Raw genomic sequence first — 71,452 nt, 5'->3', positions numbered from 1 at the left:
CCTAGCCTCTTGGAAAGGAGGATCAAGCAAAAAGTGGATGAAATGGGCCGGAGTGGACAGCTCGCAATTATCAATTCTTATTCCCCATTGACTACTGAACCACAAAGCTCTTGCTAGAGGGCAATTAGTAAAAAGATGGATAGTTGATTCGAGCCCAGCATTACATAGGTGGCAAATAGTGTCTGCATTGGCATCATACCTCAGCCTTTGATCCTTTGTGGGGAGACAAATTGCAGCTACTCTCCATAACACCATCTTCAACCTTTCATGAATTCTAGTTTTCCAAATTTGGCCTCGCAGCAAGTCTAGGTTTGGGGGAGGGTTAGAGCTTCTGCCAAGCCAATAGGCTGACTTAACAGACAGCTCTCCAGTCACGGATTTGGTCCATATCCATTTATCGGAATGGACGTTAAGAGGTAAAGGGATTCGACAAATTGAGGCTACTGTTGCATCATCAAAAATAGACCGCAATTTGGAAAAATCCCACCGAGTGTTGCTGTGATCCAGCAGTTGAGAAACAACCATAGCTCCTTCCATAGTTTTGTTAAATCCTGGAATTGCAACTTTAATGGCTTTGACGAAGATGCCTAGATTTAGACAAGATAAAAATTCTACTCTACTCTAATTTAAGTGTACAAGTGTATGAAACTCTCTAACGGAGACTTAAACTTTGACTTTTGCCCAGTTTTAAAAAGTTTAGATTTTCAATCTGGAATTGATTTTGACACCCAATTTTGTAATGATAATAAATTCCATCAAGATAACCCAATGTATTCCTTCCTTAACCTTTTTCTTTATTTCTTATAATTTTTTAAGAAAAATTATAATATTGGGAGAGGGAAAAAGAGTAATACGGGCCAACGGTGACATTAATTGATACCTTTAGCTTCTGCCCTTATTTGTGATGCATGATAAAAGAAAGATCTTCACCTCATGACATGCTCAAGTCATTGTTCGGGTTCCATGACAATTATCTGTACTGGTTGGAGAAAAATACTGAATTTGAAGCACGAACTGTTACGTAAATAGCAAGAAATGGGTGGAGAGAAAATTCATTGCCATAATTTTACTAATGAACTTTCAGCATACTTCTGCGACAAGAAAAGGAAAATCAAAGGGGTTCTTGAAGTTTGCACTGGCATGGAATTAGTCGATCGTCATTTTCCAATATTTACTTTCATTATTGGATGGAAGGTTGTTTACATGTGAAGCACTCCGAAAAGGTGATCAAATCTGTTTTCTTTATTATAAAGTATTTCTTATAAATTTCTACAGAGTGTTTGACTATGTCTCATATGCATTCAGAACTATGTTATCCACAAGTATTTGACTATTTTATCTACACAAATCGGCCATATATGCACTAATCTTTTTGTGGGGGCACAGTACGCTAGTACAGTAACACAACCAACGACCCAACTACGGTACTCGGTGGCAATGGTAGAGCCAGAATTTCAAGTTAGGGAGGGAAGATTAAAAGACAAGATTGAAGGTAGAATTAATCTAAGATAAATTAATAGATACTAAATACACACAATTTAAACATGCAATTTGGATCTTTAAAATAAATTGGAAAAATAAAGCAATGTAAAAATATTAAGAATAAAACAATATGCTTATGAAGTTCTATTCCGCTATACGCAACTCAATGCCATAAATGCTTCTCAAATTTCAGATAGACGCTTTTACTTTTTTTATCTCGTTAAAATTTGAGTTTATAGCAAAAACTCAAGTTTGATATTGAAAATATTGATAACTAGAGAAAAAATTGTAAGCTGGAAACCAACTGGTGAGGCACTAAAGTAGGCACATTACACATAAACATAGATTTTTTCTTTCAAAGTCCAATTCAGTATATATATATATATATATATATATATAATTTTTTTTTCAGTTGTAGTTGGCAAAGTAGCGTGCAAAAAAAAAGTACTATTAGATGGACCAATTATGTAAAAAAAGTGTTGCCATGTGAATATAAAATTGTCTGACAATTGTTGACAAGCTAATAAATATAAATAACAAGAAAAAATAGATTGTCTTTTGTGTCAACCGTCAGGTGGGGACTTTTATTGTACTCCCTCCGTCTCAATTTTTTTGTCCTGTTTGAAAAGTCAAACTTTTTAAGGGAACATCATTTATTGTTTTGTCTACCTTTTAAAAATGTATAAGTTTCCAAAATTACCTTTAAAAAAATTTATTAAAAAATTTAATTAGTAAATTAATAGGGGTATAATTGAAACATTAGTAAATTAATGACTTTTATTACATTACTACTATTTGAGAAATTTTGAGAAGGCCGGGGGGGGGGGGGGGGGGGTGGTGGAGGGAGGTTGTGACTTCTGATAGCAAAAAAAAAATGGTGACAAATCTCTTGAAAGGAAAACTCAATTAGAAGTTGGTTGTAATATTAATTTTGGGAAAACTGGGCGTAGTACTTTTTTTGTTTTTTCCTTTGTTTGCGATGGTCATCTCCTTAAAACTTCGGAGAGAAAATCTCCAAGAGTTTCACAACCTACTACAACTGTTACTCTATATTATTTTTTAACATTATGTTTGATTGGGGTTTAAAATGTAGGATAGAAAAGGGGTAAGAGAAAATAAGGGCTTTTTATTGTTTGATTGAAGAGAATAAAAATAGAGAAAAAGGAAAAACGGACGTTTGATTTTCCACCCAGCTCCATAAAATATATTACTCTCCCAATTATGTAGAGAAAAGAGAGGTTAATAATAGATGTGAAATTAAAAAGTCATTACGACCCCTACAATCCCATTATTTCAAACCATAATAAGGGAATAATAAACCAAATACGTAATTTACTCTAAATTAATTTAATTTCTCTTATTTTACTTTTTAATACCACCAAACTAAACATTCATGCTGTAGAACTAAAAAATTTCCTATACTCTCACTAGTTTTCTATCATTCCAAACACTGTTCATTCTCTCACTAATCAAGAAATCTAAAATTCAACTTCAATAATTATATTACCAAAAGCTTCAACAATTTAAATTTAAATTTAGTATTTATTTTAACTATATATCACAATTTCATGTTTTAATATATTAAAATTTACGCACTACATATCTTGTTTATGCCAAGCGTTTTAATATATGTTTGTATGAGAAATGCTACATTCACTTGGGAACAAAAATCATTTCTTGAAAAACATGTTTCTGCACAATTACCATTAGGTGAAATTGCAAATTGTACCGTTTAAGTTTGATTGAAATTCATTTCAATTCTCTAACTTTATTTTTATTCAATTGAGTCCTCAAAGTTATAGATTTATTCAAAAAAAAAAATTTCGTCCAATTATGTTGCCATTGAATATGCAATTAATTAATGAGAAAAGTTTTTTTTTTTTCGAAAAAAACTCTAAATAAAAAATCTATAAAATATTTTTGTTAATTTTATAGATTTTTTTTCATGTGTGAAAAATATTTTTTTTAATGGAAATTTTTTAACAAAATTGGATGAAATGCTTGAATTGAATAAATTTAAAATTTAGAGAATTCAATTGAATGAAAGTAAAATAAGAGGACTCAAATGAATTTCAATCAAACTTATATTGTGCAATTTGCATTTTAGCCTTATCATTAATATGCCAAATTAACTCCATTTTAGCATTAATATGCCCCAATTACCTCCAAATAAGATTTAATAGGCCCCAAATCGTGACTTATTTATCCCAATTAAATAGATAATTGCACCAATTACTCATAGATAATTAATGTTTGACTATCTAATTAATCAAGTGTGCACAATCTTATTATTAATCTTAGTCAAATCCAATAGGACCATGACAATTTACTGATTTCAAATTAAGGTTGTGTTTGGCATTGGCTTAAAAATTTAGTTTTTTTTACTATTCAACTTATTTTTGCTACTATTCAGCTTATTTTTACTACTATTCATGGATCTCAATGCATTTTTTGGTACTATTCATAGGTCTCACTGTACTATTTCAACCACATTTTAACTTTATCTACAATATTTTTAACAAAAAGTTTTTAGTTTCAGCTAAATAAATTATTCTCAAACGGACTCTAAATCCTCATTGGACCAATCAAATCAATCATTCATAATCAAATGTGATTAGACTCAATTATGTGGATGCGTTAAAATTTGATTCCATGATATCTTTTAATTTGATGACATGTCATATTGATCATTAAGATTTGCATATTAGTTTTATGAGATGTAATCGGAAATCTAACGGTTAAAGTGATGGTATTACCTTTTTTTTTTTTTTTTGAGAAGCAGTTATGGTATTACCCAGTGAAGTTAACTTTTTGCCTTCTGTAAGGGCCTTTTTTACTATGTTGAGCTGGGCTGCCTCTTTCGTGGTTATAAGCCCAAGTGTTCTGGGTTGCGGGAGTCGAGACAGGTCCAACTGGAACTCAACTTGGCCGGCTTGTGCACAAATTGGCCCCGTCTGCAAAGAGAGTGTTTGCGGTAGGCAGTGCTGTTTCAGAGAAGCTTGCAGCAGATAGACATAATTGATAAAAAATAGAGCAATATATATATATATATATATTCTGGAATGACCAGATAATTCTTTTAATAATAAATGATCGAATGATCCATAATCACAATAACATGAATAATTTTGGCAAATAAAGTAGTAACGGCAAATGGTAACAAAGATTAATCAACTATTAAAAGGAATAAACTCAGTTTGGTTCGCGGGGCACGGTCAAGGAGGAAGAACGCCTCTTCTAAAAAATGATTAACCTCCGAGAAAGAAAAAGAAATTCCTGCCGTGGAAATTAATGAGTTTGAGGGAGGTGGACCCGAATGGACAATGCCTACGACGATTCTAAAAAAGAGCAGGGATTTGAGAGGGAGAGAAGGGAAGGGACCTATCGGTGCATGCCATTAACACTTCTCTTTTTCTCTCTTTCTTTCTTGCTTTTCTAGTCTTTCCTTAGTGATTTCCACAATGGTAGTTTTTAGTATTATGCTCCTCTGTTTTTCTAAGTGTGTTACAGAGTATTTTTTCTTTTGCGTTGGGTTGTATTGCTATTGTGCTTGTTGTTTTTGCACACGGCAAAGGCTTCCTTTATAGTGCCTGCCGTGACCGATTTTTACTATTCTACCCCCTAACCGTTTTTGTCTGGTCTGGGCGTACTTGCCGACATTACTGTTCCGTCTGCGAGTTTCCCTGCTACAGACACAGACAACTTTTGTCCGTTAGTCTGCCGCAGCACCTCTTCCTGCCGCGGCGCTGTTTCTCTCTCTCTATCCCTCATGGCATGCACCTATTGGTTCCAACTCAGCCTTGCCTCTTTTGGGTAGTATGTCATCCCAGCAGGACGTATCTCCCAAAAGAGTTTGAGCAGGAGCCTTAAAACAGGCCTTCCCCTCTCCCCACCTCCAAACCATGCCCTCTTACCTCTGACCCAAGACCCCACCACGTCCTGTATTGGCTGGGTACAGGCTGGTGGTGTCTGGGCCTTGCGCGTGGTTATGTCTGAAATCTGCCTGCTGTTCATGCATCTGCCGTGTACTGGACATTTTGCTTGCTTTGCCAGTCGTCCGTTCTTGGCTTTTCCCGAGCTGTTACTTTGATTTCCCACCCCCATAGGGTTTGGATTTTTACAGAGTACTGGGCTTTGTGTTCTCTTCGGCCCAATTCTTTAGTTGCCTTAGCTTCCCACCGTGTTACTCAGTCTTTCCTACCGCGGCGATTTGTTCTTACTGGGCCTCTTTTCAGGCCTGCCGTTCCTTTCTTTCCCCCAGTGGATTAATATGGCCGCTGGTGTTCTCGCTTATGGGCTCCAATGTTCCTTTCTTTTCACTTGGGCTCGTCAAGCCCATTTACTCCCTTTGGACTTCCTTGGTCCATTTACTAACTTTGCATCCCATGGGCATTTACTAACTCAATTGGGCTTCCTCGGCCCAATTTCCTTATTCTCATCCTTGGGGTTCATGGGCCTACCATTATCCCCTACTTTCCTTGTTTTCATTACTTGGGGCTTGCCGCAGCCCATTCTCACTTTTCCATACTACATACTGCCCATGGGTGGTGTTTTCTCTCTTTCCGGGCCTTCTAGGTCCACTTACTCCTTTAAAACCCGTTTATTTATATTAGGGGCCTGTGATCCATTATTCCTGCTGCTTAAGCCTAATGTTTTTTTTTTTCTTAGCTTGCTGCTTATCCGCTGCCCATATTTATGGGTTGGGTTGCCTTCTGCCTATTTCAAAAAATGACCCTCAACATTTAGCCCCCTGAACATATGGAGCGTGCCTGCGATCCATATATGAATAAAAGACCCTTCTGTCCCCTTTCTTTGTTTCTCTTCTTTCTTTTCCTTCGCGGGCTTTTTTTTTTTTTTTTTTAAACTGTGGGTCCCTTCATATATACATATATATTTCTTTTCCTGCCGTGAACAGTGGTGACTCTTCGATTTTCCCAGAAAGGCAGTTATCCAAAGACACAACTGCCGCTTCATTAATTTCATTCTCCTTTCAATGGTTGACCCGTCGCCTTCCTTCAGACCGGTATTAATGACTCAGGTATTTAAGAAGAGAGTCTTTTCAAAAATCAAACATAAATACCTCCTTTTCCAAAACATCGTGTCCATCCCTCTTCCTTTACCGTCTTCACTTCTTCGCGCACCCATACCCCTTTTACTCCGTTCGAACCATTGCACAATGGCACTGGTGAAAAGTCAGAATTCTTCCCGCCACAAAGGGAAAGAAAAAGTTCCTGATCCTCCCGCCGGACAAGAAATAGGCAAGAAGGCCATGTACTCCGAGTCCGATCATTCTGACGAAGAAGACGTGCTGCGCGACCTAGACAGTGAGGTCGCCCCTTTGATCGATCCTTGGTATAATGCCTATCCACACTTCCCCAAACTTCCCGGCGATTACGTGTCGTCGCCGCCAGGTCGTGTGTGGATCTCCATGTGTAGACGGAACCCCAATATCTCTTGGGCTCTGGTGTCTTCTTCTATTTTCGATTTGGTCATCCGTCAGGGGGTCTCTCTTCCTGTGCCGATTCATTTCGAGTTTGGGTCAGGCACGACCTTGGGTTGGAAGGAGTGGGTTGACCGAGAACTATCCGATACGGCCTTTATGGGTTTGCTACAGCGGGCCGGTGTTTTGAAGGCCATCGTTTTATCCCGGAGTCTTTCTAATTTTCGAGACCTTTATAACCTTCGTCACTTGGTCCGCCGGTGGTGCGCCACCACCCATACATTCTTCTTCTCCTGCGACGAACTGACAGTGACTCTTGAAAATGTGGCCAACCAACTACTCCTGTCGATCCTAGGTGATACGGATCCTGCCACTATAGAGCTTTCTTCAGAGGAAGAAGCCATTGAGGCCGAGTTGAGAAAGAGGATGGCCGAGAATGCCAAACTATCATACTAGGTTAGTTCTTCCTCTAAGTTTTCTGCCGCCGCTCACCGCGCGGACTTTGTCGCTTTTTGGCTTTGCAAGTTCGTTTTTGGTTCGCACCCCCATTATGCCGTCAAGCCTTTGTATTTCCGCTTGGCTATTAAAATAGCTGCTGGAGTGAGTCTGCCACTGGCCCCCATGTTCTTGGGGCATTTGTATGTTCAGCTGGACATCCTGCGGAGTGACGAGAGCCAGGCGGGCTCTTGCCACATTGTCACTTCCTCTGTTCACAGCACCATCCTGCAACAATTGTTGTTCGAGAGCAGTGCCCAATACTTAGTGAAATGTAGGCCTGTTCGTTTCGCGAAGGAGAAGTACCAATCATGTCTGCAAGTGATCACTGACTTTTGCGGCAAGTTTGAATTTGATTTCCCTTTGGCTTTTCGTTGGTATGGTTTGAAGCCACTCGGTCACTTAGTTGTTGAGTCTTTTGATAGTGGTGTTGACTTTTCTTGGAGAGCTTATAAAAACTTAGGTAAGGGTTACACATGTGTTGATTCTGCCATGGGTCCGTTTACTGATACCGTTGGGACCACCACCCCTTTGGCTGGTTTTGATGAGATGGGGATCACTTATCTGGCGGCTACCAATGATGGATGGCTGCCATACTTGGCCGATGAGGGCGTCAGATTTGTTCACTACCCTGCCAACCGGGTGATGAGGCAATTTGGGCTGGACCAGGACATCCATGATGACCTTTCCTATCTCAGGAAGTTCCCTACTTCAGTTCGGCCTTTCCTGCGGCAGACTACTTTTGACTTCTGGAGACAGCGCTTTAGTGCGGTTACTGTTCCTGGCTCATCAAGAGAGGGCCTTTGCACTCCTGCCATGCATGGATATTGGCAGGTAGTGATGACCTCGTTTGGGCAGGAGTTGGTAGGTAGTCGTGGCTTTTCCCTTATCCCTCCTGAAGGTCTGAGCATGCTTGTCTCTCCCAACCCTTGGTTGCTTCTGCCTTCCAGATCAGCTTTAGCTTATGCCAGAAACCAAAGCCGTTCTGCCATCTTCGAGTGGGACGATGAGAAGAAAGGATGGTGTTGGCTCACGGGTGATTTTCCCCCTGGTTGGGAGAAGAAAGTTAAAGTAACCAATATTCTTGCGGCACCCAAGAAGACTCCTGCCAAGCACAAGTTCGCAAGCAAGCCCAAGTTTGCTGCTGCGCAGCCAACCACAGGTGCTCCCCTTTCTAGCAGGACACGGGGTAGTAAGAGGAAAACAACTCCCTATCCTATGTCTGCCACCAAGCGAAGGGTACGTTTTGTTAGGAAATTTTTTTAATTATCTCCTTTATTTTGGCTTTAACTGCTTAACCCATGCTGTGACTACTGCTTTCTTTCTTTAACACTGCCTCTTGTCCCCCCTTTTCTTTGCAGTCTAAACATAAGGAGGATATGTCAGCCGCTCATCCTATCGAACTTAACGAGCCTGCATTTGAGGTAATTTCCACTATCTCCCTTCCTCTTTTTTTTTTTTTTTTTTCTTTTTGCACATATTTCACTTGCCATGTGTTCTTCATATGTCTTGATCAGTCTTAAGTTCTTTTATTTCTTTCCACATGTGTGTATATATATATATGCATTTCCTCTTTCTTTTGTGTTCCAGGATCAGCCCGAGCCCTTTTCCATCTATCATCCCACGGCCGAGGAGATGTCTGCTTCCATGGACACACTCGTGGCGGGTTCTTTTGATGGGGCTGGTGAAGCTTTTCAGATGCCCACCACTCCTGCCGCTGTGCATGGGATTCCTGCGGAGTTTCCTAGCCCTCCCACCGGATCGGTACTTAGAGAAGAGGGTACTCACACTGAGGGGGTTAAAGAAACCACTCCATCTCCGGCCGAGATGCCTATTCCAAAGGAAGTTGCTCCTCCTGCCATGGCTCAAATCGAGGCTGTTTCACCCATTGCTCCTCTTATCATTTCTACCAATGATCCTTTTGCGACTCTATTTCAGGCTGCGAAGGACAGTTCTTCCCTGGTGGTTACACCTTCTTCTATTCCCAGTTCAGCCACTCACGGGCTCGATGTTGATTTGCATTTTGAGGAGTCCGAGGATATTCTAGAGGATCTTAATGATGAGCCCGTCCTGTCGAGGAGGATTTCTGAGTCCGAGGAAGAAGAGGGTGCTCCACCCGAGGCTGGGTTCACGGGTATTTTCTTTCTCCTCTCCCCTTTTTTTTATTATTAAGTCCACTTTTCCTTCTTTATCTTTACTGGACCCACTCTTCTCACATGTCTATTTTCTCTGTTTGCAGAGACCTTTGAAGGGCTAGGCATTGCACCAAGTGTAGGGGTGCCTGCAGCAACCACTCCTGCCGCGCCCACAGCACCCATTCCTGTCATATTTTCTGCACCAGCCTCTGCCATATTTATAGCGTCAGTTTCTGCCAGTCCTTCTGTGCCTGCTTCAGTCCTTCCTGCAGCCCCCATTGTTGCCAGTACTGGTAAGCTTTCTTTCCCCTTGTCTATTTTCGTTTGCTCCCCATGGGTTTTTTTTTTTTTGTACTGGTAAGCTTTCTTTTAGTTCCCCATTGTTGCCAGTACTGGTAAGCTTTTAGCCTCATTGTGCTTGTTGTTTTTGCACACGGCAAAGGCTTCCTTTATAGTGCCTGCCGTGACCAATTTTTACTATTCTACCCCCTAACCGTTTTTGTCTGGTCTGGGAGTACTTGCCGACATTACTGTTCCGTCTGCAAGTTCCCCTGCTACAAACACAGACAACTTTTGTCCGTTAGTCCACCGCGGCACCTCTTCCTGCCGCGGCGCTGTTTCTCTCTCTCTCTATCCCTCATGGCATGCACCTATTGGTTCCAACTCAGCCTTGCCTCTTTTGGGTGGTATGTCATCCCAACAGGACGTATCCCCTAAAAGAGCTTGAGCAAGAACCTTAAAACAGGCCTTCCCCTCTCCCCACCTCCAAACCATGCCCTCTTACCTCTGACCCAGACCCCACCACGTCCTGTATTGGCTGGGTACAGGCTGGTGGTGCCTGGGCCTTGCACGTGGTTATGTCTGAAATCTGCCTACTGTTCATGCATCTGCCGTGTACTGGACATTTTGCTTGCTTTGCCAATCGTCCGTTCTTGGCTTTTCCCGAGCTGTTACTTTGATTTCCCACCCCCATAGGGTCTGGATTTTTACCGAGTACTGGGCTTTGTGTTCTCTTCGGCCCAATTCTTTAGTTGCCTTAGCTTCCCACCGTGTTACTCGGCCTTTCCTGCCTCGGCGATTTGTTCCTGCTGGACCTCTTTCAGGCCTGCCGTTACTTTCTTTCCCCTAGTGGATTAATATGGCCGCTGGTGTTCTCGCTTGTGGGCTCCAATGTCCTTTTCTTTTCACTTGGGCTCGTCAGGCCCATTTACTTCCTTTGGACTTCCTTGGTCCATTAACTAACTTTGCATCCCATGGGCATTTACTAACTCAATTGGGCTTCCTCGGCCCAATTTCCTTATTCTCATCCTTGGGGTTCATGGGCCTGCCATTATCCCCTACTTTCCTTGTTTTCATTACTTTGGGCCTGCCGCGGCCCATTCTCACTTTTCCATACTACATACTGCCCATGGGGTGGTGTTTTCTCTCTTTCCGGGCCTTTTAGGCCCACTTACTCCTTCAAGACCCGTTTATTTATATTAAGGGCCTGTGATCCATTATTCCTGCTGCTTGAGCCTAATGTTTTTTTTTTCTTAGCTTGCTGCTTATCCGCTGCCCATATTTATGGGTTGGGCTGCCTTCTGCCTATTTCAAAAAATGACCCTCAACACCTTCTATATAAGGTTAAATGCAAGTTACAAAATGAAGTGCCAACGGAATTGAAAATAAAATATAATTCCTAGGCTCCAATAGATTTCTAAGAGATTTTGGTCAAACTTTTGCCCTTGAGATTGGGTGTTAAAAAACAAATGCCAAACATAACTTGATACTAAAAAAACAATCTCTAGAAGAATGAAATGAGTTTTTATAGTCTAGAAACAGCCCATTCCAAAAAAAAAAAAAAAAAACACTCAATTTTACATATCTAGGGCTCAAAATCACCTATATCAATCAAACTAAATATGTGTAAATTTGCAAAGTTTCTACCGTAGCTGTGTAAGTTTATACTAGCATTATTCATTTTGCATTTAGTTTTTTATTCTTTTTTACGTAGGCCGAGAATAAAAGAAGAGAATGGATGGTTGTTTTGTGTGTGAAGAAAGACAAACAATATTTAAAAAATCAAGAAAATTTGGTATTTTAATGAAATAGAGTTAAGAATAGATAATCTAATGTGAGTTTTTTTGAAAAATGGTTATGTAAAATAGAAAAAGTAAATTCTTATACTAAAATAAACAGAAATTTTTGAATGAGCTAATGTAAATGCTCTAATGTATTTAATGTTTTCTCTTTTCTATTTTCAAAAACTTGTTTTTAATTAAAAAAAAAATCCACTTTCATGCTTTTCCAATATAAAAAATACAAATAAGAAATCTAGGGTTTGAATCTAACCTATATTAGATATAAAACCTCTTTAGGTGAGGTAGAATGAAAATAACAATGAAAAACAAGTGGAAAAGACTAGCAAATAGAAATTTGTGTTTTGGTGTCACAAATGAGTTGCTTCTCTTAGACAATATGGTTTTTGTAAACTTATCCCCAAAATATAACCAAATCTATTAGGTTTTACAAATAAAATCTTTGAAAAAGACCCACAAGATTTCTAAGTGTTTCTTAAAATTTTGCATGTGCCTCTTGGAGTACTAGGACCAACCCAAACAAATGATGAGAATCTAAAGTCCGTGAAAAATTCTGTTGCCACACCATTGGCTCTTGGAGTACTGGGACCAACCCAAACAAATGATGAGAATCTAAAGTCCACGAAAAATTCTGTTGCCACACCATTGGCTACAGTATTGGCCAATGTTGAGAATTACTCAAAGTCGATAGCACAAACAGCATAAGAGCTTGTCTGGTTTGGGGCTAACTCATTACTCAACATCCATCATTCAAAACTCATAACTCAAACTCATTATCCATCACTCAAAACTCATTACTCACCAACAACCCAAAACTCAAAAATAATTTGTTTGGTTCATCACTCAAATTTTGATATCACTCATTTTTTCCACTTTTTAGTGGAGCCCACACCTGCCATAGGAACCGAATGGTAACCTCAGCCCATATAAAAAATGTTTAAAAACTTCTTCCTTCTTCTTTAACACACGCTGACTCCCTTCTTCACAATTTCAACAAATACCCATTCTTCCCAAATCTCAACACTCTTTGAATCCAATCCCAAGCTCTATTATTTCCATCTCTAGCCCATGCCATCAAATACCCATCTCCAACACACTGCAGATTCCATCTCATATCTCTAATACCCATCTCCCCAAATTCCTATCTCCAGAAAATAGAGAGACCCATCTCGTGAAGTTGTGCACAGACCCATCGAAAGCAAAGTTCGAAGCTTCTCTTCTCCAGCAAAAGCCGAAGACCATCTCTAGCAAAAATCAAAGATTATCAATGACTTTTTGTTTTTGTTTCTCAGTTGTAGTGCTCTACTTCTCTTGCTTTGTTGGTCTTCATTTTGTTTTCTTTCTCTGCCCCGAAAGGAACACTGAAACTCATGAATGAGTTCCAAAACTTATATCTCTACTTGCTTTATTATTTTCTCCACATCTCTTTTTTCCCGATGTATGACTTCATGACTACTGAAAATTATGTTTTAATTTTGAGTTTGTTTAGCTTTCGGTGACTATGCTTTGAGGTCAGGAATGTGGATATTTGGTTTCTTGTGTCTATGCTTTAAGGTCAGGATTGTGAGTATTTGGTTTCTTATGACTATGCTCTGAGGTCAGGATTGTGGGTATTTGGTTTCACTTGCAAGTATGCTCTGAGTTTGTCTAGATTGTTCTCGTGTGATTCTGCCTCTGTGGTATGTGTTTGTTTTTACTATAATTGTTTATTTTGTGCTATGTGCAGAGGTTGTAGTGTTTGAATTAATGTCGGAAGGAAGTAACTACTACTCCAGCTCTAATGGCCATCTATGCGACATGGATCGCTGTGGTTAGGACATCATTGAAGCTCCATAACTTTGGTAAGAGGTTTTATGGTTGTAGGGAATGGATGCTGGTGAGTTTACATTTGTATTTAGTTACATTGTTTGTGATATGTCATAAATTCCTTCATTTCGCCTTAATTGATATTGTCATGTACGCTATAGGATGATGACTGACATTGTAAAATTTTTAGATGGTTGGACAGCAACACCTGCAAGCGTGGCACGAAAATAGCACCTATCGTGATAGCAAAGTTCAAGATGTTGGAGAATGAGGCAATGCTTGCTACTGAGAGTGAGAAAGAAGCACATGCATTGCTTGAAGAAGCACGAGAAAGGGAAAGAGTTGCAAAGCGAAAGGCAGAAAAATGTAAGGTTGCACAAAGGATTGCTGAAGAGAAGATGAACACGTATAAACAAGTTCTAGTTCTCTCATGGGAGTTGTTTATTGTATTCTACTTATTTAGTACTAGGTTTAGGGATGTTGGAAGGAGTCAATTGTGTTTGTCATGAACGTGTGGTGTATGTAATAGGCAATATGTAACCCATTGACTTTGGACACATGACTCCAACAATCTGCTGTAATACTTGACATTTTAATTTAATATAATGACTCTTTGATGAATATCTTTCTCCCTGTTAATTTCAGCTTGGTTTAAAAATGTATCCTAGCTATCAAGCCCCATATATAAGAGTATCCAACAATCTGCTGTAGTTTTTCTTAGTTTACCAACAAGTAACAAATTGCAGGTTCAAGCATCCATTACTGTGAAGTTGTGCAGAACTCTAATACCACCTAAAAACTTGTATCCATTATCTTTATCCACTAAAATTTACTGATAGTGTCACACCAATAAGCTACCAACCCAATTATCTAATTGTTGCCATATCTCTTTGACAACTCTCAAGTAAACATGAACAAGAGGAAGCTCATGAGTCCAAGCCCCTCATAGAAGACTAAAACTGTCTGTAATCATATCACATACATATCGCATACATATCACATACATAATTATCCACCTGTAACCATATCACATACACAATATATGGTCCTTGAAAAATATTCTATTGCGAAAAGGTATTACATACAAATGCATATAAGCATGTCTATCTGTACTTACATAATTACCAATAGGTATTACATACATCTACTTTAAAATTGCCAAAAGGAATTACATCATAAATGTCAATAGATTATTGACATTAGTCATTACATGTAAGCATGTTCACAATTAATCTAAATTTACAAAAAAAAATGCGTCATAATGTCCAAAAAAAATGCGTCATAATTTCCAAAAAAAAAAAAACATCATATATTATGCTAAGTAACTTCTAGTCTCAGTACCTACCATTATACAAAAGTCCCAACAAAAAAGGTCTCACAAGGAATCTTCGGAAATTGACTTGAAGCATGTTTTTCCAAAAATAAAAATAAAATATATATTTACGTACTCGATCATCTTGTACAGGGGACTTTCTTCCTCTTCTTGGACAGGGCGGGGGCCCCAGCTATAAATTACAACACGAGCCCAGTCTGAGTACACTAAAAAAACCCTTTCTTTCTCTATCATTACGGTCCAAAAACATACCCTTACTTTTCTTTTCAAGCAATCATATACACGTATACATATGACATATATAATTATCTACTTGTAACTTTATCACATACACAATATATGATTCTTAAAAAATTCTTTATTGTGAAAATGTATTACATACAAATGCATATATGCATATCCATCTGTACTTACATTTATTACATACATCCACTTTAAAATTGCCAAAATAAATTACATCATAAATGTCAATAGGTTATTGACATTAGCTATTATATGTAAGCATGTCTACAGTTAATTTAAATTTTAAAAAAAAAGTATTATAATGTCAATAAAATAAAATATATTATATATATATATATATATATATTTACGTACTCGATCATCTTGTCCAGGGGAATTTTTCTTCCTCTCCTAGGATAGGGCGGCCACAGCTGTAAATTACAACACTAGCCCTGTCTTAGTACACTAAAAAAACCCTTTCTTTCTCTATCATTTCGGTCCCAAAAAAAAAAGAATCTTATGGCTTGTTTGGAAGTTTAGAGAGGGGGGAGAGTAGAGGGGAGTAGAGGGAAGGAGAGTAGTGGGGAGGAGAGTAAAGGAGAATGATTCACCTCCACCTTATTTGGATATTTTTTAAATTAGTAAGGGGGAAGGGAGTAATTAGCCTTTCCCCTTGTGTAATTTTGTTAATATAATAAGGGTAAATTAGGTAATTTACTTGGTCAATAGTTTATGTACTCTACTCCCCCTCCAAATCTCTCCAATTTGGGGGAATTAAAATTGGAGGGCTAGATGGAGTCCAAACCCCTCCAAACTCCTCCAAACTCCTCCCCCTCATTCTTTAAGAAACTTCCAAACAAGGTAATTGCATTACTCTTCCTCCCTCTACTCTACTCCCCTTCCTTTTTTAAACATCCAAACATGCCATTAGGAAATTGATTTGACACATGTTTTTTCAAAGATAAAAATAAAATATATATTTTCGTACTCGATCACGATCATGCTGTACATGGGACTTTTTCTTCCTCTTCTTGGAAAGGGCGGCCCCAGCTATAAATTACAACACTAGCCCAGTCTTAGTTCACTAAAAAAACCCTTTCTTTCTCTATCATTTCGGTCCAAAAAAAAAAGAAGAAAACCCTTCCTTTCTCTATCACTACGGTCCAAAAAAAAACCCTTCCTGTCAAACCCTTCCTTTCTCGGTCCAAAAAACACCCTTCCTTTCTCAATCATTACGGTCCCAAAAAAAACCCTCTTTTCTTTTCTTTCCTTTTCAAGCAATCACATACATATCAATACATATCACATGCATAATTATCCACCTATAACCGTATCACATACATAATATATGGTCCTTGAAAAATACTTTATTACGAAAAGGTATTACATACAAATGCATATAAGTATGTCCATCTGTACTTATATTAACAATAAATATTACATACACCTACTTTAAAATTGCCAAAAGAAATTACATCATAAATCTCAATAGGTTATTGACATTAGTCATTACATATAAGCATGTCCACAATTAATCTAAATTTACAAAAAAAATGCATCATGATATCCAAAAAAAATGCATCATGTATCGTACTAATGACTTCTAGTCTTGATACTTACAATTATATAAAAGTCCCAACAAAAAAGTCCCACAACAGAATCTTCGGAAATTGACTTGACACATGTTTTTCCAAAAATAAAAAGTAAAATATATATTGTCGTACTCGATCATCTTGTACAGGGGACTTTCTTCCTCTTCTTGGAAAGGGTGGCCCGCCGGCCCCAGCTATAAATTACAACACGAGCCCAGTGTTAGTACACTAAAAAAACTCTTTCTTTCTCTATCATTTCTGTCCAAAAAAACCCTTTCTTTCCTTTTCAAGCAATCATATATATACTAACACCATGAACAACCCTAACAATGCCGGTGATGATGATTTAACTTTACTAGAGGCTGATCAGAACACTGTGAGGCCTAAGGCTCAGGCTCAGGCTCAGCAATCTGGGAGTAACCCTGCTGTGACTGTGAGGGCTCAAGTTCGTCATGATGTCCGTTATCATAATTTCATGCGGTTGCAAGACCGTCCACTGCTGCACGAATGTTTTGTTTGCCAGACTCGGTACCCATCGGAAAGAGCTCTATCTGGTCACATGAAACGGCATTCTGACCGCGAATGGAGGGGGCTGTACCCTCCTCACACTCCTAATGCAATTCGGCCTCCATTCTTTGATGTCCCCGGGTTTTGCCCTCCTCCAATTGCAGAGTCATCTGTGTCGACTGGAGCAAGATAATCCAATTAAAATATAATTGGATTTTCTTTGAGTTATATATATATATATATATATAGAAGACAACCCAAAAATATATATATCTAAATAATTGTGGAGGTCAAAAACAATCTAAAAAGGCCGAAAAGCCCTTAAAGATATATATCAGCCTAGATATCTGAATAACATAATTTATTTATTTAATGTGTAAGATGAAAACTCCATAATGAGAAACTCAAACAACTAATTTATAAAAGCAAGATTGTATTAATATTATTAGCAACAATCATTACACACTTTTCCTGTTGTGATGGGATTCGAAGAGAAGAAAAAATCTGTCCACTCCTCTTTTTCTTTTTCTTTTTTCTTCTCCCTTTTTCTCACACTCCCTCTTTTCTTATAGGCTTTTTCTTTCCCTTATCCCTCCAGCTGGCTTACTCTTAACTAGATCTTTTTTGGATATTTTTCCTCCTATTGGTTTCCCCTCATTTTTATCTTAAAGTAGGACTTTTGGGGATATTAGTACTGTTCAGGACTTTAGATTGTCTCACATGCATTTAATGTGATAGGGATTAGATAGAGAACCTCTCATTAATGCGAAGGTGACAGTCTCTATAATGCTTATCCCCCTCAAGGAATTCCCCGTGATATGCTTAAGGAGAATGGTACCTCAGATTACAAAAAAGAAACTGGTTTTCCGGTATTACTCCTTTGTATTATCCGAGGTCACCCATATTTGTTTCCTTGGATGAGAGTTTTAGTGTTGGTAGCATATCCTGAACTCCTCGAGAATCATCTGGGGGGCACTTTCCTTTATGATTCATAATAGTGGGCCTAGCCTGTCCTTTTTAGTGTGAGCTTTAAGGCCCTTTGGGCCTTGGCCCAGAATTGAATCTACTCCACTCACAATAATTATATTAATTCTTTTAATAGATCAATCATAATTAATTAGTAGCAACCACATGTGATTCACCTTAGCTATGCAAATGCATTTTGACTCTTAAAACTAGATCTAGTCATATCTTTTAATTTGATTGTCCAATTTGAGCACAGTAAACATGGTTTTGAATAATTAAACAGAAAAAAATTATGATTTTTCTTATAGTCTAAGATGATTATTTTTTCCTTTGGAGGAAGGTTAAACGAAAGTTGCAAAATATAAGTAATACTTGAAACTCTAAAATTCATTTACATATTTTATAATATCACAAGGGAAGATTGAGGTTAGGAATATAAATGAAGATTTGGGATACAAAAGAAGGTTGCAAAGGAAAGTTTGGAAACTGAGGAAAACATAGAGCTGAAATTAAGTGCCCCAATACAAGATGTGTCTTATATAGCCTACAAAAGTAAATAATAAAATTGCAATAATACAATGGAAAGTAAAATGAACAACAATATTCACCAATAGTGAAAAGTCTCCAACAATTGCCGACTGCCAAAAGAGTATGGTAGATGAATAGAGAAAAGTCTTCAATAATTCCTGATACCACCAAAATTCAAATGATACTGCAGATTGCAAATGAATAGCGAAAGGTCTGACACGAGCTGCCAGAACTGTCTAATTCACCAAAAGTAATTGTCTAATAATACCAAAAGTAAAATCCTCTAATTTATTTTGATACAAAACATGCTGAAAATCTTATATACTGATCTGGTGCAACAATTCAACTCAAATGTTGTCCCATACAAGTCTTGAGCATCTTGAAAGTAATCTGGAAGTGGAGAATCACTTTGGTCTTCATCTAATATTTGAGTTGCTGCTTCCAACATTTTTCTATTCTCCATTTTTTCCCTTATTCTTCTGAAGCAAACTTAGCATAGTTCATACAATATTGTCACAACCGAGGTCTTTCTGACAACATACTTAATGGTAACAAGAATTCATAATCCCATTACATGATCCAAGGAAACTTATAATGGACAAAGAAAAGTAATAATCTTTGGAATCTGGAGAGAACTGAGGGAGAATGATACTGATTTTTCTGAAAGAGAAAGAATCAAACCATGCTTCTTGATAGTCATAATAACTGTAAGAGGGAGGTTGGAAGGGTTGAAAAAACTTGTCTCATACCCCATTAGAGAAAGCCATTCTATTATTGTAAATTTTGCATTTTGCATGAGGAAGGAGAACTGAAATTCTTTTTCTGGTGCAAGTTTTCTGGGAAAAGAGTAATTGACAATTCAGGGGAAACATTTTTGAAACTAATTCACAAGGGAAACTGAGATTTTGACTGATTTTGGAGAGGATGAGATTGGCTAAAGCAAAAGTGGATGCTGATATGACTTGAGAAAAAGGTTCTATTAGAATTTTGTTGATGAGTTAATTGTCTATTGTTTTTCCCTTATTTAACAGTCTATCTTCAAACTGCCTAGAGGATGAAGAACTTGAAATGTGAGAATCTGATTTTCGTTGAAAGGAAATAGCCACTTTACCATCTGACCTTTGTGATATATTACAATCATCATCTACATTATCTTCAATTTTAGGAGCAGGTTCAACTGTTTCAGGCATGGATTGATTTGGAAGTGTATTTTGATTCCATTCAATTTTCTTAGGAATTTGAACACTATACTTCCTAGCATTTGTTTGTACTAACGAAGTGTAACCTTTTGGGCTTCTATCTAATGCTTTTGGTTCTAATATAGATTTCATCAATTTACAACAAATCCTATACAGTATTGTTAAAGGTTGTGATCCTCTCCTCAAATTATTATTAATTTTAATATCCAATTCTAATCCACGCAATAAGTGTGGGTCAGACATAGCTAAACAATAATTTGGAAAACAATTAAAATAAATTGGATCTTCATATAAAGATGTTTCAATCATTCCTAATAGAGCGTCATCAAATCTAAGGTGTCTACCATCTCTTAAACATAATGATACGCTTGTATTTAATCCCTGTCTTGTTAGTGGCTTAACTGCTACTGAACTAATCCAATATGAATAAATGAATACTTCCATTGCATATCCATTAATTCCTCATCGAATAATTGTATTGACTCATTCTCAATTTTCTAAAGAGAAGGTTTTTCAAAAGTTTTTATTTATAATCTGACTTAATTGAAAATTTAAAAAATAGATTGCTTATAAATTTGATTAATAGGTACTGAGGCATTTTCCAATCTTTTAGATTTCTTTCCAATATTCATCTCCTCATTATTTACTGTATCACTTTGGTTCGACATGTCAGACCAGAAGAGAAGAATTAACTAAACCAACAATTTAGAACAAATAAACCCAACACTCACTACTAAGAAGAGAACAAGTGAGCAACAATGAAACAAGAGTGATGAAGATTTGGAGGACAAAAATGACAATAGAAGAAGCAAATTGAAGACTTACTTGAACCTATTTTGTGTAATAGAATCTAGTGTTGAAACTGACTTCAATTCTTCAAATATTACAAAGGAAAGATTTCTGATGGAAGATGGTACTGATTCAACTAATGATTTTCTGGATTACAAAAGGGTGTAGAAAGCATGGAGAAAATTAGAGCTATGGCTGATGACTGATGCAATACAACCAAGGAAGATACTTATACAGAGTACAAAAAATAGTAATAATTACAATATNCTTTTCATATTCATGAGCGCATGGTTGTGTACATGTGATTCATCACTCCAAAAAGGTCATCAAATCTGTTGTCATTATTATAGTATTTCTTATAAATTTCCCCTACACACACTGTTTGATTGTTTGTCTCTCATATGCATTTAAAGAATCTTATTATTAACGTACGGACTGATCCTACAAAAAGAACTCCTTTACGCCTCCATTATCCCCGCAGCGAAAAGCAGATGGTCTTCGGAGACAGCATACTTGCCTCGATTGAAGACAAGCAAATGTTTGACAACATTTTTTGTTTGTTTTTTTTTTTTTTTTTTCTGTTTATGAACAAATGTTTCTAAACAACAGGCCGTTTAATATAATTCTAAGCCAAAAAGGAAATATTTAAGTAGGACTTTATATGTTTAAATATCAGTTATATAAATTTATTTATTATTGATCGAACCAAAACTAATTTGATGAATTACACATAATTTGATGAATTGATACTCTCTCTGTCTCAATTTTTTTGTCCTGTTTGAAAAGTTAAACTTTTTAAGAGAACATCATTTATTGTCTTGTCTACCTTTTAAAAATATATAAATTTTCAAAACTACTATTAAAAAAATTTATTAAAAAATTGAATTAGTAAATTAATAGGGGTATAATAGGAACATTAGTAAATTAATGACTTTTATTTTTAGAAATAAGACAATATTTTAGGACATTTCAAAATAAAATAGATGACAAAAAAAATAGGACGGAAAAAGTATTAATTAAGTAATATACTGAAAATTAATGTAACCACTTTTTTTAATGTTTTAAATCCCTTGTCATCATAAAACTTTGAGTGTATTTTTATAAAGGCTAAGATGTTCTGGCAATTAATGATGCCCTTACTTTTGACTTAGTCTGGGCACATGCAAATTTAAACCAAAAATAATAATAATGATAATAAAGTATGCCATTGTGTTTCAAATCCCAATAAATAAGATGTATCAGTTTCAAACTTTCAATATTCAATACCCCCCAATCCCAAGTCCTAAATGTTGACTTTCATTATAAGCCAATTGAAAAAATAGGCTAGTCCTAGACTCCTAGTAGTATTAAACAAAATAGTCATGACAAGCGTCATAATCACAGTCCACTTTATTATATTCTCATATAATCCAAAATAAAATAAAATAATGAGAGCAACGTCAAGGTTATATACAACACCGCCAACGTCAAGGTTATTATATTCTCATATATTCTCATTGGGGCTTGTGGGAATAAGTGAGCTGAGCAAGAATGTTGGGTATTAGTAAAAATAAGTTGAATAGTAAAATAAATTGATTTTTTTAAGTTGGATTCAAACGCGCTCCAGCTTAAAAAATTAATTTATTTTATTATTTAGTTTATTTTTATTGCTATTTATGGGTCCCAATGCACTTTTTGATACTATTTATGAGTTACATTCTACTATTTCAACTAACTTTTACTTTTATCTATAGTAATTGCCACAAAAAGTTTTTAGTTTCAGTTAAATAAGTAACTCCCAAATGGACTCTAAACCCCAAAAAATAAAGTTTTAGCCTTTATCTACAGTAATTGCAGCAAAAAATTTTTAATTTCAGCTAAATAAATTGTTCCCAAATGGACTCTAAACCCAAAAAAATAAAGAGCACGCACGTAGCGTGTGTGATTGTGCTACATTAGGCACATGCTCAGAGGTTTTTTTTTATTTTTTCCCCCAAAAGGTTAATGATTTACATTTATTATAATTTAGAGTTACTACATTTACCAATCACAAAAATACCTAAGGTGTGATGAGAATTATATTTTTATAAGTGAAATAATTTTTTCATATAAATTTCTTGAGGTGTGGTTCTCAATCGATTGTGCTACCATTGAAGTTACATGTCAAGTTACAATTCAGAGTGGAATGGACAATAAGTCCATTCAGCATGGTTCGCAAAAACTAAAAAGTAAACCCAAAAAAAAAAAAAAAAAAAAAAACCAATTGCTTGGGTTTATGATGTGTAAATTCAATTTTATAATATTTTAATTATAAAAATATGCCATGTCTGTTAAATAAATGTCATGTCATTATTATGATAGACATATAGACATTAACACTAACTGAAGTTAATAAAATGATTAATAATGCTTATTTTTTAAATTTAAGAATCAACAGTGTTTATTTGAAACTTAAGAGATCAACTGAACTCACACAATAAACTTTAAAGATTAATAGTATAGTTTTTCTAGATTGCAGTTTAGATACACCACCTGCCATCTGCTGCACAACTTGTGCACGACTCAGCTAATCATGGGCCTAGTTCCAACATCTCAGCAACCCACTTAGGATGTCCATGCTATCATCTGAAGGGCTTGGCCCGTGCCAATGTTACCTCCTAGTAACCCACACGGCTGACAGTACATCTTGCCCTTATATCTGAGCCCACACCCTTGGCAAGCATTACAATGCCCAAGCCAATGTTCCCACACAGCATTCACTTGTCTACAATTTTGGTGGCCCAGCTCGGCCTTGCACACAAGCACCACGGCCCATTCACCCCACCACGCTCCTGCATTGGTGGCACGGCCCAACAACACATGTCATGGCCTGCAACCTGCCAGGCCTAGCCACTTAATAGCATCACGCCAAGCATGTCAACAAGATTACGTGGTAGTCCATGTTATCTCTAACACTTCTGTTGAAGCGGACCTATATTCCTCATCCTCCATAGAGCTTTTTTTTTTTTTTCTTTTTTCTTTTTTTTGATGATTGCCGGCATGGAACTTGTAATATACGGTATGATGGGTAGGGCTGTCCACGGGTTGGACCGGGTCGGTTTTGGCCCCAACCCGGACTCGACCCGCTGGCGTCGGGTGGAGGGGCGGAAGAACCCGAAACCGACCGGTAGAAAAATCGGTTCGGTTCGGTTTCAGGTGATGCTTAGCGTCGGTCAGTTGCCGGAAATAAAAAAAGGCATCAAAATCTGAAAAAAAAAGAGTAGCCGGAATTTGAGATTTACGCCGAAAAACTAGAAATTTTTGCCGGAAACTGAATTTTTTTTATGAAATCTGCATTTTTTTGGCTAGAAATTGCTAAAATTTGGCCGAATCTAGCTAAATCCCACTAGATCTAGCCGGATCTAGTCGAGATCTCGCGCCGGATGTAGCTTGTTTTTCCAAATTTGGCCGGATTTTTTTGTAGCTCCAATCGGGTTCGGGTTGCTCGGGCTTTGGAGATGCACACCCGTCACTCGACCCGCCGGTGTCGGTTTTCAAGAATGGAAACCCGCCGCCGACCGACTGGTGCTTCGATTCGGGCCTGAATCGGGTCGGCGTCGGGCAATTTGGCCGGGTTGTCGGTTGCCGGTCGGGTCTGAACAAGCCTAATGATGGGAATATGTATGAAATTTCCAGATATGTGAGATGTAAAAATAGAGAAAAAATATACGTAAAAAAAAATAATCACATAAGATAGTATTTACGTGGTTCGACAATTTACCTACATCCACGGAGTTGCAGGGATTTCACTATTCTTAAGGAAAAATACAAAGTGTAGCAGTATAGTTTTTCTCTCAGTTTTTATATTCTGTGCACAGGATTTACAATGGGCTACAAAAAATAGGCAAAAAAATTTTCTTCACTCCATGAACTAAGCCTTAGAAAATCTCCCACCAAAAACTGTAACAGTATTATTTCGGGTCGGATCAAACACAACTAGACTTCACAAAACTCAACATGTTATACCTCATAGTGCTAGAAGCCTCTCTTTTTTTCTTTTTTCTTTTTTTCTTTTTTTTTTTTTTTACTGTAGTGCTAGAAGCCTAAATTCCACAGAAAAATTTTAAAAAAATAATGAGACATTGAAGAATGACATGCATAGGAAATTAAAAAAAGATAAATGTACACTTAAAAAAAGATGAAAGGAGTCAAAAGACAAGTTAATGGGGGTAGATGAAAGTAAGGAAAAAGAATTAAAAATAGTAGTAATACAAAAGAAAGATGTTATTTTTGCATAAATAAACGGATAAAAGTTAATGGCAGACAATGATTGTTGAAGAACAGTCAATAAGTAGTAGTAAATACATGCAGTTTAGAATGGATTGAGATTTTGTGAGGTTGCGTCCTCTGATGCACATGTTTGGTTGTTGGCTCTATCGATTCCATGTGTTATGTTTTTGTTTTCATTTCATGAGTTTGGGGGGGGGGGGGGGGGGGCGGGAATTACAGTGTTTACTGTGCAGTCTTGTTCATAGCCAGGGATTTAGTTGTTACAGATCAATTCTCAAACATCAGTTGAACTGCATTAAACTTTTGTCGCATAAACGTGCAGGACAGATTAGCAAGCCAGACTTAATCCCACAATTATGGATATCTAGTTACTCTTCTTGGCCTACATTTACAAAAGAGCATGGGATGGGCCGCTTTTGTGACTATTATAACCAAAACCTGAATATAACAATGTTTTAAATGAAGTGATGGCTAGTAATTCTTGAACATGAGCTTGGCTCTTAGGGGCATATATGCCAATTCTTAAGGATTGGGGTTAAACTGGTGAGGGAAAAGTCTAGGACCACATAATTTTTCATAACTTCTTGCCACAACTGTGACATGGCAAAATGTGATTGCTAAAGAAAAAATGGTAGGTTCATGTGTAAATAATAATTAACCACTCACAATCTGCCATGTCAAAATTGTGGTAAAAAAGTTGTGGAATAATTTGTGATTTTAGAACTACTCAACTGTTGAGTGTTGACATAGGTGTGGTATTGGAACAGTGGCAGCAAATATTTCCAAGGCATTCCCTCGTGTGCAGTGCATGGTGTTTGACCTCCCACATATTGATATTGTAGGTGATATGCTTGTGTCTATCCCTTTTGTTGATGCCATTCTAATTAAGGTGTGCAATTTTGTTCCTTGCTTATAATCGGTCCTTGTATTTTAGATTGTTGTTTCTTTCTTTGCACTACTTATAGTGGCCATTGGTGTAGTTGGGAGTTGGGTTGTAAGTAGGGTTTCATGGAGCTTTATTGATAAATTGAATCACGCTGATGATTTAGGTAACGTCATTGCAGAATGTGATTTCATTTGCTATTATAAGGGAAATTAATTCCAGGCTCATTTATATCTTCGATTCACATTGTTAGGTTCTAAGACTTTAAAAACTAAATGTATTAGAGCTTCATTTTTTATATATTGGCAAACCATGATCAAAACAATAAGTCTAGGTTTAGGCTTGCTCAAAGTTTGTTTAAGTGTAAGTTTGAATCGAGTGTTTTGTTGGAATTTACTGTGTAAAACTGCAAGGCTCAATCAATCGAAAATAAGGCTCGATCGACCAAGAATTGCAGCCTAGAAAATTTTGCAAAAGTTTCAAATGCAGCCCAAGCCCATATGACCTATAGGGTTAAGTGTTTCACCCCTAGTATAAAAGGAAAAACCCTAGTTACGTTTTAGAAGTCTTTCGTGAGTTGTGTGTTAAGTTTTTTATGAGATCTAAGACGTTTGTACATTCAAACACACACATAGAGCTATCAAGATCAAGATTCACATCAAGAACTTGATGGTTGTTTCAGTTGCTACATAAAGGACATTCAAGGAACAACAAAACCATTGAAAGGAGTCTCAAAGTCAAAAGTAGGAGAACTCGTGGTTGCTGCAGATCCAAGAAAGAAGTAATTCGTGGATTCGGAGTTTACACGTGGTCATATTAGTAAGTTCTACATGAAGTAGCATTAGGATGTTAGTGGTCTAAGTCTTTTTGTAAACTTCAATTCTTTCTATAGTGGATTTGTTTTTACCTTGAGAATAGTTAGGTTAAATCATCTTCAAGTTTTTTATCTGTTTGGTTTTTCCAGGTCATCATATCATTGTGTTCTTTATTTTCCGCTGCTTTACATGATATGACTTTATTGTTTTAACCTAGATCTGAATAATAAACGTAAGTATTCACTTGATTAATTAATCAGGTTAAACAATCTAGTTTATAGGGATCTAAAACCTAACAAGTGGTATCAGAGCATTTTAGCTCTTGTGTTAGATCTCTTGATCTAAGAGTAAATCCTTGACCCTTGTTGTCATGAAATACGGTCACTCTCTTATGATCCCTCCACACTTTGATGGAAATAACTATGCCTATTGGAAGATTATGATGAAAGCCTTCTTGAAATCTATAGATGAGAGAGTGTGGAACTCCGTTGAATATGGATGGGAGAAATCCCTCCACAAATGAGTTTCTAAGTTACCCCCCAACAAAGGTTTCAAGATGTTATTTGAAATTTGTTATCCATCTTGTTGGAGCAAGAAAGCCTCTGCCTTTTTCCTCCTTTCTTTCTTTCTCACAAATTATGCCTTTATAGAACTTCACTCAAGCAAACTAATCCAATTCTTTTAATTCCAAATCCTTGAATTTGGTCTGTCTGAGCTTAATTTACATGGGAACATAGCCAACCATAATTGAACAAGGTGAAATACAGCAATTTATTATTCCAACATAAATACTACCCATCATGCCCTCTTATCAGACCTCCTAACGTGCATGCCACCCCACCATGTAGTTACACAAGGATTCTCATTATTATAGGGTCAAAATTACTTCAAAGCTCAAACTGCCATTTTAGAATTCTGTATTGGTTCCTGTGGATTGCACGTTGTCAACGATCCAGGCTGCAAGAAAAATTGAAAATAAGTGTCTCTCCTTACTCCTAGACATATGAACCATGCTAGTATCTATTATGTATGTATTGCATACTGCAATCGAGTTGAGTAAAAGACATCTTACCGTGCATGCATTCACATCATCGCAGCCACACAATAACTTCCCATTTAATCTGTCTACAGCTTGAAATGCTCCTCTACCATCACTCCTCTGCATCAATATACAATAATTATAAACAATAATCCCAAACCAAACTTCATGTTCCTATAGGAGAAACCCCCATGATGGAAAAATAATAGCTTTACCTTGTAGAAGTCAACAGCAACAAAGTTAGCCCATCGGTTACCAGCTGCTTCATAACATGATTGAAGCATATTAAGGAGCTCTGGTGAATTATCTTCACACGAGCTTTTCATAATTGGAACTGACTTATAGTAATTTACCAGAACCAAAGACTTAGTTTTGTCATTGAGTGCTGCTGACTCCGCACGGTTAGGACAGCTTCCTGAATTCATCCCATCATCCCCATCTGCATATCTTAAAACAAAAGAAACTCAAATTCATAGCACTATCAATATTAAATAGAAAGAATGCTTCACTGTACATATATTAAGGAGCATCATCCAATTGTTATGTTCTTCATGTAGACTGAATTCCAATTTTGATCCTTTATGTTTGGGGTGTTTTCATTTTGGATGAGCAGTAGCCAGTAGGATGAAATTAAGCTTTTTATTCAGCTTATGTACTTATTCTTTTAAAGCTTTATTTATTTATTTTTTTTGGGTATAACTGTACTTTTACCCATTTTTTTTATTTTTTTTCACTTTTATCCCTTATGTTGAAAACAGACAACATGGGGGATGAAAATAAAATTTTTTAAAGAGTGTAATTTAAATCTGACATAAAATGTGTTTAATGGAACATCATGTTGTTTCTGTTCTTGATATAAAACAGGGGACTTACACATATTTTCGACCATATAGTTCCATTGATAAGCTATTCCTTCGCTTTCTTGCTTTTTTCTCTCTGTGGTGAAGACAATAAGCCTTTGATTATTAGCTACCATGTATTTGACAAGAGGCCAATCTTGACCATTTTGAGGCATGTTTGACACTGGAAACCAGTACTTCATCAAACCAGAAGAATTAAAAACCTTTGTTAATCCATTTGGGGACTCTACATAGTCTTCCAAAATTAGGGTCACAATTTCTGATGGATTTGCTGCTAAGAAGGCTTCTACTTCCTTCAAAGTGTCTATAGCAGGGCTCTGTGAAAAGCAAAGAGTCGAACCAGCATTATTGTTACCATAAATTAGTTCATTGAAACATTATAAACCATTTTACTCTTTTATACTTAGTACAAGCTATCAACTCTCTATGTAAATTGGTAACCATATCACCAAATTTTCTTCTGTAGAGCATAATTTAAATTATATTGTGCTTAAAAGTAGGGTTTATGAATTGCTTACAAAGGCAGTAAAGTCATTACATTCCCCTTCAAATGAATGGCACAACCAAATGTTATCCTCGAAGTCATATGTGTCAAACATTAAGGCTCGAACTCCATCCTGCAAAAAGACAATTATCAATTATATATAGAGTATATGTAAGTTATCAAAGGGTAGAACTCAAGTATAGTTCTTTAGATGCTTCAATTAAATTTAAACGCATAATTGCATTGACCAATATGACACAAACAATGTTTCCGTTCTTCCCCAAGGAAAATTAAAGTCAATGCAATCATGTGTTTAAATTTAATTGGAGAACCTTAGGTACAGTGCTTGAGGAATACCCAAGTTTTACTCTTTATCAAAACGATCTATGAATGTATGGACTCACATTTAGCTGTTGTGTGATACTGTCTTCTTGATTTGGCAATGCAAGTCGAGGAATCCCGGTATGGGATGGTTCTCCATCAATGGCAAAAGAATTGTGGGTTGTCAAATATGCATATTTGTTGAAAGGTAAAGAATTGTTCTGTTGCAAATTAAGTTGGTTAGTGTTTTATTTTAGAGTGAGAATAGTATGACTGGAAATAAAGTTTGAACTTCATGAAAAGCCAACATCCTAAATTCAAGTAGTGACTAGTATTTCTTTACTGACCTATTGAATAAGATACATCTATGTTCATCCCAATTCAAAATTCAACAATTAGTAAGAATTGCTTATTTAGAGTACCTTATTTGCATAATGTGAAACAAAAAGCTAAAAATTAGCTTATTTCTAAAAAACTGAAAGTTAGATTATTTGAATAAAATTGAGATAAAAAGTAGTGTAGGACAAACGGTAGATAATTTAAGCAAAAAGCAAATTTTATTTGGTTGCCAAATACACATAGACTAATCATTGATCTTTTAATCAATTGCTAAGGGTTTTCCTCTTCATTTTGCTTTCTCTTCAAAGTTTTCGAAGATCAATGTAGTGTTGTTCAAAAGACAACAATAAGTGAATCAAATACATAGAACCAATAACATGGATTTGGATTTCCAATAGTTTGCAATCACAAAGAGAGATCAACATCATAAAAAAGTCTACAAAATCTTCATAATAGAATGAGATTCAAAATTAGTTTTTGACAACCTTGTAATCAAAATGAGTATGGTTTGAAAGATAGCTGATATAACCATTTTGAAATACTTTACATTTATAGAGAATAAAATAAAGTAGCTGATTTTTAGTTGTTGTTGGGATTGAGCTTTATTGACAGAGAATGGTATATATTTCAAAATTTTCTGCGGATTTTTTTTTTTTTTTTTGGCTTACAACGTGTGGGGAGTAAGGAGATTTGAATTAAGGTTCTCTTCTATTGGATAACCGAACAATTTTACTGAACTACAAGACGCTTGACAAATTTTTACTTTGAGAAGGAGAGAGAGTACCATCAGCTTGAATTGGTCTGTAAAGGTTGATCTTATACATCTTTCATTATCAAATCTCGTAGGACAAGCGCCGCACAATAGGCCAGCCGCACAATCTGCAGTTGATGAGCATTCCTCTAGGAGCTGCTATAACAGAAAAATACAACAACATTAGCTGAAATTATGCATCAAATTTATGTCACTTTTTGTGCAATGATACTATATATCATGGAATAAAGAGTTAAGACCTTGCATCTTCCATTGGAACAAGCATCAATAATGGCAGTAACACTGAGAAGAACTGAAAGTATAACCAAGGGAATGTTTTCCAAGGGACCCATTTTGGAGCGGGTCTGGCTTACCACCAATACTTTTTTAACTGGACATGTCCTTTTATTTTAAATATACAATGGTAAATGGTAGTGAGTTTTAATCCTCACATTTTATTTAGTTAATGGTTGATATGACAATTTCTCATTAAAACGAAAGGGAATTCCTTTAAAAAAGGTATTGGAGATAAGTCAAACTAAGCAACAGCAAAGTATTGAAAAAATATTATGTAACTGATTTACCGACATTTTATAAGTGATTGTGTCCAATATTCCATGTTAGGTAAAAAATGGCCGATATTCAATGAAGAGTTTGAAATTACACTAGGGTGGCTAAAAAGTTGCTAAGTCAGACTGTCAGACGCAAAAATAGTAACATGACCAAAAAAAAACATAGAAATCTTAGCGCCGTTTGGTCATAGAGTTTAAAAATTGTTGTTTAAAAAGATGTAAAAATTATTGTCTAAAAAGTGTTGTTGAAAAACATATTTTTAGTGTTTATAAAACAAAAAAATGTGTTTGGTATTATAGTTTAAACAATATGTTTTTAGTGTTTAAAAAACATAAAAATGTGTTTGGTATGTGTGTTTAATTTTATAAAAAAAAGCTGAGCAAAAGTACAAAATAATATTTTTAAATCAGGAGAGAGACAATAAGGCTGATCAGGTGTAAGATAGGAGACAGCAATTGATAAGGCTGATCAGGTGGGCCATATATTTTTCAATTTTATTACCGAATTGCCACTCAAATGTGTGTTTATTGTTTTAAAAACAGCCTGGAGCATGTTTTAAAAAGCCCATGATTTTGAACAACATTTTTCAAACTTCACGCGAACAGAGATGGGCCACCAAACATGATTTTCTGGTTTTGGACAGTACTGTTTTGTGTTTTGAAAACTAAACATACATTTTGAACTGATAAACCAAACAGGCTGTTAACATCACAATGCCAATATGGAAATCATTTTTTTTTTTATTCTCCAGAAAAAGTATTCAATTTATAATTGGATTCTCGAAGGTAATTAAAGTTATTGGATTAATGATAATTTGTAGCCACCGTGGTCCATGGAAAAGATGATTTATTAGATTCTTATCTATGGACTAATAGTCTGTCCTACCATAAAGTGGTGGAACATTGGAAACTTTATATATGATGATTTATTAGATTCTTATCTATGGTCTAATAATCTGTCCTACCACAGCCTGCCTCAAACTATCTGGGAGGTTTGTGTGGCAGATGGCTGTCTTTGTTAGTCTTTTCCCCTTTCAATAAAGATTGAAGTTTATAAAAAAATAAATAACCTGTCCTACCATAAAGTGGTGGAACATTGGAAACCCTGTAAATGGTTACATATTAATGTCTACTTTATTATCAAAAAGGCATTAATGTCCACTAGCCATTTCTGTCAAAATTGTTAACCAAATTGAGTCAATATTCTTTCTCAAAAAAAAAAAAAAAAAGTGAAAGTAAAAATGAATATTGTCATTAAGTAATGGACAAAGTTAAGCTACAAAATTGGTTGTAGCCTAAATCCACCATCGAATTACATCTTCTTTTTATGTCTTCCATACTTACAAAATTTCAAGAAAATTAAAGATTAATAGCTATGTCATCAATAAATTTTTTAAATTGCAAGTTTTTGTAATTGAAAATTATGCATAAAATATAAACTTATAGATCATATAGTAAATAATATCTCATTGACACAAAATTTGACATGTGTATTAAGAGCGTAACGAACATGCAATTCAAATGTTAGATTTTCAAAATATGTAGTAATATTTATTTTTTTGAGTGAGTTTGTAGCCTTAAACTATAACCAATTTTATAGTTAAACTTTGTCTTTAAGTAATACATGTCCAAAACTCTGATAGGAAAAATATTAAATACCCCCGAACATGGGTCACACAACTACTTACACCATAAAATAATAAATAAATTAATAGGATCCATTTCTCTGGAATGCTTCATATTCTTCTAACTATTTTTATTATGCATTTATTTTTCTAATTTATTTTGGTACAATTAAAATTTTCAAATTTCAAAGTTATTATTCAAATTCTTATTCTCTTAAGGAGATTATATATAATTACAATTGATATTACTTAAATAACTAATAGTATTCTCAACCCAAACTTGTATTTTGCCATGCTTAAGTGGGTACACCAAAATTGGACCAAAGTGATCTAAAATGGACGAAATCGACCGAATAGACCATATAGACCAAAGTGGACCATATAGAGCTAAGCTGACTGCATGGACCGCATAGAGCTAAGTGGACAGTATGGACGAAATTGGACCGAATAGATGAAACTGGAAAGAATGGACCAAGTTGGACCGAATAGAGCTAAGTGGACCATATAGACTAAATTGGACCGAATAGAACTAACTGGGAAGAATGGACCAAATTGGACTGAATAGACCTAATTGGACTAAATTGGACCAAATAAATTGAAGTGGACTAAATGCACCGAATGGTTCAAATTGGACTGAAGTAGACGAAATTGGACAAAATATACTGAACATGACCGAATTGACCAAAGTAGACTGAATGGACCGAATTGGACTGAATTGACTGAAGTAGACCAAATGGACCTAGTTGAATTAAAGTGGGCTGAAGTAGATTGAATTGGACCAAAATTGACTGAAGTGGACTGAAGTAGACCGAACCGAACCAAATTGATGAATGGACCAAAATGGACTAAATGTCAATCTATTATTAACATAGCCAAGATTGTGTTTGATATGAATTCAAATTCTTACCTCCAAAATAATCAAGTATTAACTCAAACAAAAATCAAACCAAAAATGAGAGAGAGAGAGAGAGAGAGAGAGAGAGAGAGAGAGAGAGAGAGAGAGAGAGAGAGAGAGAGAGAGAGAGAGAGAGAGAGAGAGAGAGAGAGAGAGAGAGAGAGAGAGAGAGAGAGAGAGAGAGAGAGTACTTGGTCAAAACAAGCCGCCCCATTCCATTACCATACATAATTGGGAGAGGCTCAGTCGAAACTAGAGGTAGAAACACCTTATTTCATTTCATGAACTAAAAAATACAATGATTCATCAATATAAAGTAAAGTTGCAAAAAAGAAAAAAAAAATGAAGAAGGAGAGAGAGAATAATAAGAAACTTATAGAAAATAATATGAGAAAAAAAAAGTAAAAATAAAAAATGCTATAATAAATCCAAATTATCCAAGTCATGTAATGTTATGTAATAAAATAATATTATATTCTTTATATGCTACCTTTATATATAATGCAATAGGATTATATCTATGAAATCAAAGAAAAGAAAAAAGATAATAACTTGAAGAAAAAAAACTTAATCACATCAACCCAAAGTAGAGTTCCAAATAATGCAAAAAAAAAATCATCAACTTAAAGTAGAGATGCAAGAAAAAAAAAATCCACAAAAAAATGAAAGAAAAAAAAATTGAGAGAGAGACAGAGAAAGAAATAACATCATGTGTGTGGGAAAACTATGATATAATGAAATAGAGAATTGCAAATTTATAATAAGAGGAGGGGAATAAGAAAAGTCAAAATAAAGAAAGATAGAAGGGATTAATGAAAAGTGATATTAAGATAGGTAGTAGTGGGGAGATGAAAGGTAAAAGGGAGGAAAAAATTTGGAAGAAGTATAGCATTAAGTTGAGAAATTAATAAGAAAAAAAAAGAGTTAAAAAAAATGTTGGAAATGGGTGAATAATGTGGCCGTTGACGTGGCTCAACAAAAATGTAATAACAATAAATATTATGTTTCATCTTTTAAATATATATAGATAGATGGATTGAACTTAGAACTTAGGCGTCCATTCGTTTGGCCGGATTACTTCTCTTCCCATGAGGCATCCCAAAAACCCTAAAGAGCAGTAATATAGTGGATAGAACATGGAATCTCCATGTTTATGATGCATTTTTTAAAGTTTATTGAACCCACCACTAAAATATTCCGGAAGAGAGGATCAAGCTTCCTTTTTTTTTTAACCTATTATTTTATCTCACTTGCTTTTTCGGAAATTTTTTTTGCTTATGAGACTGATTTATGAGAAAAATAATCTTATGTTTCCGCCATGAAAACCACTTGTGAGCACTCCATTTATAAACCCATCTCTCAAGATTTTTTTTTTTTTCCTTTGGAAGCCATGTTTAGACTTTAGATAGCTCCAATTAAATGGGTATTTAGGCCATTAAGGCCCAGCCCAATAAAACAGTAACCTCTCCCACATCTGTTCCTATAAAATCCGTTTTTTAAACACTACCAAACGCAGCCTAATTGAACAGAGCAGGGTGTGAGTCTGTGAGAGAGACACACACGCAGAAGAAATTTCTTAGGCTTAGAAGTTGACCTGACCAGAAAAACAAAAAACCCAACAACCCATCAACGATGCCGACTCTCTCGAAGCTCTATTCAATGCAAGAAGCCTCTGAACACAACACCAAAGATGACTGTTGGGTCGTCATCGATGGCAAAGTACACATCTTTTTCTCTTTTTTCACTTTTTTTTATTTGTATGAGCTAGTGGGTTTTTTGTCTTTGAAGCTACTAGATTATCTTTATAAGCTATTTGGGTCCTTTTTTTGCTTTTCAAAATCTTTGCTTTGTGGGTTTATGCGTAACTTTGTTATGAGATCTGTTTTGCTGTTTAAGTTTTAGTCCTTGAGTACAAGTTGCTCTATGGTATGTATAAGTTTCTGAATCTTATGTTTGGAGCTCAAATTTCTTATGGGTTTTATTGTTTATAAAGCCCAATAGCCTATAAACTTCATTTCACTACAAGATGTGCACTTGGTAAAACCATCTCAAATAACTCTTTCCATCAATGAATATGTTATTTATTAATCGCTTTAATTGAATTTCTTTTTGTTGTAACTTATCTTTCATTGTATTTTTCACTTTGTCTATGTTAACATTCTCATATCAGCTACACTAAGTTTTAAAAGCGTGTTTTTTCATTGGCTGTTCTTATTGTAGTCTTGTAAAACTTTAATTTTTAACTTAATAGGCATTCTACAATCACACAATACTCTTGATACACTTCCTCATTTCATTCATCATGCTCTTATCCAATGATTTGCTTCATCTTTGATCTCACCATCCTTATGAATTGTTATTTGTTGATCAATGATACATGTATGTATATTTTAATGTGGGATATATGTGTTTAAATTAATAGGACATAAATTCAGTTGAGGGATGTCAATATAGGTGTGGTAGGATTGCATGAGACTAATGTGGATTGATTTGATGTTTTGTTCTGGAGGTGTCTTTTTAGGACATTTCCTGCTTTGTAATTTCCCATAAAACTGATACAATAGCTTGAAGAATTTGATGATAAATTTTCTATTGCATCTTTTTTTTGTTTCTTTTATCCTAGAAATAAATGTTTGAAACTATATTTATACTACTCACAAATGCATGTAGATATGTTTGTTCAACTATCTTTTAAAAATTGTTAGGCTTACTTGATACGTATTCTAAGAAGGGAAAACAAAAAAAACTAAATCTGGAGATGTAGCGTGCATTTGGATACCGCTTATTTTGCTGGTAACAATAAAATTTTTTTGTTACTGTTCACTTTTAAAATTACTGTTCACATGCCTATTTGCACTGTTCATGGGAGGCAATGAGCTAAAAAAAAAAAAAAACGCAAACACAGGAGAATCCAAATGAAGCTGTAGATTTGTTGTTATGTTTGTTTGGGATTAGGTGGGTTATGCCAAGGATGGTGGTTGATCTATTGGCTTGTTTGAAGACTTGAAGGCTTATTTCTAGACAATGTAGTGGTGGAAATTGGTTTTCGGTGTTTGTCTTATATACATCCTGTGCAAACCAGTTGTGCCCCATGCGCTTTATAAATGCAATTTATCATCTAATAAAGGGAGCAGAAAGTACAAACTTCTCATTGTGTTGTTTTGATAGGTCATTATGTTGTTTATTCGTCACATGTTTGGTTTAGGCCCTTGCCTCAGTATGTATATAGTAAATGAAAATTACATTTTCTCTGTTTTTCTCCTGGATAAATTGATGTGACAGTTGGAAGTTAGGGTTTTGTATATTATTGAGATGTATATCTAACTTATAGTATGATGCAACTCACTCGCAGAAACAATGTTTGTTACATTATGTCAAAGTTACCTATACAATTTTATATTGACTAAAGGAACCTTGTACCTCTGATGTTGCTGATTCTTGTTCTGCATATTCAGAAATCTTGCACCTTGTCACTTTACACCCTGCCTTGAGTAACGAGTGAGGACTCAAATCTATATGAGCTTGGTTATTTTGTCGGCATTATATGCATACTTGTGCAGCAAGTGGTTTCTGGATGAGCTGAGTGTCTCAGTTTTCTGGGTGTAGTAAGCTTTCTATTGACTTCCCCACTCTATCTTTGGACAGAGAAGTTGCTTTGTTTTCTTTGGAACTTATGATATGTTTCCACTTGCAAGAAATTCTTAAAACCCCTTGAAGATCTTTCTTGGTGGAAGTTATCAAACTGATAGTTCTAGGCTCCGTTTCATGCCAAATTTGCATACTGCATGCATAATCTTACTTAGGTCAATATGCACGGTCCTTCAGAACCCCACATATCGAGAACACACATGCACACTCTCTTTCTCTTGCACTGTGGTTGCTGTACTCTCTCCTCCAGCCTGGTTATGCTGTCATCATTGTTGTGTCTAATCTACGTTTTCCTCCTAGAAAAAGGACCTAGAACTATAAACTCTACTTGTAGATGGGGATTGACGTCTTGATCAACCTATGCATATTGTTTCTTTTGCATTGACATTTGTCCCTGTGTCATGCATCATAATGTTATTTAATCTACAGAAAAAATAAATCAATCAGAATTTCTTACGTAGTAATGTAGACTTCTTTTCAGTTTCATTGGATGGCTTTTTTCCATTGCTAGAACTGTGTGCCAGTTTATGTTGCCTTTGTAAAGTATAAGTTTTATGGTCTCAAGTAGCCCATGTAAGTAACAATATTGGAACGTTAATTCTGAAGGTGTGCTAAATCTGACTATGATAGTACTAAAGCTCTCTTTTTATTGAAGGATTACCTTAGTATTGTGCTTGTATATTCTTTTCCCTTTCTCTTCAACAACCCCCCCCCCCCTAAAAAAAAAAAAAAAAAAAAAAACCTATAAGGACGTGGCCCACATATCTTGTTATTAATCTTCCCTAATTGTTTGGAAATTGGGATGGGACCTACAAAAGAAGTTTCCTCTTTATTGCTGAATGAAAAATCATTCAAAATATGCTAATAAAGATGCACATGCTTTGTCTTATGGAATTAATTATTTTAATTGCAAAATGATACATTTTTTTAATCTTGATTATGATAGCTGACCAAAAAAAATAATCTTGATTATGATATTTTTATGGGATAAATCAAGAATCATAATAACCGTAATCATTCTCTATTCAATAAAATACAAATTTTTTTTTTGGGTAGTCTAAACATTATGTACAACTTTAAATTTGTAAAAAAAAAATTTGTGGTTAACGGCCCCGCCGTATCCGACGGCGATCTGGATCCTCTCCATTGCCCTTTGTAATGGAGAGGGTCCAGTTCACGGTGGAGATTTTTTTAAAAATGATCCACGCTCACAAACATGCCACGTTATTTAAAATGTTAAAACACGCTTTAACTCAGGTTGAACACTTAACTAGAGGCACTCAACCGGACAAACCACAGAAAATGCTTCAGACTCTCTTTCAAACTCTCTCTCACCAAACACATCTCAAAATTTCAAACTCTCTTTCTCAAATCAACAGAAAATGTTTGCTTCCCATACGTTCTCAGATCGCATCTGCAAATGGGTATCGCATCTGCAAACCTTCTCCCTCTCTCTCAGATCGGCAGTGTTGTGGATTCGGTGGTTTGCTCTATTTCTCCCTCTCTATCAGATCGGTGGCCTGGTTTTGTTCCGTGGAGATCGGCGACACGCAGAAGAAATATCTAAGGCTTAGAAGTTGACCTGACCAGAAAAACAAAAAACCCAACAACCCATCAACGATGCCGACTCTCTCGAAGCTCTATTCAATGCAAGAAGCCTCTGAACACAACACCAAAGATGACTGTTGGGTCGTCATCGATGGCAAAGTACACATCTTTTTCTCTTTTTTCACTTTTTTTTATTTGTATAAGCTAGTTGGTTTTTTGTCTTTGAAGCTACTAGATTATCTTTATAAGCTATTTGGGTCCTTTTTTTTGCTTTTCAAAATCTTTGCGTTGTGGGTTTATGCATAACTTTGTTATGAGATCTGTTTTGCTGTTTTAGTTTTAGTCCTTGAGTACAAGTTGCTCTATAGTATGTATAAGTTTCTGAATCTTATGTTTGTAGCTCAAATTTCTTATGGGTTTTGTTGTTTATAAAGCCCAATGGCCTATAAAGTTCATTTCAATACAAGATGTGCACTTGGCAAAACCATCTCATATAACTATTTCCATCAATGAATATGTTATTTATTTATCGCTTTAATTGAATTTCTTTATGTTGTAACTTCTCTTTAATTGTATTTTTCACTTTGTCTATGTTAACATTCTCATATCAGCTACACTAAGTTTTAAAAACAATGTTTTTTCTTAGCGGCTCTATATTTAGTACTATATAGCATTGGCTGTTCTTATTGTAATCTTGTAAAACTTTAATTTTTAACTTAATAGGCATTCTACGATCTCACAATAGTCTTGATACACTTCCTCATTTCATCCATCATGCTCTTATCCAATGATTTGCTTCATCTTTGATCTCACCATCCTTATGAATTGTTATTTGTTGATCAATGATACATGTATGTATATTTTAATGGGGGATATATGTGTTTAATAGGACATAAACTCAGTTGAGAGATGTTAATATAGGTGTGGTAGGATTGCATGAGACTAATGTGGATTGATTTGATGTTTTGTTCTTGAGGTCTCTTTTTAGGACATTTCCTGCTTTGTAATTACCCATAAAACTGATACAATAGCTTGAAGAATTTGATGATAAATTTTCTATTGCATCTTTTTTTTCTTTTATCCTAGAAATAAATGTCTGAAACTATATTTATACTACTCGCAAATGCATGTAGATATGTTTGTTCAACTATCTTTTAAAAAATTGTTAGGTTTACTTGATAAGTATTATAAGGAGGGATAAAAAAAACTTAATCTGGAGATGTAGATTTGTTGTTGTGTTTGTTTGGGATTAGGTGGGTTATGCCAAGGATGGTGGTTGAACTATTGGCTTGTTTGAAGACTTGAAGGTTTATTTCAGTAGACAATGTAGTGGTGGAATTTGGTTTTGGGTGTTTATCTTATATACATCCTGTGCAAACCAGTTGTGCCCCTTGTGCTTTTTAAATGAAATTTATTATCTAATAAAGGGTGCAGAAAGCATAAACTTCTCATCGTGTCACATGTTTGGTTTAGGCCTTTGCCTCAGTATGTATGAAGTAAATGAAAATTACATTTTTCCTGTTTTTCTCCTGGATCTTTTGATAGTAAAAGTATCTAGATTCTGTGGTGCAAATATGCTAGGCTTGGGCTAGGTTTGAATTTTCTTAAGTCATAAATTGATGCGAGATCATATTTCCTCTGCTCTCAATAGCATATAAATCAGCTGTGGGGTGATAGTTTGTCTCCACTTCAGGGCTGCTTGAGTTTGGGGCACCTAGGTAAAAGGAGTCCCATATCTAAAAGTTTTGAATGGTCATTGATGCACATATATTAGTGTCTTGCTTCAAATGACTCTCTCGATATTTATGTCAAGTGTTTTTTGTGATTCCCAGGTATATGATGTAACAACTTATTTGGATGAGCACCCTGGTGGGGACGATGTAGTCCTTGCTGCTACAGGCATTTTTCTTATACTTCCTAATGGATGATTTCTGATAAAGTTAGACTGAATCATGATATATTCAAGTTAATAAATTAACTACCAATGTTATGGATGGAATTATTAATGAGTTCTGCTTTAATTTCATTGTAGGGAAAGATGCCACAGAGGAATTTGAGGATGCTGGACACAGCAAAAGTGCAAAGGAGCTCATGGAGACCTTTTGCATTGGTGAGCTTGACACAACTTACATCCCACAACTTGAAATTTCATCCAAGAAGCAAACAGACTATGCTCAGAAGCTAATGGATTTGACAAAGCAATACCGGGTTGTTCCTGTAGCAGTCGTCAGTGTCTCTGTGGTACTCGGCTTTTTGTACTTGCGTAAGAAGTGGCAATACAAATTTTCACTGGTTAGCTGCTGAAAGGAGTTGTCACAAATTTTGAATAATTCTGATGATATCAATTTTGGGAACTGGGTAATTTGTTCCGCACAAGTTTTTATGAAATTTTGTCATAGTTTTAAAACTTCACAAATTAATAATTTAATAGGGAAACATGTGGAATGTGATTGTTAGATTGGCATATGGATGATTGAAGACATAGCATGCCAATTCTTTTATATTATAGCACAAAATTTGAATAATTAGAGTGATATCAATTAAAGAATTGGCATAATGTTATGATCAAACATGCAGAATGTGTTCATCATTTCAATTGCACCTGAGATAGCCACCATTTTAAATGTGATAGTATATTTGGTGACCCAAACCTTTTCAAGCTCGCAATTAAGAGCACAAAAGGTCTCATTTTCAGTTCGCATGAGTCCAATTTAAATTGATATGAAGCTCTTATCACTGTCACTAATTCACATTTGGGTTTAATCTGAACTTGGGACAAGGGTCCGGTTGCAAAAGGACTTATCAACAACCAGAAATTGTTCATAAATCAAGTCCTCTTTGTTTGGAGCTATCCATGACAGAACAGCAGCCAACTTGCTGGCCCATCATTATTTTGAGGGTTATGACATTCAAATCTGGCCACCAACAAGCCCCCACCTTTTAAAAAATCAAATCAACACAAAGACCATTATATTTTGGGGGATGGGGGCTTAAAAGGAACAAAGTAAATTGCTGCCGATTGTTAGTAAGACCATGGGAGCATGGAGCCATTACCAGAATTCAATTAACTACTCACTAACTATATGGAATGCCTGATTCTAAGGTTTCTTCTTTAGATAATTTTGGCACTTCATCATGACACCTACTCATAAAAGCATGCCCGTGTGACAACAATGTATTCTTTTCATAAATGTTGAAAGATGAACATACGAGAAGAGTTGTGGACCTTCTTTACAAACAGTAAAGGAACAATTGTGCGTGATAACTGACTTTGTAAATATCTACTAGGGACACATACCAGAGAATATTGTAGAACCTTGTTTGTAACTTTCACGTAGTCAAAAAAAAAAAAAAAAAATGGTTAAACATTTGTCTATAAGTGGTAAAATTTGTAGATGCCTATTTTATTATATTAGAAACTCATGGCCATGTTAGTTTCTAGGATATTCTTATTCTTTTGTATCCATGCATCTTTGTTTTCTATATAAAGAGTGCATACCATTTGTATCTCTCAACAAATAATAGAACTCCATAATAGAACTCCATTTTGTTGCTTGGCCGACACACATAATGTTTCTGCAGTCTCAAATTGCTGTCTAAATAGGACATTCAAACCAAGGCACAAACACTTCACAACAATGCAATAAATTGTATACAAGTCATAGATTAATTAAAAAGATCATGTTCCATTGCTAAAGTCTCGGATTACAGAGAGAATTACACCAAAATTCAGGCATTTTCCCACTAATACCTACCAACACATACCAACAAAAATATTTTGCCAAAACCTACCAACATACACAAACATTCTGGGTCTCCTACATTTATACCAAATTCTCACAGCACACTTTATTAATTGGCCCTAGCCATTTCATCTGATCCTCTAAATAATATTGCCCATCTTTGTTCTTTCCTACATAAACCAATTCTAATTTGATCCCAGCAGCCTCAGCTACAGCTTTTACTGTAGTTGTGAATTTCCAAATCCAGTTAATGTCCTCACCTCCATACAAGCATACAACTCTCCCTTTTGCCATCTGGTAAAGAAAGAAGCAACATATTAGTACTATAATTAGTGAGTTAATAAGAAAAAAAGTGCATATATATATATATATATATGCACGCACGAGTACAAACCTTTAATAAAAAAAATTCCATCAAACCCTTTTTCTTACTTCTAAAAGACTAAAATACTGTACAAGAAAATTACCCCAGTTCTTTGTTGATTCAATCCTCCACTAGTAGCTATCACCAAGTACAAATTGGGATGTGTTATAGCTTCAACTTTTGAAATTAATAAAATATAAAATAATCACAGTTAAACAAACAAACAAACAAACCCAGCATTCTACAAAACCCAATCAATTTTTTTTTTAAATATTTTAATCAGAAGCTTACTAACAAGTAACAAGACATACTAGTTAAAAGCATGGGATGATATCATGATACTGATTATACTAATCAGAGATGAGACAAAACCCTAACTAGCGAAACCAATAAAAGAATTTCAAAAACCAAGAGAAAAAAGGATAAGTTGCACTTAGTACGCACTTGGAAATTTGTTGCTGGCATTGTTGCATCCATGGTAGAATTTGGAATTTTTCGAAGTCCAAATATCACAATCTGACTTCATCCTTCATTTCTAATGTCATTCTTACACAGTGAACCCATCCCCACCACCACCACCACCATCAAACCCACACATCCCACAACAAAAAATCAGCCACAAATCAAAAGCAACCACCATTAGCCACAATACCCACCACAAAAAATCAAAGCAAAAAAGGAAACCCCAGCAACCCTGCTCCACCACCGCTGCACTACACACCACACCACCACTAGTAAACCCACCGCCCAAAAAAAAATCATAGACCCAGTAAACTAACACCACCACAAACCACCATAGACCTACCACGCAAAATACCCATACCAAACCCACCACCATCGCACCGCCGATCTCCACAGAACAAAACCAAGCCACTGATCTGATAGAGAGGGAGAAAGAGAGCAAACCACCGAATCCACAACACTGCCGATCTGAGAGAGAGGGAGAAGGTTTGCAGATGCCCATTTGCAGATGCGATCTGAGAACGTATGGGAAGTAAACATTTTCTGTTGATCTGAGAAAGAGAGTTTGAAATTTTGAGCTGGGTTTGGTGAGAGAGAGTTTGAAAGAGAGTCTGAAACATTTTCTGTGGTTTGTCCAGTTGAGCGCCTCTAGTTTAAGTGTTGCAAGTTTTTAACTGGGATTAAGTGTGGGGCTAACATTTTAAATGATGTGGCACGTTTTTTAGCGTGGATTATTTTCAAACAAATCCCCACCATGAACTGGACCCTCTCCATTTCAACGCCTCTAGTTTAAGTGTTGCAAGTTTTTAACTGGGATTAAGTGTGGGACTAACATTTTAAATGATGTGGCACGTTTTTTAGCGTGGATTATTTTCAAACAAATCCCCACCATGAACTGGACCCTCTCCATTTCAAAGAGAAATGGAGAGGATACGGATCCGATTTTTTCTGGGTGCAAGAGTGGGTCTTTGTTTGTTTGTTTGTTTTCAGCTTAGAATTCAGGGTTCACAGGTAAAAAAAAAAAAAAAAAAAAAAAAACAATGGCGCAACAAGTACAAGCAACACAACCAGTACAGAAGACCACGCTATACGTGGGAGGACTAGCAGAGGAAGTAAACGAGTCAATACTCCACGCTGCGTTCATACCATTCGGAGACATAAAAGACGTGAAGACCCCTCTGGACCAGGCCACTCAGAAGCACCGCTCCTTCGGATTCGTCACTTTCTTAGAGAAAGAAGACGCCACCTCCGCCATGGACAACATGGATGGTGCTGAGCTCTATGGCCGTGTGCTCACTGTCAACTACGCCCTCCCTGAACGCATCAAGGGTGGCGAGCAGGGTTGGGCCGCACAGCCCAGTATGTTTCTTTACCCTTTTGCCCACTTTTGGATTATTGCTTCTCTCTCTATTTCACTACTTTATTTGTATCATTGTCTCTTTTTTGTGAATTGGGTATTGTTTATTTGTGGTTTTTAATTTGTTAAATGCTACTCTTGTTATAAAGTTATGATCTTTTCAAGTTTTGGGGTTCTGGGCTTCTAGGATTTAGTGCCTATATTTGTTGGGATGAGAATTTTCCTCTAAAACATGTTTGTGATTCGAAGCAAGTGCAAAACTTAGTTACAGTTACTTGGGTGTTTTTGTTGTTGATAAATTGGATAGTTACAATGGGCGAGGGGGGATTCGAACTGTGGACGTATCTGTTGGAGATATAAGGAGGTGCTGGTTGAGTTACAAGCGACCGTGAGACTTGTTGGCAGATTGGAAAATGCATCTCTTTGTGTATAGTTACAATTTCTAAAATTGATTTTAATTCGAGAATCTAAGTTACACTTCTAAGAATCTGATCCTACCTGTGATTTTAGATATCTATCAATGAATGCTTTTAATCACATTAGCTCTTTAATTGTAATTTTTTTTAGCTGGGGTTCAATTTAAGTGATAGTCCAATGGTAAAGTCATTCTATGTGGTGTGCCATGTCTGAGGTTCAGGGTTTGTCCTATGTCCTCCTAATTAAGTTTAATGGAGTGACTTGATGGTCAATGCAACACAACCTTGTGGATTATTGACCAATGCACTTCCTTGTGTATGTATGGTTACAACTTTTAGGGTCACATGGTTGGATTTAATTAGGAAACTTGAGGTGTTATACCTATGAAATACATGTGGATTATCTGAGTGGGTTGAAGGAAACGAAGGTACAATACCTAGGATTTAGTGCCTATACTGGGGTAAGAAATTTCAAATGTCCATGAATGAATGTTTTTAATCATGTGAGCTATTTTAGTTTATGTAATTAAAATTTGGGCAAAATTTATATTCAATTTCTTAGGTTTGTTATATTTTGGTCCCAGTTGTGTATCTTAGATTCTCCTGGTTAAATTTACCCTGAAAAATAAGTTTGCAATTAAAAGTGCAAAATCTGGGTACAAAACTGTTAGTGTTATGACTTAGGTTCTCTAATTAAATTCAACTGCGTGACTTAGGTTTTTTGTTTTAGGTTTGCTAATTCTACCATCTTGACTTATTTGTCAATGCAGCACAAGTGCACAACCATGTAGCTTACATTACAGCTTCCAAGGCAACATGGTTGAATTTAATTCAGAACATTAAGTATAACATTTACAGAACTATACCTATTAAAATACACATGGGTAGTTATCTAAATCGTCACATATAATGGGTTGGAGGTTGTGCGGGAACCACCTTTTGGTTAATATTTGTTGCTTCTTATTTCTGTATAGGTTAAACAAATGGTTCATATTTCTCATTCAAAATAAGAAACTTGTCATATTAATTCTGTTTCTGCTTTAATCTTTTCTGTATTTGCTTCAATCTTTTGTAGTTTGGGCGGATGCTGACACATGGTTCGAAAGGCAGCAGCAAGAAGAGGAAATGCAGCGAATTCAGGCAGAGAATCGGGCTGCAATGGAGGCTGCAGAAGAGTTGCATCGAAAGAAAATGGCCCAAGATCGAGAAGGGGAAAAGGATGACGAAGAGATGAAGGATGATCCCATGGCAAGGGCTGAAGCTGAGGTTTTGAAACAGAAAGATTAGTTCTTCTAAGCTAACCAAAGTGAGCACTTGATGAGGGAAAGGGAAATGCTTTCATTATCATTTCTCTTAAAATCCTAATTGTTTTTCTAATCAAATCTCTGTAACCTGTCACAATTCTCAGTGTAGAACTTTGCATTGGAAATGAATAGTTTTTTTTTTTTTTTTTTTAATGAGCATTTGCCTCTCTGATAAGACTTGTGGAATGGTTTGATTGCTTTGATTTCATTACCACTTCCTGTTTCATGGCTAGTGGCAGTTGTCCATGATCTTGATTTTATGTTCACACGTTGGCTATATGCATTCTTATTTTCGGTTTTACATTCAATCTTTATATGGCTAGCTTCACTGTCATTGGCGCAGAAAACTGAGAACTGAATAATGGTGCTAATCTCTTAAATGCTGATTGACAATCAGATTGGACCAAGTTTGTTAGCCTCCTGTAATTTACTTGTAAGAATTGGCAGAAGGATGTAAGTTGCTTGGCTTAATAGGAAACTATGTGATTATGGAACATCAAAATATGCTGTCTCTTCCGAGATGTTCATACACATCAATGGAGTATCAAGTTCTATTTCCCATAGTTGAAGAGCTAGCTAGCCAAACTTCTTTCTTCATTCAATTCTATTGATGCTCATCTCTCATCTCATGCCCTAATTTATGTTCTCTCTTTCTGGCTTTAAATAGAAATAAAAACAGCCATATACCATGACCCTTTGTACATTCATAGTGCCTTCAAGTTGGAGCTGATTGACAAACCAATGAGAATATTGCTGACTCCAATAGGTTATTGAAGGAAAAATATTAATACAACAAAATTTCTGAGTACATGGTTGGTGATTTAAAAAAAAAAAAAAACAAAGAATCTGGTTAATGCCATGCACTTTTGTAAGCTGACAACACTGCGTCAACTAAATAAACGTCATATTACAAAGCAAACATCAAGAGAGATTTTTTGTGCTCCTCTGTTTCAGCATTGCATCACAGACCTTTACAGCGTCTGCGTTGTCTCTTACATTATGTACTCGTACAATATTTGCTCCGCCCAAAACACCGGCAGTGACACAAGCAATAGTGGCAGGATCTCTCTCACCTGCAGCAATTCGAGAGCAAATGTGACCTAAAAATTTCTTTCTGGAGGGTCCAATCAGCATGGGAGCATGAGAGACACCAAAACTTTTCCTTGCAATCTCGGCACGAATGTTGGGTAATCCCACTAGGATGTCCAAATCATGTTCAGTTTTCTTTGAGAATCCAATTCCAGGGTCAATAATTACCCTCCAAGCTGGGATACCTGATAATTCTGCATCCTTAACCCTCGAGTATATTTCAGACGCTATCTGCTTACAAACATCATCATACTGCAGGTTTTCACTATTTTGCATTGTATGTGGTTCCCCTCTCATGTGCATTGCAATATATGGAACCCTAAGGCCAGCGACCACCCTAAGCATTTTAGAATCTAATTGCCCAGCAGATACATCATTTACAAGATGAGCCCCTTTGCTGACTGCTTCAGAAGCAACTTCTGAATAGAAAGTATCAACTGATATGAGCTTTCCCTCTGCCTCCGGCATCCCTGCAACAGCTTCTAAAACAGGCATTAGTCTATCTAATTCTTCTTCAGCGGATATCCTAGAGGCCATTGGCCTTGTAGATTGAGCACCAATATCAATCATATCAGCCCCTTCAGAAATCATCAAGCGGGCCTGAGTAACTGCAGCCTCCACAGAGACAAACTTTCCTCCATCACTAAAACTATCTGGGGTCACATTAAGGATACCCATGACAGAGGTTCTCTGTGACCAGTCCCATAAACCACTTTTAATGGGTAAAACCCTTTTCATGCCTTCATTTCCAATAAGGGATTCACCACCCATTTTCTCCCAAAACTCTAAAAGTCCACCCGATAGCAGTGAAAAGGAATGCCAACAAGTAACTGTATCACAATCAGCAGATGATCCCAATAAATCCATTAGAGGGGCCATTACAAATGGTCTCTCCCAAATTCTTTCATGGGGTATGGTAAGAATATCAGAGTGGACCTTGAACTTTCCATAAAACAAAATATCCAAGTCAATTGGCCTTGGACCATACCTTATACCACTGGAACGACCCATGTCTTTTTCAATTTGCTTGAGCACTCCCAGTAATTCATGTGGGCCGAGTTTAGTAACGGCTCTGACCGCAGAATTGAGAAAATTAGGCTGATCAGTCACATATGCCGGAGCTGTTTCATACAAGCAAGCATGTCTTGTAATATTTATGCCTGATTTGTTCATCAACTCCAAGGCATTATTGAAATTATCTAGTCTGTCTCCCACATTGCTTCCCAAAGCAATCACTACCTCCTGCTCTGGAGAATGAACTTCAACTGAGGCATCTGTGGATGAATGGAGGTAGGAAGAACGCAGTGCTGAAGAGAAGAAGAAAACAAGTACACAGAAACTGGCTTTAGATAACTTTACCCAAAAAGGCTTAGGTTTTCTGTACTCAAAACATCACATATACTAATTCTTATGTCTTATACACCACAGTTAGCCCTGAGATCTGCTTTTGGTTATCACAGTTTAGCAGTTTTAAGTGGCATTCAAGTGAACAAAACACTTATGTCATTTAGATGCCATTTTTAAAATTTAAAAATAAAAAATCAATGAATTTAAAAAGGTACCTGAACTCATAAATTGGATTTACATTACCTCTACAATGCTTGGTTAAACCACTGAAGTGATGTTTGGTGGGCACAAGCTGCTTCAAAATATTCATATCAGGAGTGGCTGCTCGACAAAGTATAAGTTAAAGTAAATATTATAGCAATTCTTTTCAGTCAGCAAAGTTTCATAGTAAATGAAAATACAAGTCATTTCTTGTAAACTTAAAATCAGAAAGAGTTCCCTTTTCTCAGTAAAGGTGATAAAAATGAGTAAAACAAAATAGCAGTAGGAGAAATCCATTGACAAAGTACACTGAAAAACCTAGCAGGCAAAAAACCAAACATGCAAATCCATAGACAGAACCTAAGCTAAGAAAGAAGACTACAAAAGCAAATATCAGAATTAACCTTTTTTTTTTATAGGTAAATATCAGAATTAACCTTTTCCAACTAAGAACTGAGCATTGTCTCAGGTTTGCTATAATCTAAAGTCTAAACAGCTGATTATCAGGGGAAAAAAAGTTTAAAGAGTTATATATTCTTCCCAGCATTCAATTTCCTATGAATTAGAAGGAAAAAAAAATGCTTAACTAAATGAGCAATGCTAAGGACAACTATTTTCACAATATTATTTATGACTTGCTATTTTCAAAGAAGGAGTCCCATAAACCACTTCTTCCAACAAATTTTCCTCCTCCATTTGTGCCCCAATAAAACCAGTTCAACATTATCCTGAGCTCCTTACAAAACGTTGTTGGAAGTTTAACCACAATCATTGCTTATGGGGGAAATGCTTGGCAAACAACTTTTATTAATACCGTTTCCCGCCTTAGACAACAATTTCTCCTTCCACCCTTGAATCTTCCTCCACACTCTCTCCTTGATACCTTCAAAAGTTTGAAGTTTAGCCCTCCCAATGAGTGAGGGGAGATCCAAGTACTTCTCGTGTTTCCTAATAGCTTGTACCCCCACCATGTTTTGTATTTGGCCTTGGATCTCACAATTAGTATTTTTGCTAAAAAAAGCTCTGTTTTTCCTTCATTAATCTGTTGACCCGAGGCCCTATCATAAGAGATGAGTTCCAGATACTCTTGCTCTCTAAAAACTGCACCATCAAAGTTAACTTTGTACAACAGTGCTCTTGGCAGCTTCCAACTCTGATCAATTGTGTTCCATTGTGAAGGTTCAGGTCTCACACCTCTTAAACACACTCTCTTTATATTCTTGCAGGTGTGCATAATTGCTTCACAGGTTATAGAACTCAGAGGCTTACTTATTTGTTCAAACACCCAACTCTTCCTTGACTTCCATATCATCCATGGCACATAATGAACTGTTCAACTGTATCTTTACCCACTGCTTGTAACTGCCCAAATTGAAATTCTTCTATCCCTTGTGAGTTTGACTAAAAGGAATTTTAAGAATGACCTCCTTATCCCTCTCCCCCAGCAAGTTATCCAATCTATCATGATTCCAACACCTATTATCACTGTTTTATAAAAATAGCTTACCCGTAAATCTTCCATCCTCAAAGGCATTGATCTCAATACTTTTAAAGTTCCAACACCACTTTTATCATGTACCAATCACAACAATCCACATTGACAATTGTGACAAAAATTGCAAAAAAAAAAAAAATTTGGGTCCCTATTCTTTTTAAAGAAAAATAGAAGTGAGTTTTTTCAATTTAACACACAATCAAGAATATAAAAAGAATAATTATGTTCTTAAGTCAGAGAAGTAACTAAATATTTGCAAATTTACGCAAAAAAAAAATATTAAAACAGGTTCATATTATAAATTATATTAATCTTAAAATTTTATATTTTCCCTTTTACTAATATGACACATAAATAATTGAAGTAGGCTTCTTCACATCTAACAATGGCTGAGAGTTCTGAGATCAAGATCATATCATGTTCTGGAACAATAAACCAACCATTTAAGGAACTGTCACACACAACTGTATCTCAAAGCAGTAACTTTTGACTTGCCAAGTGCCAACATGGTAAGATCACATCTTGTTAATCTCACCCCCCTAAGGAACTCACTTCAACTACAGATATAATTAATTATTAACATACGAAAATGGTCCTTGCCCAAATTATACCACGAGAAATGTAAATGACCTCTACGATTATCATGAAAGACCATATTAAAAGTTACCCTATAGAACTCCCTAGGCTTCAACCATCAAAAATATATACTAACATATCATCTAATGTATATTTGTGCACATCTAGAGTAGAATCAAATAAAAATCTGCAGAAACTCGTTCAAAATGCACCCTATAATAGCTCGGATAAATCAACATAAGCTAATCTGACATCTTGAACAACAATTACTTTAGCCACAAAAACATATTCGTTACATTCATGTTTCATTTTGGAATTAAAATTTTCACATTCCAACAATTATTTGATTGAAAAGTCATGAATGGTTGTCATTGCCTTAAGAATATAATGGATAATGATCACGATACCATAGCATTACTTTAAACACATGAATTTAGACTTTGAAGACTACACGACTCATGGCCCCCCAAAAGATACACTTTTTTCTAAGTAGAAAGTTCACTTTTTTTCACTCTTATTTAATGCTAACAAAGAAATAAAAGGTGGGTCTTTTATGAAGGAAGATTACAAACCCAGAATTAAAATTCATAAAGCAAAAGTGAAGATATATAAAGAAGATGAAAAAGGAGCTCCATAAAGTTTGACAGCAATAACAGAGCAAAGAAAAGCTCATTGAGCTTTAAGAGAAGAAAAAGATGGATTACCTGGGAAAATTTGGAGCGGTTGATTTGCTATCTCTCTCTCTCTCTCTCACTCACACGATTGATTGGTTGTTTGTTCTTTATCTGTCAATCTCCGCAACCACCGTCGGTGGCGGCGGCGCGTTCTTTCACTCTCCAGCGAGTAAGTCCCCCCCTCTCTGCTCTCTGCTCTCTTTCTCTGTCTAATCTATTTGCATCTTTGGAAGGATGTGGATTCGGGTTGAGATGTAAAATATAATTGGACCCGATCCACCCACTTGAAATCAACAAAACCAAAAAAAAACTAGGTACTCATGTGGGGAGTGCTCACGTGCATCTCTTGTGAAACTTTTAACTGCCACCATTGTTACTGCTCTTATGCTTTTTCTTTTTTTTTAATAAAATTTTTCCTGTTTTGCTCTTTGTCTTCCCAATCCTCCACGACCCACAAAAAAAATAATGAATAATAATATTGATGCTAAAAATAAAGAAACAAAATGGGAAAACCCACTTCGTTTCAAATCAAACCAAACCCGTAAGAAATAATGTGAAAATAAAGCATAAACCAAGATGAAGCAGAAATCAAAATGAAAGTTTAGTGGACACTATTTTGCAGAGCAATATTGACGAACATATAGTAAGCACAATATCTTTAACAAAAACCCAGTATATAGCAGTCAAGCACCAGGTCCGAAATCAACCAAATCCCAACAAAAAATGGTGGCAGTTAAAGGTAAGCTGGCCACCAAAAACAGAATAAATGCGCTTGCGTTGTCTCCCTTTCTAGCAGATCATGGAGGATTGGAAAATAGAGTGCGAAAAATAAAAAGGCATACCAGCGGCTAATAACAACGGTGTCTTTTTGACGGCGATGATGATTCTTCTATAACTTTTGGACCTTTTTACTTTTTCACCATATTATTAATTGATGTGATAATTGCGAGAGAGTATCTCCTGTGCTAGAGAGACGTATGTGACCCATCACACAAGTGAGATTCACATGTTAGTGGGACATAAGTCTTATATGTCCTAGCCATAAAAGTTTTTTTTTTTTTTTCCAAGAATTGCATAGTGCAATAGGTCTCAATCGCCAATTGGTTCTTGGAATGTAATGATTGCTCGTCATCTTCAAATGGAGCTACACATTGAAGCTTTCAACTTCCTCAAATGGCGTAAGAAAACCTTGTGCCTAATTTGATAACTTTAGCCAATGGGATTTTAACATGATTAGATAGTGGGGGAAAACAGATTCAAAAGAATTAGGCCATGTTGTACTAACTTAGAAGTATTTGGGGTCAAGGATAGAGTATTTATGGTTTCATAATTTGAATGGGAGTTCACCTAATATGGTAGCAATCACTGCTATGGTCAATTTGTATTCTAAATGCAATAGTTTAATCCAAGATAGGGATTTGTATTACACTATTTAGTGCCCATGACTAGCCACAATTTCAGGCCTATATATGTATATATTATCTTAAGAGAAGGAAACATTTACATTCGTTTTGAGTAACATAATCTTTCTTGTGCATGCATTGAACAAGATTTTCAATATTTTGAATAAATTTCCAAAACCTCAAACTTTCCAAGAATTTCAAAATCAAATGAAATTGAAAGGAAGGATGATGACCTTCAAAACTTTCAAATAACAAAAGTTCCTAACTTTTTAAATTCACGAGATTCTTTAGACTTATACCATTCTATTTCAAGGAATTCCAAGATTGGCACAACTTTTGCAAGCCTTTTCAATCGCTGCCCAATATAATCAAGCGAACCTACAAATCCAAAAATCTAAGCGCTCAGCCCCAAGTCAAAGCTACCAAGCATCTTTGCCTTAGAAACTGTCCAAAATCCTCAAATGCTTACTTGTACTACACTCTTTACTTGTTTTGCATCACGATTATTGTCATACAAGACACTCTTACTTGTTTTACCTGAAGCATGGACAGTAAGAGTGTAGTATAAGACGATAATCAAATAATAAGCTAAAAATTTAGAGAATGTTTACCTAGAAATCGTGATGCAAAACAACGACGATAATCAGAGAGAGCAAATAAGCAATAACAAAGAAGAAAGAAGTGAATATCGTGAAACTAATGAGGAGAGAACTAAGACTGATGATATATATATATATATATATGGGGAAGGGATAGGCAGGGATTTTGGTAAATAATATCTTGAAGTTAAGGCTAATTTGGGTTTTTAGCCGAAACAATTAGCGGCAACCCAATCTTCCAAGCTACGTGATGCTAAAAAAGCAGTAGAAAATTTCATTTTTGAAATTCTTCCAAACTACGTGATGCTAAAAAAGCAGTAGAAAATTTCATTTTTGAAATTATGAAAATCTACAGAATTGAAAATGCAATCCCAAAATTGCAATTCACGAAAGTGCTGTTCTGTGCAATCTAAGCACCTAAACAAATGGGCTCTTATAACTCTCACTCTAACTTTACCTAGAATCAATACTAAAAAAGTTTTTTTTTTTTTTTTCCAATAAAAATAACCAAAATGTTCCCCATAATTATCTCCCCAAAATTCTATCAAACTCCAATGTATAAAAAACTAACAATTTACTAATCCATCTAAAACTAAAAATTTCAAAGATTGAATAGGAATAAAGAATCGAAGTTTAACAAGCATTAATACTAGGGTACAATAAGATGCAATATGTTGTACAAACCATTAGGAGCTTGATTATATTGAAATACATATCCTCCCGTGAATGAAACCAGGCTCTCCACGTAAACTCTAACATGCCCTTTGCGGTTCGGGTTTAGAAGCCCTTTAAATGGAAGATTCTTGATTTCTTGAGAACCAATATTATACAAGAATATTGCGTGTCTATCTTTAGATAGCAGAAAAAGTTCTTCGTTGTTGGCAAATCCCAGTGGTCTCTCAATTTCTACCTGAGGTGTGATAACCGCAAGTTGTTTGGTCCAAGATCCCTTGACCCCAGATTCACACATCACCCATATATCAAAAATGTTCTCCAAGGTCTCTTCTATCTTATCAACAAAAATCAAAGCAAGGCATCCATTGAACGCAGCAAAAAATTTATTCTTCTCACGAAGAACATTGTCCAACTCTGGCAACTTTGTTGTTTGAAACACCTCATTGCCCATGTCAAAGGATAAAACTATCTCACATTCACAGTGTCCGAACTTGTCCATGAGTAATCCGAGCCAATGATGAACTCCATTCAAGTATATTCCATTCTGATAAGAATGCAAACGAACGTCTGAATGATCAAAAGCAGGGTTGATTTGCCTCCAAGAATCAGTACTTAGGGTGTAGACACGAACACACGAGTCCATATATATGAATGAATAGCCCGTATTCCAGTAACAGGCGCAAATACTAACCGCCTTGTAGTCGTCAGAATTATGATCATAACCAAATGCAAAACAATCAAAACAATGGGCATCTGGAAAAGGAAAATTGGGATAGGAAACGAGCTTATATTGTCTAATGGCTGGATTCCATAACACAAAGCCATTGAAGCCAACGAAAGAACCAGCGAGACAAATTATACCGTTGATGCAAACACACATGCGGGGTAAGCGGGTGGTCATGGCAACCATGGTCGTCCTCTCTTCTTCATCATCATTGGGATGAGGGTGCAATGATAAGAAATACCTTGGGGTGATAGGTGATCCCCAGTTAGTATAGTCCAAGCTCTCAGCGAGGAGAGCTGGATGCGTTTGAGAACAACGGTAGTAGTACTGTTTTTCAATGAAACTTCGGTTTTGAAGAAGATTAGACCATGAATTTTTTACGGACTTGAAACGTATCAAAGATTTCACTGGAAGCCTTGACAAAATCTCTTCCAACAAGTCTTGCGGTAAATAAAACCTGGACCTCTCCATCTCTCTCACAATCGATCGTTGATATTTGTAAAACCCTAATCATGTCTTCTCTATGCATATATAAACATCATGAACGTCTGTAAAAGACATCTACTCCTATTTAACTTCTTATACAAACATAATTATAATAAACTAATCAAAAGAATTCTACTCCTACTTGACTTCTTATTCTCTATTTCTTGAAAATCTAAAAAGAAATAGAGAATGAATTGAAATCTAATTAATAAACACATCATCAATATAAGTTGCAATATCATTATAAACATCAAAATTTATATGATGTATCCACAACCATCCAATTGATCAAAGATAGTCGATCATGATCAATTGGACGGTCCTGGATACATTATAAAAAATTTGATGTTTACAATCATCATTCTCTAAATCACACACAAAATTTTTTTGTGGAAAATTATTCCTAAGGACAAATGAAAAGCAAAAGTGGTGTCGATTTGCCTCCAAGAATTGGTACTCAAGGTATAAATATGAATGAATTTTATAGTCATTAGAATTGTGATCATAACCAAATGCAAAACAATGATATTTTCTCTTTGTTCTAGTGTGAAATAATTATATTACCATGATAGCCTTTGTGTTCAAAGTTTCTTCAAACACATTCCATTTTCTTGAAAATAATTTTATTTTTTTTATTTTTTCTATCATATTATATCATATCATCATATCATATTATATACTATATAATAAAAGTTGGGCTTAGAAGTTATAATTGTGTCAAGTGGCTTTGCCAAATTACAATTTTTTGTTTGGATTATATATATATATATATAATTTTTCTTCTCCTATAATTTATAAGTTGATAAAAATCTTAATTTAATTACAATTCAAATTCTTAATCTAATCTTTATAATATAAGTTGATAAAAAAAATCTTTTTTTTAAAAAAAAGTAGTACACGTAAAAAAAAAAAAAAAAAAATAATTGGTGACTATGAATATATTAATTTAAAAAAAAAAAAAGTAGGGGGGGCCATTGCCCCCCCTAGTCCAAGTCTCCCTCCGTCCCTACCACGGACTTTGCAAGGACATTTGTTTTATAATACTACTGTTTTGTATGCTAGTAAATGGTGGAATTCACATGTGAAACAAGGAGAAAAGCTCCATTAATTTGTTCATTAATGACAATGTTTCTTTACTAGATGTGGGGAAGTAAGTGCATGCATTAAGGCCAGAAATAGGTATGAGTGCTTGATTTTGTAGAAATCGAGCCTTGTTTGTGTCAAGTGTTGGCTTCATGTCAGGCAAAGATCTAGGCCTAGCAGCCTTAAGGAGTGTTGTGGCAATTAATGTTTGGGTCATGTATTTTGGTATTGTCAACCATGTCAAATTATGTGTCTTTTATTGAAGACACAAAATTTGTTCAAGAAAAATACGTTTTTAGCATGTACCTCAATAGTTGCTCAATACCTCCTTGATCGATCGAGATTTTCTAGGTTTTCTCAATACCACTAAACTGATAGCCCGATCCATCGAGCATCTTCTCTAAAGTCTTTGTCTGCTTGATAGATAGTTCGACACCTCCTCAATCTATCGAGCCTATTTTGCTGTCAATACCTCCTTGATACCTCTTCGATCTATCAAGCTTTAGTTCTCGACACCTCCTCGGTACCTTCTCGATGTATCGAGGTACCATTTCTATATTCCAAGTTTAACCTGGTTCGTTTCTTACACAAACTTCTCAATCTCTCTCTCATTTCTCTCGACTCAAATCTCCTTCTTTCAGCAAAAACCATCTTCTTTCCTCAATTTCAGCCTCCTCCAAGACTTAATTTGATGGTAAGTCTATTCCCTCTTCCTCTTCTTTTTTTCATGCATTCATGCATTTTGTGACCTAGGTTTTAGGTTTTGGTTTTTCTTTTGGGTTTTTGAGTTTTTCTAGAAAATTTTTGGGTTAGGTTTTGTTAATATGATCTCACATATTCATGCATTGCATTCTATATTCTTTATAGCAATGTTTCATGCATTCTAGGATTGCATGACTAATTATATCTTATGAGTGCTGTAGTTTAGATTGGGTTTTTACCCATAATGCAATTTATTTTTGCATGTCATATGTTCATGCATTGTCATGCATTGCTCATTCTTTCTATCTTTTTTTAGCATCTCTTCTGTTGTGGTTGCTTTCTCTTCTTCTCCCTTTAGTTTCGTAACTATGGCACCCAAAAAGTCAGTTCCTTCCAAGAACGCGATCACTCGCTGTGGTTCTTTTTCTACTTCTTATTCTTCTCACTCTATTCCTAATAAAGTCCAGTTCCATGATACAGATTCCTAAAAGGATTTCATTGAGAACTTTTGTGACCAAGCAAATCATTTGGAATACCAGGTCATTCTGTTTGATTTTCCAAACACTCCTCTACCTTGTGCGTTTAGCTCTTGGGGTTGGGAATCTCTATGTGAGAAACCTATGAGGTGTCCCAGTGTGTTCATACAGGAGTTCTACTTCAACATGCATGCCATCAATACCTCTATTCCTTAATTTACTACGATATTCAAAGGAACACATATTGTAGTTACTCTGGATTTCATTTCTGAGGTACAACATGTCCCTAGGATAGCTCATCTAGACTATCCTAGTCACCCTCATCTATGTAACATTCCTCATGACGAGTTGGCCTCACTCTTCTGTGAGAAAGCCATGGTGTGGGGAGATACTCTTAATTTCTCCACAATCGAGTTTGCTAAGGGTCCAAGGATCCTTAATATGGTGATGACCTTTGTTCTCACACCACGGTCACACTATAACACCATCACTGAGCCTCGTGCTCATTTCCTTCTTTCTCTTCTAGAAGATATTTCTACAAATTTTCCCTCACATATGATAGATATCTATGATAGATATCTATTGAGACACTACTACACGTGATAAGCTCATCTTCCTTTCAGTTATCACACGCATTCTCACACACTTTTACAACATCATTCCTTCTTCTCCTCTCTTTTACAACATGGGTGCCATTAGCAAGGAATCTATTAGGCAGAGTGACGCACAACTGGCAGCCAAGTGGCCTTGTGTGGATCCTACTCCTAGTCAACACGATGAACTAGCTTTCCATGTTACTGAGGATGCTACCTATGCTACTCGACCCTCTTCTTCATCTGCTCCATCTTCTTCTTCTGAAGTAGAGGCATCTCTTATTGCCATCATGGACCAACTTCAGCATATGCATGCTGATTTTGGTAGTCGTCTTGACCACATTTTTGATGAGATGTGTTAGATGACACTAGGATTGGCCACATAGTTCGCCGACAGTCTCGTCTTAGCAGTTTTGCTCTTTCGCCTTCTCTCGAGCCTATTGAGGATTCTTCTAATGGTGGAGATGATGGTGATGATGCTTCTGTCTCTTTTAGTGATGATGAGATGACTGTTTCTCAGTGATTCACCATTTGTCACTCGTGACAAAAAGGAGAAGTAGTTTTGTATATGAGAGTAGTTTTGTTGTTAGGGGGAGAGCTAGCATAGGATAGACTAGTTAAAGGGAGAGTGTTTTGAATGCTGTAGTGAGCTTTTAATGTATCTTTCTCATTACATGTACCATGGTCTTGTGACCACTTTTACATGCATTGTATTCTTTTGATATATATATATATATATATGTGTGTGTGTGTGTGATGATGATGATGTATGTTTCTTCACCTTTGTCTTACATGTGTTTGTTTATTTTCTCTTTTTATACACATGTTTCTTCTTTTATACAACTTGTCTATGTTTCACACTTGATGCCTTGATGAATTTTGTTTAAGTGTTTCAGATAAGACAGGTTGCAAGTCTACCATGTCATGATCTCTTTTCTTGCAAAGTTTTTCAAGAGCTCATTGTAGTTGTTAGGCTTATGTACTTTTGGCTTTTTGTAATAGTTATGGAGATTGTTGCTTTATACTTCTCTCATAATTATGCTTGTGGTTTTGTCACGGATTGCTAAATGGAGAGATTGTTAGGGTCATATTTTATGTAATTAGCTAATCCTTTGTCAAAATGCACTTTACTTATAATTAGGTAGATCTAAGATGGGTTTAATACATCAAGAAATATGTTAATTCAAGCATATCAAGTGTTCATATTAAAAGACATGAAGATTGGTCTAAGAAACAAGCAAAGAAAAGATGTTCATTAAGTCTCAATAGATAGCTCGACAGATGCCTACTATCGAGACTTAATGTGAAGCACGATAGATGGCTCGACACCAACTTGATCTATTGAGAATTACGATTTCAGAATTTCCAAGTCTGAAATTCAACCCAAGCTCTTATGTTTGTTTAGGATTTTTTTTCTCACAATCCTAAACATATATAATGCTTATTTTAAGAGTCGTCTCACATGGATACAGAGAGCAAGAGATTGATTTTCTCTATGAGAAGCGATTGTGTTCGTACACCATAGGGTTTTGTAACCAAGTGCTTCATAATCTTCATTATTGATGAAATGAAGAACTTTGCAGCCAACAACATCATTCAAGTTACTATAGTTAGTCATGTACTAGAATCTGTGCAAAGGGTTAATCACAAATTGGAGATTTGTGCATCAAAAGAAAGAGGGCTACTACAAGATTAGGGATGGCAATAGGGCGGGGTAGGTCCGAAAGATGGGGTTTTCACCCCCACCCTACCTGGTTTTGTCTTACCCCATCCCCACCCTGCCCTGCATGATAGGGAAAATTTTCTTGTCCCATTCCTGCCTCTTGAGGCCCCGCAAAGCCCGTCTCATCTCTTAAAACTCTACTTCTTGTTAATTTACCCATAACTACTACAATTGTTTTTAATAAAATCTATACCGTTAATAAAGATATACTTACAAATTAATTTATCCCATCAAATTAAACTAATTTTTAGCAAAAATTGAATAATATTATTAAAGTGTTTAACAAGACAATATCACAACAAAAACAAAAATCTCATAATACAAAATCAATGATTCAATAGTATATAAATTTGTTTATAATAAAGATAAAAGAAAATGTTAAAATTAATATCTTATTTCCAACCTTGCTAAAGAAAAAGAAAGAGGCAGAAAGCCTTGCTAGATAAAATAAAATAAGTTAATGATATGTTTGTTTAAATGGTAGGGTTTTAGGGTATGAAAAATTTACAATTTAACCCTTATCAATGCGGAGCAGGGCGGGCCGGGACGGAGCGGGTTAGGTCTAAAAAGTCTAATCCCATCCCCACCTCATCCCGTAGTGCGAGGCTAAAATCTCGCCCTATCCCTACCCCCTTTACGGGGTGGTGAAAACCCACGTGGGGCGAAGCGGGGAAAGGACGGGTCAAGCAGGGTAGGGCAAAATTGTCATTCCTATACAAGATCAAGTTCAATTGGGTATTGAAGCAAAAGTTCAACTATAGGTTAGTATTTTGGGATAGACTAGGATTGTGGTAAGATTCCTTATACTTGTAACCGCTTAATTATTGATTAGTGGATTCTTGGAAGTTATGACTAGGGATGGAAATTTTTCCCCGCCCCGCTTAACCTGCCCCACCCTAGGTGGGGATGGGTTTAGACTTTTTAGACCCACCCCACCCCGCCCCTCTCCGTCCCCGCCCCGCATTACTAAGGGTTATAATTGTAAATTTTTCATACCCTAAAACCCTACTATTTAAGTAAACATATTAATATTAGCATATTTTATTCTACTTAATGTGATTCTCTGCCTTTATTTTGTTATATGTCATACTATAAGATTTTTTTTTATGATTGTCTTGTTAAACACTTGGATATATTATTCAGTTTTTTCTAAAAATTGATTTGATTTGATGAGATAAATTTAGTTGTAATTTCAAGTATATTTTTATTAATGAAATAGGTTTCATTAAAAAAAATTGTACTAGTTGTAAGGCAACTTAATAAAAAGTAGAGTTTTACGGGGTGGGGCGAGGATTCGCGAGGCCCCAAGGGGCGGGCATGGGGTGAGAAAGTATTCCTCGTCATGCGGGGCGGGGCGGGGATGGGGCAAGACAAAACCATGCGGGGCGGGGACGAAGACCCCATCCTTCAGCCCTGCCCCGCCCCATTGCCACCCCTAGTTTGAATATTGAAACCAATCTAGGCGTGTGAGAGGAATTTGATGTCCACTTCCAATTAGCCAACGACCTTGATGTAGTAAAGGCAAGTATGGCACAATAATGTTTTTCAAAGTCCATGAGTGATGGGGTTTTGGCTTATATTCTTCTTCTTTTTTTCTTTTCTTTTTTTAATTTAAACTAGTCACAAACCCACACGATGCATGAAAATATATGATTACTTTGTAATTGTGGTATGATGTATAATTTGTTCTCTCTAGAAAATTTAAAAAAAAAAATTCTAAAATTGTACGTTTTTAAATCCCTGTAAACTAGATTGTTTAACCTAATTAATTAACCAAGTGAATACATAGGTTTATTATTCAGATCTAGGTTAAAACAATAAAGTCATATCATATAAAGCAACGGAAAAATAAATAACACAATGATATGATAACTTGGGAAAACTAAACTGGCAAAAAGCCTGGGAAATATTTAACCTAGCTATCCTCAAGATAAAACAGATTCACTATGAAAGAATTGAAGTTTGTACAATAGAACTTAGTCCACTAACATCATATTGCTACCTCGAGTAGAAAACTTACTATCATGACCACGTGACAGCTACAAATCCACGGACTACTTCTTTCTTTGATCTACAGCAACTATAAGTTCTCCTACTTGTGATTTTGAGACTCCACTCAAAGGTTTTGAATCTTCTTGAAAGTTCTTTATGCAGCAACTGAAACCACCAACAAGTTCTTAATGTAAATCTTGATCTTAATAACTCTATGTGTGTGTATAAAGGTAAACATCTCTTAGATATCATAAAAGATTCAACACACAACTTTTCAAAGATCTTAGAGAGCTTTTGGGTATAAAATCCTAGATCTACAAAATAGGCACAAGCTGCACTCTAATCTCTCTGAAAAGCCTTGAAAACCCTCTCTAAGGTTAGCTTATAATGTCCTTTAAATACTGGAAAAAAGGGCTCGCGATTTGGGCTTCAAACAATCAAGTTATGGGTTTTTTACGTTTGCTGATTTTTGGCTGATATGCGATTTTCGATCGATCAAGCCTTGCAGAAAATGAATAGTAATTTCCTGCAATTACTCGATTCCAAACTTAATTTAAACCAAACTTTGAGCAAGTCTAAACCTAGACTAAATGTTTTGATCATGATTTGCCAACATATACAAATTGAAGTTATAATACATTAATTCCTAAAGTCGTAGAACCTAACAAAAATTATTTTTCATCTATCCATCTATATATATATATATATATGTATATATATATTATTTTTGTATTTGGTGTGTTTGATTGAAATTATTTCTTTTGAGGTAGTCCATATTTTTCTAAATTATATTATGGTACATTATGTTTTCCTTTTTTTTCTTACAACTAAACTCTTTAAGTTTCAAATTTCTCATTTCTTAAATGAGATATCGTAATAATCAAAACCCATCACAAAATTACACTTAATATTACTTAAATAGTTGAGAAACACATTCAAATACATAGCAAGATTGTATTTTGATATAAATTCTAATTTTAACTTTCAAAATAACTAAGTATTATGTCAAATAAAAATCAAACAAAAGCTATAAGAAGGAGAGAAAAGGCTTGTGATGAAGAACTCAAAAACACAAACAAAATTGTATATTAACCCAAAACAGTGTTATAAAAAAAAATGCAATGATTCATCAACCCAAAGTTAAGTTGCAAGAAAGAATAAATAATCAAGAAAGAGAATAATCATCTTTTTCGGGAGAGGCCTGAATTAGATAAATTTATAGAAAATAAGGTGAAAAGAAGTCAAAATAAAAGATATAACCACACCAAAATTATCTAAGTCATGTTATGTAATTGAATAATATTATATTCTTATATACTACCTTTAATGCAATGTGATAGTATTTAACAATCAAAGAAAAGAAAATAAATATAACAACTTAAAAACAAAAAATCAAAAGGTTGGAGTGTGAAATACAATTTAATCCTATTTATTTTTTGTAGGGGTATGCATCAACCTAGAGTAGAGTTCTAAAGAGCACAAATTCATCAACCTAAAGTAAAGATATAAAACATAAAATATGTTTGGAGACGTCTTTTGGCAGCTAGAGATGTTATCAAAGAAGGCTCAAAGTGGCAGGTAGGGGATGAAAGTTACATTGAAGTTTCAACTCATAAATGGTTGACACACAAGATAGAAACTTTATGAATCTTGGTGTTTAGAGATAACCAAGTTTCTATCTTTTGATGCAACTCATCTGCAACCTCCATTGCAGCCCAATTCTCTTCCTACATTCGTTGCAATTCGTTTTCTTGTTGTCGCCTTTTGAACTAGGATTGAGATCAATGTAAAAGTAAAATGGTAAAAAACTAAAGGTTAAGAGATTTTTTATTCATGGGCAAAGATTAAAAATGACTCTGGAAACTTTCAATCTCAACCTTTGATTTACAATTCCCCCTAATCTTAATCCTTTGAACTATGTGTCCACATCTACCCAAACTACAAAAGAGTAAAGGATATACATAATCAATATGACAAGCACAAAATCATTCAATATTCTTAATGATAATTTGAAATACTTGTTTAAGCTATAGAGAGCTATTATCATCAACAACTGTTTAACCAAAGGATAAAACTTAAGTACATTACTTAGATGATGTTTCTTAGATTCCCCTCTCAAAATTCAGCATTGTAGTTATACTTATCTAAAAATACACTTTCATCCATAAGAAAAAAGCCATATGGCTAAATTTTAAGAGGAAAACCTAAAAAACAACATATAAGATATTACACCTAGGTTTTCTTCTTAACCAAAAAAAGTGGTTCCTACACAGCAAAGTCATTTTAAACTCATTATGTGATGATTTAGATTCAAATAACCATAGATACATATTTTAAATATATAAACCATTAAATACATCATCTCATGTGATCCATGAGGTCATGGGATCAAACTTCTAGTCAACACATTGAGACTACCCTTTGTCTGTGGGGTAAGAAGATTACAACTCACTTGGGCAATTGATGAGTTAGGCGCTCTAAGAACCCTAGACGTCCATATCAATTAAAATTTTGTTTTTATTTTTTAATAGATAAATAATGGGGGTAGGAAAGATAGGAGTTCAAATGACGAACATTGAACACCACAAATTATATCATTATTATTGAACTATCATTTGAAATAAACCACCAGCTAAAAAAAAAAACAAAAAAACAAAAATGGGTTACATGCAAACCAAAGCTATGGCTGTAAAAATAAATTTCCTCCTTCAAACAAAAAAAAAATGTATTAACTAAAACCAAAGTTGTTGCCCTTTCTCCCCCTCCACCTAAAACGACTACCATCTCTGTCAACACCCAGTCGTTTTATGCAAGTGGCATTAAAACGCACCGTCCTGACGATGAGAATTCCCTTCCCATCCCAAGTTTCAAGTGCAAAACTGTTAAGCCCTGGCCTCATCCATAAAACCCACTTTCCACTTTCACTCTTAAACCCACTGAGACTCACTGATACAAATAATAGGCATAGCCATGGCTAAGACTACTAAGAGAAACACCCACTAGTCTCAACTTGCTCAAAAGGGAGAGAGAGCTCTTTCAAGCTCTGTCTAATGGCTTCTCTGTCTTTCACTTACTTTCTTTCATTTCCCAGGTTCTCTCTCTCTCTCTCTCTCTCTCTCTCTCATTTGAAATAATATGAATTATACATGTGAAAAACAACCCTTTTTTTTTGTTCTGCAAGGTTTGGATAATATAAATAAACAGAACCCATGTTGCACTTAATTGGCTTTGCAAATTAAGCTTAACAAAACACAATAAAAGATAAAATCTTGACTGGGTTTTGTTGGACAAAGCTTTTTTGTTTTGTGCTTTTCTTGATGTTCTTAGTATGGGATATTTGAAAAGAATCTGAATTTTCTGTTAGAAACCTAGGAAACTAAGTTAGTTAGTTACACTTCATATTAACTACCCTTATGTTCTCAACAAAACTACTTAGTAGTGGTTTTATTATTTGGCCTTTGAACTGTGCAGAAGCCAATCGAATTGGCTGAATTATACGTCGCTGAACTTTGTGCAAGTTCAGGACTTTAGATTGCGGAAGAAGTTGGGTGTTGTTTCTGTTTCGAGGAAGAAAGCTGGTACTGAAGAGGCACCAGATGAAAATGGAGCTGTTGTAAAGAAGAAGACCGCTAGGACTAGTAAACGAGCCGGTACACGGACTAGGAAGAAAGCAATGGACGATAATCCGGATGAGAACCCTGAATTGGTGGTGGCAAATGATGCTACAAGTGATGAAAGTATCATTTCTGCATCAATTGAGGATTCCAAGAAACCCCGGCAAAGGACTCGGAGGAAAGGTATTTTTCTTAATTGTAATATGGATGTGTATTTTATTCCATGAAAAGTGGTTTATGAAGTTGTAGTTGTTCCTGATTAGATCTTACTGATAAATGCTAAACCCACAATTTAATTATTTAATAGCTGCATCTACTTCTACTAGCTTGGAGGAAGAGAAAACCGAGAAAAAGGTGAGGAGAAGGACGACCAAGAAGAAGGATGATAGTGATGTGGGGGATCAGGGCAATGGAGTAGAAGCTAGTCTTAGTGACCATGAGGAGTCTACATTTATTGCAAATGTTGAGGGTGAGAATGAGGAAGACACAGAGTTGGAAATTGAGGAGGGGGAAGATATTAGTTACACATATGATTGGCCTCCACTTGTTTGTTGCTTTGGAGCTGCACAGCATGCTTTTGTGCCCTCAGGAAGGCCGGCCAACAGACTTTTGGATTACGAAATCCATGAAAGAATGAAGGATGCATATTGGGCCCCTGAAAAATTTGTTAGGGCTCCTGGGGGATCTGCAGGCAGTGTTGCGATTGCTCTTGCAACCTTGGGTGGTAAGGTCGCTTTCATGGGAAAACTTGGAGATGACATTTATGGTCGGGCAATGCTATATTATCTGAATTTGAGCAGCGTCCAGACTCGCTCAGTCCGCATTGATAGTAAAAGGGTAACGGCAGTATCACAGATGAAGATTGGTAAACGGGGTAACTTGAGAATGACTTGTGTCAAACCCTGTGCGGAGGATTCTTTATCAAAGTCTGAGATCAATATTGACGTGTTAAAGGAGGTACAAGATTTCAGTCCTGTGCAAAAGGAAAATTTGACACATTCTTATGGTCCTTGTTTTGAGTTTTTATATCTGATACCTTTACATTGGTGCTATAATTATAATTTTAGCTTAATAGATATAGACTTTGTTTCTTATAAAAAAAAAATAGACATTTTTCTTTGTATATGGAAGATTAATGAAAGATTACAAGGTTATTTTTTTAATAATTGATAAATTTCCTATTATCTTACTTATGAAAAATGCTGTGGGTGATAATTGAATTTTAAGTAAATCAGAAAGGCGCCCTGCTGCATATTGTGAGTTTCACCATTGGATGCTCTAAACATCCTGCTGCATAGAATTTTCTCTGATTGGACTTTGCTGGCATGTTATTATATGCTTTAGTTACAATGAAAGAGGTTGTGACTTCTTTTGTGAATTTTTTGTGCTATAGTTTCTCCTGTTTATAAATTTCATCCAAAGAAGAATGGACTGCTGTAAAATTATAGAACTTGTCTTATTTTGCCCCACTTAGACTATGTGTGCATCACATTCTGCTTTTTTAAGTTGTCCAGATTTGACTGGCTAAATGTTCCAAGTGATTAAAGAGCTTTTCAATGGTTTATTATCAGGCGAAGATGTTCTACTTCAGCACTCATTCCCTGCTTGATCGAAATATGAGAGCCACTACATTGCAAGCCATCAAGATCTCAAAAAAACTGGGAGGAGTTATTTTCTATGATGTAAACCTTCCATTGCCACTATGGCACTCTCTTGAAGAGACCCAGATGTTTATACAACAGGTGTGGAAGCTAGCAGATATTATTGAGGTTACTAAGCAAGAACTTGAGTTTCTATGTGGGATCAAGCCCACTGAGGAATTTGACACTAAAAATAATGCCAGCTCAAAGTTTGTACACTATCAACCAGAAGTAGTTGCACCTCTTTGGCATGAAAATCTTAAGGTTTTGTTTGTGACAAATGGGACATCGAAGATACACTATTACACCAAGGAGCACAATGGTGCTATTAAGGGAATGGAGGATGCTCCCATAACCCCTTTCACTGGTGATATGTCAGCATCTGGAGACGGCATTGTTGCAGGTAAAATCTTGTAAACATGCATATCTATCGATATTATTGCTTGAACCAATAATGTGAGACCTCTTTAGCCTGCATTTATTTGGAAGACACCACACAAACATTCACTGGAACCTATTATCTGTACCTCTTCACAGAAATCAAGTGGCCTTTGGGTTAAACCTTGAGGGTGACCGAAAACATTTAGGCAATTCTATATCAGTTAATAGATTCATAAAGATAGTTTCAATTAAGGGCGGAACCTTCTTTTGTGGAGTGCTGGCTTACACTGGAGATGTAGTGACAGGCCTGTTAGTGCTCTATTTGCTTATTTTCTAAATGGGGGGAGGTTCTGTGTTGAAAGGTGTGGATTCCTGCCATCATTTTGGTGCACCATTTGAAAGAAATCCATATCACGCAGTTCTTTTTCATGGTCACTTATTAGTAAATAGCTTTATCTTAAAATTTGATTTTGCATTTCAGTAGATTCTTATTTATGACTATATGATCTTGTGGTTATATCATCTGAATTATATATGACCTGGTTTGGCATGTAAATGTTTGAAGAATGACTTTTTAGCCTAGTCAAATCAGTTTGAAAAAGTATTACTAACTGATACATAGTCCTATGCCAAGAAGTGGAATAATATGATTCATCAAATAGTTTGGAAAGAGGCATCTGTCACAATACAAAACCTAAAAACAGTAATTTCCACTGACAGACTGGTTGATAATTGTAGAATTATGAATTTGGATACTCTTGTTTCTTTATCTTTTGGCGTTAGTGACACATTCATGTAATTATTTGCAATTCATTTTCACACATTCAACTTATGATCTATAAGGAGCTAAGAGCTTTGACATTTTCCTGAAACTAGACCTTACTTTTAAATCCTGTTTTTTTGGACACCTTTTCAGCACTCATGAGAAGGTTGACGGTTCAGCCACATCTAATTACTGATAAAGGATACCTAGAGCAGACAGTCAAGTATGCAATTCAATGTGGAGTCATAGACCAATGGTTGCTTGGGCAAACACGTGGCCATCCTCCTAAAGAAGATATGGAAGAAGAAGTTGTCCCTGATCAAAATGGCATTAGGTCAATAACACAAACCGAGTACCGCACCGTGAAGCCTGTAAGTTAGATTTAGGTGGTTGTACTAATTTGTGTAGTTCATTCTGTTACAAGCCTTAGATAGTTCAAGAAATTTTCTTCCCCTTTAAAGAGCTCTGATTGACTGTTTCCTTTATACCAGTGATGGGGATTCTGGACATTGCTCGATTTGTATCACACCAATTTTGTATTGTACGGATAGCTTCTATGATAAAATCTTGAGATTCGAAATTCAAAGTCCCTTCAGCAAACAAAGACCCTCAGTCTCTAACTTGGTGAATAGATCCCTTTCCCTTCTTCCTCTCTTCCCCCAAGGTAGTAAATGAACTTAGTCATTTATGAATGACTCATCCTCAACTCAAGAAAAAAAGAAAAAGTTTGTTTATGCTCGTATCTTTAGCAAACAAGTCAAGCTCAAGCCTAAATTTATGCTTGATTATTAAATAAGTCAAGCTCAAATATAATAATGTGTTTGTGAACAATCTTGTGAGTATGAGGCTCAATTTAAAAAATATATAATATTATATGTTTATATATGTATATATAAAAATATACCTATATGGACTTAATATTGGATTGTGTAAATTTGTAAATAAGGTCCTAAAATATCAAATTAGTATTTGTGATTTATTGAGAATATAAATAGTCCATTTCGTAGTAAAATTATATATAATTTTAACAATACAAGGTTGGTAAATTTAATTTTTTATAATTTTATAAATGAAAATAATTCTATTTAAGTAACTCAAATAGTAAAATTTCTTCTTCTTCTTCTCAAAAAAGAGAGAGTAAAATTTCAATTATATTTATTTATTAATTATTAGCCTAGACTTGTGAAGTGATATGAATTAAAATCATGGTATTTGCTACATATGGCAAAAAAAATAAATTAATTAAGTAACTTATAAACAAATTATTTAGTTCATTTATAACTCAGCTCGTATTCGAAACAAAATTAAAAATAAATCAGGAAACCTACAATAGCTACAAAACTAAAGCCTAATTTTATTAGATCTATTCCTTTTAAATTAATGTTCCCTCTCTCCCTTATATCTTCCTCTTTTGATTGGCTTCCAATGGATATAGGCATATAGCTTTCAATGGCTATCAATGCACTAATTTAGTATATTCACCAGGTCACAGTTGCAACCCTGTGCTACCATGGGATCATTTTGATATATTAGACAGGCATAATAAAATAAATAAATACAATAGGAGTGGTGTCAATCTTATCTTATCCCTGTAGAATTTGAAAACCACACGCATTATTACAGTCCCTATCTTTGTAGGGTAGTGTCAATTACTTCAAAATATTAAAATGTAGGATAATTGAGGGTGGGTGAAGAAACTAATTTATGAATTTGGTAGAATTCTTGCTACAAGTGCCCTTGGATTAGGGTTTTTTTTAAAAAAAAAAAAAAAAAAAAAAAAAAAAAAAAAAAAAAAACGGTGTCCCCACTTATTTGTTTATGTTAGCATTTGTTTATCTGCTAAAAGTGGGCAAAAGTACTTTATGGTAATATTGAGATTTTTTTAGAAATGTTAATGGGGTATGGGATAACACAAGTCTTCCTAAAGCCAAACCTGGTAAAACTTATTCTTCTCTTTTTTGATAAGTAGAACTTTTTATCTTCTCTGAAACCCATCCCACTTATATTTGTGAAATTTAAATCTCTCCTAAACCTATCCATTAATTTTATTTTATTTTATTTTGTGTAAATTAGATAAACGTAAAATTATTCAATGTTAAGTTCTAAAATACCATTGAACCATAAGCATTAATAAATATCCTTAGACCACAATATTTAATCCTAATAAAACTTCAAGAATACTAATTAATCACTTTTTGAAGAATTTTATCAATCACCAATTATCTCCAATTATAAACTTCAAGAATACCAATTAATCACTTTTGATGAATTTTATCAATCACCAATTATCTCAAATTATATTGGTTTTTGTAATACTTTGGTCAAAGATGAGAGAGAGTGAATGAAACAGTAATAAAGTGTGTAGAAAACCTATTCTATTTGTAATATAAGTAATATCAAGAATATTTTAGTAATTAAAACTCATTTTCCCCAGCTTTTGTTATGAGGCCTATTTATAAAACCATTTATAATTACTTCATTACCATGTGTAGGTTCACTCTTCAATTCTAGTTGATATATAATTAGTGATATTGCAAACGCCATAATCCTTACTCGAGAACCAGCAAGAGAAAGTGACTAATTTTCATTTTCTTTTTAAAATTATAAACCTACTGTTTCAATTCTAAATTTATCATTTTTCTATTTTGCAGGCATTAGACTACTAAGCAAACTAATATAATGAGAATAACATATATAAATTATAAATATGAGAGGGGAGGAGGAAAAAGATACCCCAAAAAAAAAAAAAAAATCCAGTTGAATATCATGGTCCTGCTATTCCAAATCTGAATGGCTTTAACTCATCAAACTAAAGTTTAACCTATAAGGAACCAGAACAAAAGCTTTAGAATTAAGACCCCAACTTTATTAACCCTCTTCTTACAAAAAGTATAATCACACTTCTCCATCCCTTCCTACAGAAGAGATCAAGAAAAGACAAAATGGAGAATTTAACCAGAAGGCCAAAAA

The 71,452-nt window shown here is 35.5% G+C and overlaps 7 protein-coding genes across 9 annotated transcripts in view; 3 read left to right on the top strand and 4 right to left on the bottom strand.

The window, feature by feature from the left end:
* Positions 1-27,176: 27,176 nt before the first annotated feature.
* LOC111993383 (PI-PLC X domain-containing protein At5g67130) lies at positions 27,177-30,755 on the bottom strand. Of its 2 annotated transcripts, none has more exons than XM_065773966.1 (8): positions 30,573-30,755; positions 30,346-30,471; positions 29,306-29,443; positions 28,936-29,034; positions 28,431-28,734; positions 27,773-27,996; positions 27,591-27,677; positions 27,177-27,475 (listed from the first exon to the last, which is right to left on the bottom strand). In XM_065773966.1, exons 1-8 carry the CDS (start codon positions 30,663-30,665, stop codon positions 27,413-27,415), a joined length of 1,134 nt encoding a protein of 377 aa, XP_065630038.1. In that variant the 5' UTR covers positions 30,666-30,755; the 3' UTR covers positions 27,177-27,412. The 2 variants fall into 2 exon arrangements, with proteins under 2 accessions (XP_065630038.1, XP_023880984.1); XM_024025216.2 differs by having other exon boundaries at positions 30,346-30,468; positions 30,573-30,754.
* A 7,468-nt stretch (positions 30,756-38,223) lies between these two features.
* LOC111993353 (cytochrome b5) lies at positions 38,224-41,148 on the top strand. The gene is made up of 3 exons (XM_065773935.1): positions 38,224-38,759; positions 40,433-40,499; positions 40,633-41,148. Exons 1-3 carry the CDS (start codon positions 38,673-38,675, stop codon positions 40,902-40,904), a joined length of 426 nt encoding a protein of 141 aa, XP_065630007.1. The 5' UTR covers positions 38,224-38,672; the 3' UTR covers positions 40,905-41,148.
* A 3,012-nt stretch (positions 41,149-44,160) lies between these two features.
* LOC111993382 (uncharacterized) lies at positions 44,161-46,397 on the top strand. The gene is made up of 2 exons (XM_024025215.2): positions 44,161-44,528; positions 46,018-46,397. The coding sequence occupies exons 1-2, from the start codon at positions 44,210-44,212 to the stop codon at positions 46,227-46,229; spliced, it is 531 nt and encodes a 176-aa protein (XP_023880983.1). The 5' UTR covers positions 44,161-44,209; the 3' UTR covers positions 46,230-46,397.
* Positions 46,398-46,988: 591 nt separating this feature from the next.
* Positions 46,989-52,598, bottom strand: LOC111993384 (folate synthesis bifunctional protein, mitochondrial). The gene is made up of 3 exons (XM_024025217.2): positions 51,659-52,598; positions 48,926-49,003; positions 46,989-48,642 (listed from the first exon to the last, which is right to left on the bottom strand). The coding sequence occupies exons 2-3, from the start codon at positions 48,990-48,992 to the stop codon at positions 47,168-47,170; spliced, it is 1,542 nt and encodes a 513-aa protein (XP_023880985.1). The 5' UTR covers positions 48,993-49,003; positions 51,659-52,598; the 3' UTR covers positions 46,989-47,167.
* Positions 52,599-54,279: 1,681 nt separating this feature from the next.
* Positions 54,280-55,500, bottom strand: LOC111993365 (F-box/kelch-repeat protein At3g23880-like). Its single transcript, XM_024025205.1, has one exon. The coding sequence runs from the start codon at positions 55,498-55,500 to the stop codon at positions 54,280-54,282; it is 1,221 nt and encodes a 406-aa protein (XP_023880973.1).
* Positions 55,501-64,972: 9,472 nt separating this feature from the next.
* LOC112006890 (fructokinase-like 2, chloroplastic) lies at positions 64,973-69,068 on the top strand. Of its 2 annotated transcripts, XM_024039188.2 has the most exons (6): positions 64,973-65,175; positions 65,556-65,881; positions 66,006-66,655; positions 67,270-67,741; positions 68,636-68,853; positions 68,974-69,068. In XM_024039188.2, exons 1-6 carry the CDS (start codon positions 65,135-65,137, stop codon positions 68,974-68,976), a joined length of 1,710 nt encoding a protein of 569 aa, XP_023894956.1. In that variant the 5' UTR covers positions 64,973-65,134; the 3' UTR covers positions 68,977-69,068. The 2 variants fall into 2 exon arrangements, with proteins under 2 accessions (XP_023894956.1, XP_023894954.1); XM_024039186.2 differs by having other exon boundaries at positions 64,974-65,175; positions 68,636-69,068.
* Positions 69,069-71,221: 2,153 nt separating this feature from the next.
* Positions 71,222-71,452, bottom strand: part of LOC112006895 (probable 6-phosphogluconolactonase 1) — a 5,299-nt gene continuing 5,068 nt past the window's right edge. The window contains 1 exon segment of the mRNA XM_024039191.2: positions 71,222-71,452. This exon segment is cut by the window's right edge and continues 373 nt beyond it. The gene's annotated coding sequence lies outside the window, so the exon portion shown is untranslated.

The sequence above is a fragment of the Quercus suber genome, unplaced genomic scaffold (assembly GCF_002906115.3).
Source record: "Quercus suber isolate HL8 unplaced genomic scaffold, Cork oak 2.0 scaffold_83, whole genome shotgun sequence".
In the NCBI taxonomy this organism is placed as follows: domain Eukaryota; kingdom Viridiplantae; phylum Streptophyta; class Magnoliopsida; order Fagales; family Fagaceae; genus Quercus; species Quercus suber.
Note: the sequence above shows the minus strand (reverse complement) of the source record. Positions and strands in the feature narration are given on the sequence as shown.

Coding starts and splice junctions, on each gene's coding strand:
- LOC111993382 (XM_024025215.2), top strand. CDS start 44,210: ATGGCGCAACAAGTACAAGCAACACAACCAGTACAGAAGACCACGCTA. Junction 44,529..46,017: donor GGGTTGGGCCGCACAGCCCA/GTATGTTTCTTT, acceptor AATCTTTTGTAG/TTTGGGCGGATGCTGACACA.
- LOC111993384 (XM_024025217.2), bottom strand. CDS start 48,992: ATGAATATTTTGAAGCAGCTTGTGCCCACCAAACATCACTTCAGTGGT. Junction 48,643..48,925: donor TTTAACCAAGCATTGTAGAG/GTAATGTAAATC, acceptor TCTTCTCTTCAG/CACTGCGTTCTTCCTACCTC.
- LOC111993383 (XM_065773966.1), bottom strand. CDS start 30,665: ATGGGTCCCTTGGAAAACATTCCCTTGGTTATACTTTCAGTTCTTCTC. Junction 30,472..30,572: donor GTTCCAATGGAAGATGCAAG/GTCTTAACTCTT, acceptor TTTCTGTTATAG/CAGCTCCTAGAGGAATGCTC. Junction 27,997..28,430: donor CTATATGGTCGAAAATATGT/GTAAGTCCCCTG, acceptor TAAGATATGCAG/ATGGGGATGATGGGATGAAT.
- LOC111993353 (XM_065773935.1), top strand. CDS start 38,673: ATGCCGACTCTCTCGAAGCTCTATTCAATGCAAGAAGCCTCTGAACAC. Junction 38,760..40,432: donor GGGTCGTCATCGATGGCAAA/GTACACATCTTT, acceptor TGTGATTCCCAG/GTATATGATGTAACAACTTA. Junction 40,500..40,632: donor TGTAGTCCTTGCTGCTACAG/GCATTTTTCTTA, acceptor ATTTCATTGTAG/GGAAAGATGCCACAGAGGAA.
- LOC111993365 (XM_024025205.1), bottom strand. CDS start 55,500: ATGGAGAGGTCCAGGTTTTATTTACCGCAAGACTTGTTGGAAGAGATT.
- LOC112006890 (XM_024039186.2), top strand. CDS start 65,135: ATGGCTTCTCTGTCTTTCACTTACTTTCTTTCATTTCCCAG. Junction 66,656..67,269: donor ATATTGACGTGTTAAAGGAG/GTACAAGATTTC, acceptor GTTTATTATCAG/GCGAAGATGTTCTACTTCAG. Junction 67,742..68,635: donor TGGAGACGGCATTGTTGCAG/GTAAAATCTTGT, acceptor ACACCTTTTCAG/CACTCATGAGAAGGTTGACG.